Source organism: Chionomys nivalis, chromosome 24 (genome assembly GCF_950005125.1).
Source record: "Chionomys nivalis chromosome 24, mChiNiv1.1, whole genome shotgun sequence".
NCBI lineage: Eukaryota > Metazoa > Chordata > Mammalia > Rodentia > Cricetidae > Chionomys > Chionomys nivalis.
This window is the reverse complement of record NC_080109.1, coordinates 4,234,691-4,299,447: the sequence shown is the minus strand read 5'-3', so window position 1 is coordinate 4,299,447 and position 64,757 is coordinate 4,234,691. Positions and strand designations below refer to the sequence as shown.

The 64,757-nt window shown below is 41.5% G+C and overlaps 1 protein-coding gene across 1 annotated transcript; it reads right to left on the bottom strand.

Annotated features, from left to right (window-relative positions):
• Positions 1-6,576: 6,576 nt before the first annotated feature.
• Gucy1a1 (guanylate cyclase 1 soluble subunit alpha 1) lies at positions 6,577-55,884 on the bottom strand. The gene is made up of 9 exons (XM_057757199.1): positions 55,710-55,884; positions 33,606-33,967; positions 30,756-30,817; positions 27,901-27,959; positions 25,334-26,043; positions 22,770-23,255; positions 17,247-17,390; positions 11,970-12,124; positions 6,577-8,919 (listed from the first exon to the last, which is right to left on the bottom strand). Exons 2-9 carry the CDS (start codon positions 33,858-33,860, stop codon positions 8,715-8,717), a joined length of 2,076 nt encoding a protein of 691 aa, XP_057613182.1. The 5' UTR covers positions 33,861-33,967; positions 55,710-55,884; the 3' UTR covers positions 6,577-8,714.
• Positions 55,885-64,757: the final 8,873 nt, after the last annotated feature.

The following is a 64,757-nucleotide window of genomic DNA, read 5'->3' as shown; positions in this document are numbered from 1 at the left end:
TGGGGTCATGACTGCGAACAGAACGTTAAAGCATCGCTGTCCTTTTGTGAACTGTGCAGGATTCATGGTATTACAACCCAGCAGTTAGGGTTCCAGATGTTTTGAGTCTCTAGAATTCTCACGTGCTCCTGTTCTCAAAACTCATATGAACAGAAATGGGCCAGTAGAAAATACGTGGACATTTGGTTGATCTCCCTCCAGTCTGCCTTCTAACGTGCAGGTGAGTCACGTAGCGGTGGAAGACTCATGAGAAACAAGAGCAGATCTATTTATTCAGGGATTAGACAATAAAAAAAGGGGATGACAAGACATCGGGCAACCGAAACACTTCCATCAAGGATGCTGTGATTAAACTGGTGAATCTTTCAAACAATGGGACATCCAACTTTATACAGCTATGTAAATATGAAACCCTTTTTTAACTTTTAAAATTGCACATTATACAACTACAAAAAGACACGAGGAAGATTAGATCCTCAATGATAAAGACACAGGCTAAGCAAAAGCCAGGCATGAAATCATGCTCAATTAGGACCTGATTCTATAGAGTAGGGAGCAGCAGGGGTCAGATAAGCATGCCTGCCGCGCACACTGTACAAGCATAACCTGCTGGGAGAAGCTTCAGAAAGGACAGAATTTATGGCCCTGACGGGAGGGTCAAACACTCACCTTCTCTGCTGTAGTATTCTGTTGTGTGGCATGCTCCTCCAGATGGAAACATTCTTTGCAGGAGAGAAGGGGAGGTTCATGTCACTCTAGGCAAATGAAATTCACCTGGGAGAGCAGGGAAGCCTGAAGAACGCCCTGCTTGGCTTTACTGAAGCTGCCAATAAATGCAAGAGGAGGCCAATCTGGACAGATTCCCTATCTAAAATATCTCTCGGATTTATTCTGACTCTGTGAAACTTTCCTTAAGGCATAAATATTAAAATGTAAACTTTCTGTTTTGATATTAATGGTTAAATAGAGTACTAATTCTAACCTTAGACTTTGTTGCTTCCTGTACATGATTTTAGGCCTTTTTATTGCGTCGCTGCCGGAATTCCTTGGATGTTAAACATCTGTGTGAGAAAAACTGATGAAGGAGATAGAAGAATGAGATCCACAGGATTCCTGTTCTTTGGCCCAACTATGAACCTCTCTAAGCACCTGTTTCCTCTTCTAAACATAAGACAATCCAGGATATTTAATGTAACAATATTTTTAAAGGACATACAGCATTATCATGTGATAAGCTCTCATCAAATATTAGCTTTATAATCCATTTAAACAACGTGATTCTTAAAAGTGCAGATAGTTACTGTTTGCACATGTTGTGTTTGAGTTAAAACAACTTGCTTAAATCTCAATAGTATTATAGAGTGTCTATAAGCCAGATTCCAAGGCCCTCCCTTTATTATTTTGAACTAAACAGACAGCAGTCAATGACAACAGAATAAAATGGCCCTAGATGTATGCTACTCCGTCAGTCCATGGAAAAGAAAGATAGTCCGTTCTGGGTTCTGTCTTCATTCATTATCTTCCAAACTAAAAGTATTCAGTTCATGGAACTGCTCCTTTTCTTTTCTTTTGTTAGGAATTGATTACATTCAGCTTTTATTCTTGCCAAGAGACTATTTGAAATGTTCATAAATAATTGTTCTTCAAGAGCAGACTTATTCTTTATGCATAAACTCTTTAGTGGTTTCTTCTCTCCGAATTAAGGTAGAACTGTCTTCAGGGAAGCAAGAAGTTTCTCGTGTGGAAAAATGGCGTAATTGACAGAAATGAGTTAGGCAACCTTCTATCCTGACAAAATGTCCACACCCTCATCTCCACAGCCCTTGGCAGGTAATTTGATTAAAAAGAAGGCATGTAAGTAGGGCTTAAAAGATGGGGCAAGAGTTTGTGCAAGAAAAGAATGGCTAAGTGCTCTCTTCCCTGAGTGAGACAGATATATTAACAAGCAGATGTATCACTACTTTTCTCGTACGGTGGTGAAATATTGTGATAAAGATGACGATTTACAGAAGTAAGGCTTTATAAGGGCTCACAATTGCAGAGCGAGAGTCCACAATGTCAGCGGAGGCATGGTAGGAGGCCGCTAGACCAAGAAGCTGGCAGAAATCTTCAATCATACACTTAAAGCAGAAAGAGTGAGTTGAAAGTGGGGCAAAGCTATCAACCCTCCAAACCTGCCCCCAATGGTGTATTTCCTCCTGCGAGAATGCACTACCCTGCAACATTCCCAAACAGTATCACCAATCAGGGAACCAAATGTTCAAAAATGTGAACCAAACGAGGATATTAGTGCTCCTATCTACTGAGCCAGCTCTCCAATTCCTAAGATTCTCTTTTGAAGACAGCTCTTTCTAAGAATCATCTATGGGTCCAGCAAGAACCCCATTCATTTTCCCAAGACTGCATCCCCAAGCCCTAAGGGTCCCCCACTCTACCCTAAGGACCTGCCACTACTCCCTACCTCTTAAGAGCACTGCCACCTCTCACATCACCATGCTGACACCCACATGTTTGAAGCATGAACCATCTTGAGGTAATCCAAACTACACACCATCTATATCTATTGACCACTCCACTTGGTCAGGAGCATCTTTACCAGAGCAGCATGGTTCATTGCCAGCTACAGACTTAGACTTGTCTTAGTCATCAAGAGGAGAATCTAGACTAATGGCTGCTCATCAGGTATCTAACATCTCTCTTAAATCCTGGAGTTACAATTCCTTTCTGTCTACATTCTATAAGCACAGACTAGGGGCAAAGGCCACCTTTACTGTGTGAGTTGATAGGAAGAAATGGGAATGATCAGAATGATCTATACAATCTGCATCTTAAGCATTTATTGAAGGCTTACTCTTTGCCAGACATTATTCTACACTCTGTACTGCCCATTATTTCAGAGGTCCTCATTATGAGATTGATGGGCTTTGTTCAGACTAAGTCCAGCTGTAGACAAAATATAGAAATATCTACTTCTTACATAGCTCTACACATATATGCAATAACATACAACACACATAATACATATACACAACACAATATAAATACATATTTTATTAATATATTTAATATTTTGTGTGTATTACTGAGAGCAGGTGACAGTGAAAACAGTGTGTTTATGAGCAATGCCTCCATACCTACACAGAGAGAGACTGATCTTCTTAGATCAGGCAAACAACTTATATGCTCCCTATTGGTGTCTGTCAGTTGGTGCACTTATTTCACATAGCCTGGAATCCATTATCTCTGAGGAAAGAAGAAACACACTCAAGGGAAGAGCAAAGTGTACTACTATACACTTGAGTTGCTTACAATGAGGGAGGAAGGGTATCTCTGAAAAGATACCCATGGGGGAAAATGCCATCTCTTTGCAAATGCAGGGACACGTCTCCTTCTGACAGGTGTGGACAGGGCTGTCACCTCTCATTGACTTAGACATGAACTAAGAAGGGACTATCGGGTTTCAACCCTCTCTTTCCATCTGCTTAATGGACAATGAACCTGCTTTTAGACAACCAGCTCTTGCTGTTTGACAGCCTCGCCTACCGAACTGAGCCCTGAGAGTAGCTTCTTTTCAGGAGGAATTTGGAATAAAGAGTGGGAGTGTGACGAAGCACATTTTAAGAAACTTTCATCTGCGAGAACTGGAAATACTCTATAGAATTTTCTTGTACCTGATCCAGCGAACTTAGGGAACTAGGAGAATTTCACAGAAAGCTCCCTGGACATTGGATTCACATTTTTTTTTATTGCCATCAGGGGAAAGGAAGGCAGAAGTGTGAAGGACAAGACGTTACATGGAAACTAGACAGCTACCTTTCATTTGGTCCATTTGCTTGGAAGGCACTGCAGGAAGCTGTATAGTTGTTAAAGCAACTAATTCCTAAAACCCATTACCTATCTCGCAATGAAAACCCAAGTGGCTCACACAAGTCTGCCTTTTAAGTGGAATTCTAAAGGAGTTTCTAAAGTCAGTTTGTTCAATCCCAGGAGTCCATTGCAGTGTCTCTTACCAGGGATAAGGCGTCGCCGGCTGGGTGGCAAGCATGGTTGGCTGCTGGTATTTCCATAACTATGACTATTGCCCGGAAACCATGTCAGTATATCTCCACTTCTGAGACCAGGAGTGTATTAAGTGAGACATAGGACTTTAAACTGAGCTAACCTTTTCTCTTCATGGTGTCTACCTTGGTAGTGGTGATGATGGGAACCAAGTCTTGGAGCGGTTGTGTTAAGTCTACATGGACCTATGGTGGTAATTTAGAGACTGGTATTGGCGAATGAAAGAATTCAAAGGAGCAGGTTAGTAAAGGCTTCTAGTATGCTGAGTACAGAGCATTCCAGAAGAGTGTGGTGGGGTAGAATGATGACTAGGGAAGACATGGAGCATCTGAGAGACTCATGAAGTGATTTGACTGAGTAATGATAGAAATACAGACAGGAGTGGACTCATTGTGAGGTCTCCGATGGATTCTGATAGACACGGATACATCCTGTATATTTGCAATGCAAATCAACCAGGAAAAGCGAATGGCATGTCAAGTTTCTTCCCATAGTGGGCACCTCCAACATAAACGAGTATCTCTGACTTGGTCCAAGGATTCAGGACTGATAGTTTTCAAAGTTAGTAACTATGTACTGCATACTGGGGAATTGGGGGTCATTGTTGTGAATAAATACTGCCTGAAGGGCCCGGAGCCTTAGTCCCTGGGAATTGCCACAATATTTATAAAGATGCCAGATCCACAACCACCATCACCAGAACTTTCCAATGAGCTTCATTTTTCTTTCACGGTGTGGATTGCCTAACACATTGTTCTTCCAGTTTCTTGGTCTTTTGCTTTGTTTTGTTTTAGTTTATTCTGAAGTTACCTCATAATTCTTTCTACCATAAAGAAGGGCTTGGCAGAACTTCAGAGTAAACAAACATCTCAGCAGACTTTTTAGGACTTGGGCACCATGCAAGCTTGCTCTGCTAACCAATTTTCTTCAAACTCTGAGATTCACTTACAGTTTCTTTTTCTGGCATCATGTGTTTAAAAAAAATATTTGAAGCTTGAAAACACTTCTCTCTACAGTCTTTTTATGGAATATCTTAGATTAAGCCTTACATCTGCCATTTAAATTTCGTCTTGATTTTAACTGCTATATTTTAGACTAACACAGTAACATATCATGAAAGTAACTTAATTATGATTGCAACGGATCTGCCCTGATACGGAAGAAGTGAGGGTTTGAGATTATCACATTTTCCCTGTTAAGTTTTGAATTTTTTAAAAAATTAATCATTTATGAGTACTTTTCTATTTTCTTATAGAAATGTCAAATTTGAAGAACTGAACACGAACAAGGAAGTAAAGTTTTAGATGAAAATTGTGTGGGCTGTGTGGGTTGCTCCCAACAGATGCGTATGTGGTTAGGAAATAGAGATTAATAACATGCACGGCATTTGAAGTGGCCTCAGATGAAAACACCCCGTGAGTCATATCAGTGTCCTAAAGAAACATTTGGAGGGCACGCCACCATCACAAACCCAGACGCTGACTTTCTAAGGAAGGAAACTGTATGCAACAAAGACTCCAAGGGACAGAGGGCTTCTACAAGTGGGAACCTTTTACATCTCCATAAAACACAAAGACTTCTGGGTCCTGAGAAGTTTTCCAACCAATGGCTCTACATTATGTTGTGACCCTGTAAATCCTGGTTGGAAATGACTTGGTATCTTCTGCGTAATCAAGCAAGCAATCTGCCCTAGCTGTTTGGTAGAACTTTGACAATTGAATCGCCTTTCCCCTCATCTCTGCTGAGTAGTTTCTGTTTAGTGGAAGATGCTAATGGCTGCCTTAGCAAACACCCCCCACCCAGGTACCATATCTGGTACTGTCACCATTTAATTCTACGTGTAAGTGTCCAACTCACATAAAGGACATTATCCTCAAAGTTTACAGGTTCTGGAGGTCAAATATTTTTACAATTCAATGAAAAGTAGGGAGTCGTGGTATTTAGAAGTGTTACGATTCCCCAAAGACCTGTGTGTTGAAGGTTTCTTTCCCAGCGTGGCACTCTTGGGAAGCGGTGAGGCCGTTACCAGAAGGGGGCTAATGAGAGATCAGTTAGCAACTTAAGGCCTGCCTGAGGGGGTAGTGAGACCCTTCCCTTTCCTCTCTGTACTCCACTTCACTTCCCGGCTATGGCACGAACACGTGGTTCTAGTTTGGGGACTGACCAGATGTCACCACACTTGCAAGAGCTTTATTGAGTCGGTTATTCTGTTCATTCTTCTGGCAAAAGACCCCAAGGATGACGTGAACTGTTTTCCACTAAGAGAGAAGCGACTGTTCATGCCGCCACACCTGTGCACTAATGCTCATTGTCATTTATGCATTTCCTGAAACAGTTTTTGAAAAACACACACTGTCTCTCACCCACATCCTTTCAGGTCCAGCATGTCCCCCTTGTCTTTGTCTCGTGGTTCCAATACTGTTGCAGAAGCAGAAGGCAATGGCTTGGCTTTGTCAATTGTTAATGGGCCCTCACAAGCAGGTCTAGGGAACCTACAACAAAGTCTCTCCGGGAAAATAATTTTTGATAATATTTTTATTTAGTAAAATGCCAAAATAATAGAAAAGTTACAAGACTCGGACATGGAGTGTCCATGCTTCTTTTACTTGGCTATCCACAGTCCCTCCCTTTTTTCCAGGTGTACACAGGTGGCACAGGTGACAGAGGTGAACATGATCATATATCATATACACATGAGAGATACATGCAGTTTCTTCCCACCGCTTGGCTTGGAATTCAGGACCGCATGCGTGCTAGGCGATTTTGCTCTGCCGTTGAGCTATATCTCTGTCCCTAAAAGACCGGGTGGAATTCTAATTAATGTGCAAGCATCTGAATCAGATTATTAGTGGCATAGCAACTTGTTATATACACAGGTGATGAGAATGATGTCCTGTCTGGTGCTTCTAATTGCCTGTATAATTCCTATTACTTTCCTTGTAATGAATTTCAGTTCCAGAAAAAGAGCGTGTTTAATGAGAGACTACCAGCCTTTGAAGAAACCCACTGGAGAGTTTTAGTTGTACCCTTGGGAGACTGGGGCTTGGCAAGTGGTGACTATTAGACCCGATGCCTGGAATCTAGCGGAGGTGGGAAAGGACTTTTAAACGGATTTTCTTTGCAAATCCATGCCTAAAAAGTCAGAATGAATATAGCTCTGCTAATACCGATTCAAAAACCCGACTATGCATCTTTCTCTTGCCTTAAAGTTGATCTTGTTTTAAAGTCGTATCCTTTACCAGACTGAACACTGGACTTAATTTGGGAGAGAGTATGAAGTGACATCAGTAAAATCCAAGCTCCATGGTGACGGAGTCACTCAATACTGGAGCCCTTGCCTAGCAGGCATGAGCCTTCTGTTCTATCCCCAGAATAACACACACATGCACAAGGGGGATGGAAGAAAGGGGGCTTGAGAGGAGGGCATGGGAGGGAAAGAAAATTAGTTCAAATTCCAGAAAAAAAAAGTTTAGAAATCTCCACAAAGGAACTGCAGTAAGGTTTTCTCCATTAATATTAGTGGTTTCTTTAGAAAACGCTATCAAGATATTTTAACTAGAATAAAAGCTTCACAGATGTACACCAAATAATACAAAACTTAATTCTTACACAGACACTAAAATGGTCAGCAGAAATACTTAAGAAGCTATTTAAAAGGATAAAAATAAGTCTTATTTTCTACTTCTGAGCTAAAACTTTCCTCCTTGGATTTCATGGCTCAACATGGCAGTAGCGGATCATTTGGTCATGTATGTGTGAGAACACGTTACCACTGCGCTCTCCTGCAGGCTCTGTATGCAAGCTTTAATCCATGTAGCAATGCCGTAATTAGATTAGATTATCACATTTTAACTGTAAGCCTTTTATTATGAAAATTTTGCTATTAATGTTTTACATGGATTAATAGGAAGTAAATTTTCATTGTTAAATAAAATAGGCTTTGCCACATAGAGGAAAAACAAAAAAAAAATGTTTTATATGATATATTGTGCTATAGAGAATATTTCTAATGTTAAACATGAAAATATTCTTTGATAAATGCAGGACTATTTTATATCACATTTGATCTAATGTCTAATTGCTTATTTTCTAAAAAAAAAAAAAAAGAAAAAGAAAAAAGGGGGAATAAAAGAAATACACACGCAAAGATATAGCTGAAAAGAAGGAGCAGGTCTATTGTGCTACAGACGCTGTGCTTAAATGAGGAAATTTAATCAGATGCAGCCTTGAAAAGGCCAGAAGCTCCTACAGGATTAAACACTGTCGTCACTTTTGTATTTTAAAGGCGACACTATCACAAATACAATTTAATAACCACGGCATTGCACTGGGCACAGGCTGTAGGTGAATCCACGGCTTTATATAGTTGAACTTGGCTATAATTGCCTGGGATATGTACAATGTGCTGGATTTTGAGTGCAGGTAGTGATTGTCCTAGAACAAGACTATGTCCTCAAAAGTCACTTTTGAGGTTTGTTTCTTAAATAGAAGAGGATTGAAATGTTGAAGTGTATACATTTTGTTAAGTGGGAGGCAGAGGAGACAAGGACATAGTTCCTGAAATTTTAACACTGCTTTTCATCTTCTGTAATCTTAAAGTCATTTCAGAGATTCTGCAAGTCCTCAGAGGAGTCAAATTCATGCCATGTGGCTCCCTAATCTACTCCCGACGCTTTGCCTAAGAAGTTGGCATTTCCATCTTCCACATCTTTCTGCTGGAACCATGGCTTAGAATTAGGTCCTTGCTGCTGATAAGCATCCAGAAAATGACAGATCCCAGGAATGTCACTAGGGAAGTTTGGTGGAAGCTCCTCCCTTGATCTTGGGGTAAACACAAAACCAGGACAATCTTTGAGTAACCTGAAAATAAAATAGCATTAAGTTTTTTATTTTGTCTAACAGAAACATTTGGCAGTTCAGGACAAGACAACAGAAATAACTGGGTATTACTACAGTAGTCGTATTAGGGATAACTGATAAAACGATTCCCATAAGTCAATAGATAGTCACACATACACAGACAAATGCTACAAAGAATCTAAATCATACATTTGGCTCATATTAAAAGAAAAATTATGCCATATTAGGGACAATGTGATTTACATAACAATGAAATTCATAAATATAAACTAAGTTTTAATAATAACAATCATTAATCATTTTAATGTCACTGAAAGGGTTTCTCCTAAGTTAAAAATGGTAAATGATTGTCTGATGTGGGATTCTCTGTATGCTGTGAATACCATTGGTTAATAAAGAAACTGGCTTGGCCTGATAGGGTAGAAGAGAGCTAGGAAAGAAAAACTAAACTGAATGCTGGGAGAAGGAAGGCAGAGTTTGAGGAGAGGCCATGGAGCTGCTGCTGGACAGACACACTGAAACCTTGCTGGTGGGCCACAACCTCGTGGTGTGATGCACAGATTAATGGAGATGAGTTAAATTAAGATGTAAGAGTGAGCCAATAAGAAGCTAAAGCTAATGGACCAAGCAGTGATTTAATTAGTACAGTTTCTGTGTGATTATTTTGGGGCTGAGCAGCTATGAACCAACAAGTGCCCCACCCCAAAAAACAATTGTCCATTCATTCACTCACTCATAACTATACAAATTCAATTGAGAAGAAAACACGGCCAAGAAATTGTGGGGGGAAAAAAGGTAAAATTATAAAAGTGATATGAAATTGGTTTTTAAAATATTAGTGGATTTTTAAAATGAATTCCGTAAATGTAGGATTCAAATGAGCCCTTTGGTGGGGAGGGGCTTGTTGGAGACAGTGCTTCTTGTAGCCCAGTTTGGCTTACAACACTATTTACCTAAGGATGACCTTGTACATCCGAACCTCTTGACCCCATCTTCTACATACTGGGATTGCAGCATGCACAACCACTGTTGGTTCATGCAGTGGTGGGGATCACCCCAGATACCAATGGAGGCACATCTCCAGTCCCTAAATGAGCTTCAGTTGCATGTGTAGAACTCTACTTATTGTCGTTATCTATTTGTATAAAGGTGCATAAACATAAGGGAACAGTGAGAGAATGACTCCCAATATGGAAGCTTTTATGTTTTCGTAAGGTGAAATAGTATGCTATTCTTGGGATCTGTAGGGATCTGGAATACGTTGTTACTTTGGGGTCTCCATTAAAGGGCTTTTTTTTTAATAAGACAATCTATAAAATTGAAGTCTATGGACATAGAGAAGCTGTTTATTTTCTGGTTAAATGTGGATAAGTGATACCACAAGACAGGAAATCATTGGCTCAGGTTGCTAAGTGACTGTACTGGGATTGAACCTACAGCTTCATTCAAGCTAGGTCAGCCCTTTACTACTGAGCTATGTCTCCAGTCCTCCATTAACTTTTTAAAAACGATTTACTTATTCATATTTTATGTGTGTGGGAGTTTTGTCTGCTTTTTGTATGTGTCTGGTTGTCCTTGAGGCCAGAAGAGGGTTGCTGGATCATCTGGAACTGGAGTTACCAAACATGAGGGTGCTGGGTACTGAACTTGAGTCCTCTGGAAGAGCAGCAACTGCTCTTAACTGCTGAGCATCTGTCCAGACCTCTCCCTAATGTTTTCATTTTGTGCCAGAGTCTCATAAATTTTCCAGGCTGGCTTTGAACTCACTGCAGTTCAAACTCTCCCCGAACTTGATCTCGCCCTGATTCAGCCTTCAGAGTAACCTGAATTCCAGGCCTGTGCCACCACTCACACTAAGCTCCTCTTGATGCTGCGTGACACAATGTCACCGTTTGCTGCTGATCCTCAAGAATGCAGACTGAGATTGGTTAATGACCTGACAGTTTTCCTCTGCTGAACCCCCCCTTTTCTGTCCCTGTGGTTCTGAAGCAGGGGATTTAACCCTTGTCCTTGGTTGTCGGAGTGACCCCCAAACCCTTGGAAATTTCCTGAGTTACAGAGTTGCTGTTGGTTTGTTGTTATTGTTGTTGCTGCTGCTGGTGGTGGTTTTTTGGGTTTTTTTGTTTTTTTAACCCCTTTGGGTCCCACCTGGTTTATATTAATGAGATGACCCAGAGTGGGGCCAGAGTTCCAGAAATATCTTCCAGGTTAGAAGAGGGCTGAGGCAGGGGACTGGAAACTGTTTTATTAACCAAGCATGTGGGGCAGTCCATCCTCCCTCAGAGCAAGGGATGCAGGCATTAACTGTTAAAAGAGCAGAGCCTCCTGGTTATGCCTCCACTGTTGTGCCAAGGGCCACTAAAACGTCCAGATTGCATAGGAACTCTGCATCTGGAGCCCAGCCAGGCTTCACCTTCTTCATTTACCTGATCATGACTTGTATTCTTTACAATTAAGGCATCCTGGGTTGCTCAGGCATCACTTACCTGAATCTGACATTATTCTAACGACTCCTTTGGAGGGCTCAGGGCAGCCCTCATATCTGTAGTTAGTTGGTCAAAAGTGGTATAGCCCAAGCACTCTTGGAGTATGGCCGGTGTCTGATCTTAACCAGTTTTGTTGAGCACTGACCCCTATAAAATGTTGTCATTGTGTTAACTCTGGGCAACTACTGTCAGAACTGTACACCAAGATACCAATTGGTATCAGAATACCCACTGATACTGAGAAAGTTAACACACATTCAGTAAAAATAAATGTGGAAGAAGATGTGATATCTGTTAAGAGTTAATGTTATAATTATCTCTGAAGAATAGCGAAAGCCTTAAAAGCAAGTTAAAGTAAGAATTCTAAAGTTATTTCATTTTCTTGTAACATTTCCAAGGCAAACAAAACAGGAGGGAAGACAGATACAGAAGACAATGACATCAAAGGGAAAAGTGTTCATTTTAGGTTCTTAATGCAGTTGGTGCCTGTATGTTGTGGGGCTGACATTGGTTAATGCAATCGGTACTGGTATGTTGTAGGTAGGCTCCTAACACAATCAGTACCTGTATGTTGTGGGGCTGACATTGATCTTCCGCGGTACACTGCAGGACTCAAATTTGTTAGCCAGAGTGACATTGTTTCCAAACAAGCAGTAGCGGGGCATTTTGACTCCGACAACGCCAGCGAAAACTGACCCAGAATGCAGTCCAATTCGCATCTGAAAGCAAAATAACAGTATTCCCATATTTCCAGTCTCTGGAAAGTCACTTACCACTTGCCAGTATTGTTTGAATGCATTGTCTAGATGCTTCTAACCAGTGTAACTAACTATAGTGGCAGTTCATTTGTATTTTAATAAACAACAGCCACACTGGCCAGTCTTACAGATCAGGCAGCAATAAGACTCACCTTTCATCCCAGTAGCCACACTAGTTTGCCATAGAAACCAGCTGGTAGTGGTGCATGCCCTTAATCTCAGAATTAGAGAGGGTTATAAAGCGGGAGAAGACAGCTCTCAGACTCGGTTTCATTCTGATGTTTCCTGGAGGCAGGATTGCCACTTGGAACTTGGGTCAAGATAAGGGTCAGTGACTGATTGCCTTGTTTCTCTGCTCTTCAGGTTGAACCCCAAGATCTGTCTCGGAAGTTTCATTAATCAATCGTGCTTCAGCTAACTCCACGTTCCTCTCTTTCAGTGAGTCACCCTCAAATGGCCATACAAAGCCACGTTACCAGGAGTCAGTGGTCACAGCAGGTAACTCTGCTCAGTAGGGTGTTTGGTTTTATTTCACCTGTCTTTAGCATCTGCAATAAACTTGTTCTCAGACCTCTCAGGATCACTGCGGCAGAATAATTAAGAACCCCAGGGTTGCTCACACAAAGCTGCTTTAAAGGAGAGAAACATCCTTTCTAGAGTCTAGCAGGAAATTCTTGAAGCAAGGCCAGAAAAGGACCACCTGTAGTTGCAGATACTCAGAAGGCTAACGCAGGATGTTCTCCTGAACTCTGGAGCTTGAGGTCAGCTTGTGGGATCTAAAACAAAACACTTTGCTTTACAGTAATTGGATGCCAAACACAAGTCCTTTATTTAAGTGACTAGCAACTGAGGAAAAAGAATTGTAACATTGAACTGGAAATGATAGAGGGAAGAGAAAATTGTAGCGTGTCGGGGACCCAGAGCCCTGCCACCACCCTGTCTAGAGTGATATCTAAATAGAAGATACAGCCCAAACTGTCCTGGAGCTGACGATATAGCCGAGCCCAGAGTCTTGAGTGTCTGATTCTCCTGTTTCCACCTCCAAGTGTTGGAATTGGGATGAAAGGCTTTTAAGTGAGTTTCTCTTAAAGATCCAGGCCCTTGAAGTGAAAGGATGCACACATTCTTAACCGACGGCTGCAGCAAGCATGTTAACAGACAGTAAGGATATGGTATTAAGCTCTTTGTTTCAGCTTCTATATCCAGCTGTTCATCTGAAAAGTTTTATTAGTTGTATGCCCTTTAAATAAAGGCCGAAGACCCGGGTTATCTGGGGGGTTGCTTGCAATTAAAAGACTCTGCATGTTTTTAATTTCTAAAAATACATTTATTTTCAGGTGTGGTGGCTCATGCCTTGAATCCTAACACCCCAGAGGCAGAGGCAATGGTAGAGACAGGTAGGTCTCTGGTTTGAGACCAGTCTGATCTACATCGTGAGTGCCAGGACAACCAGGGCTGCATAAAGAAACCCTGCCTCAAAAATAAAAAGTGATGAGGGATGGAGCGTAGCACAGCAAGCTGTGGAGGTCCGAGGCCAACTCCGCGGGGTGGGTTCTCTCCTCCTACCTTTGACTGTTGAGGAGAGAACTCACCAAGGCTGCACGGTGTCTTTGGTTATTGCTGAGCCATCTTCCTAGTTCAGGCACTTCTTAGATTTACAGCTAACGTTGGGCCTTTGCTAGCAATGTCCTAGAATCGTTCAAGATGTCCTGCCCCAAATTCCCCATTGTTCACAGACCAGAGCGTCAGGAGAGGAGACTTCTGAAGATCTGCTTCCTGTGCTTTCGTCTCCCTCTGCTTATTCCTTCATCTATAAACAGGGGTGGGGATTCCTAAAGCCAGAAGTCTACACTAGAAAGCAAAACTTAGCTGTCTCCTGTACCTAGGTTTTTTTCATCCTTAGTAGAATATGGATTTACACAGTAACAACTGTACAATATTAAGTTGCATAAATGCAACCTTAGTTACAACTTTGCTAAGAAGGTTGTGTTCTCTTGGGCACACTCTTTTGCTCCAGTTTCTCTGTACATTTTGATTTTCAGATTTTTTAAAATAAGTTTACCATAACGTTTTCTTGTTTTATTTCACAAGTAATATGTGAGTGTATTCCCCTCACCGATTCAGCCTAAGCCCCACACGTTGCCCCCACACAGCTCTCCCTGTCTCCCCTTCTCCAGCTCTTAATCTCACATTTACCCCAAATTCAAGAACAAAAGGTCATCCGTAAGATGATCAGCATGTCTGAATGAACTTCTTTCCCCTGGGAAAAGACAGTAAAATAATGAAAGGCAAAAGGAATTACATCTCTCGTAACTCTCGAAGGGGACCTTATAATAGGGAAGCCCTTGGTGGGAGGATTGTTTGGTGTTGCCTATTTAATCTCCTAGGCGAGGAAGGTACCTGATTCGAATTTTCCTCTTTCCTGCCTCTTATTGACTTTCACTGTGAATCCAATTCTCAGTTCTCCACCCATAGCCTGCTCAGAGTTTTCCAATCTGAGGGGATGAGGATGAATGAGGATAGCAGTAAGAAGAGACTTCGTGATACACGTACATGACTATGATAGGGGACAGCACAAAGTTAGGAAACAAACAAACACATTAAAAAACAAACAGGGAAGATAGTTCTTAGTTTTTCTTTGAGGAAACCAGATGAATCCAAGACTTCAAATTTGGATTCCCAAGGAACTTAAACAGACTTCAAATGTTGTCCCCCAAATTAAATGAGACAATGTCTAAATCACAGTGTGCAGCCCTCCAGACACACTCACATTTCCCTTTCTGCTAGAAGCTCTCCCCCCCTTAACCCTGAGTTGTTCACTGTGAGTCTCTAAATCCATCAGGTATTTCACAGGACTGCAGATGAATAGGCAATGAAAGACCTAATTAATATCTCACTTCACAAGTCACTAAGGCTAACCTGTTATTACCCAGGTAATTATCTTTAAGGTTAACTATAAATAATTCTCCTAGCTGCAAAAATAAGAGACTACATTGAGGCAGCTAACAAAAATTCTGCCATTAATCTTCTGATATGGATCTGACATATAAAATTTAAGTGGCAATCTTGACCTTATTGCTCACAGTCTAGATAGTTTTTAATATTTATTGTGATGTTATGAACTCTTTTACCAAAATATTAGAAAACAACCATGTGTTTCTTCTCTAAAAATGCAAGGATAGAAACTAAATCAGTTAATGTGAGACACCGGGAAGCTACTGAAACACAGCTGCAAGGGATTCCGTACCCATCTTCTGCAGGGTTGGAAGCTGCACTCCCTCCCCTGAGCAGACAGGTGACTGGCGTGAATGACAGAAGAGGCGGAAATGCCTATTCTGTGTAAGGTTAAGTCATGGAAGGCCATGCACCATCTGCCTGTCATTCGCTGAAATGTCAGTCACAAATGGGAAACGTACGAGTACTCTTAGCCCACCATGCTGGAGCATGTAGTGTGTGTGTAGACAGTTGTAGCTGATACCAGACTTCCTACCATCCTACCCAGCAGGTGCGTAAAGCTGCTATTTTGGAATGGATCCTTCTGTTCATGCACTACAAGCCTAACTTTTCAACAGACTACAATCTACTTGGTTATTCTTAGCGAGAGTCCCAGATATTTTACACCAAAAACTTGGCAGCCTTCTTGTAAGTTCTTCAGGCTCATGATGTGCAGAATCAAAAAGACTGTGGATTCACACTAGTAAATGTTGGGACGTAGGCAACAGCAATCTATGAATGAGCTGACCGACAAATTTGAGAAGCTCGTGAATGCTTAGACATACAGCTTCTCTTAAGGTTACAGAAGGCCAAGGCTAAACTTGCCTTCACCATAGCTTTATTTTTATGTTTTGCTTATTCCTATGAAATTGGATACTGAAAATTGGGAGGATAGAATTCTGCATTATTTTTAGAGATCATAGCTAAAAAGTCATCAAGTAAAGAGTGTTAAGATTAAGTGGTCAATTTACTATAAGACAGCGCCTACAATCCACTCAGGTTTTATCTATGAAGCCAACCCTTGATATTTTGCTTTTATTTTCTTTTTTGCAATAGTACAGTATTCTTATTTATTTATGTAGTTTGTTTCAAAGCAGAGTTTCTTTTTATAACCCTTGATATCCTGGAACTGTCTCTGTAGACCAGGCTGGCCTTGAACTCAGAGATCTGCCTGCTTCTGCCTCCCAAGTGCTGAGATTAAAGGCGTGCGCCACCACTGCCCGGTTCACAATAGTACATTATTCTGTTTATATATCATCTCGAAGTCCAACAATATCACACACCTAGAGAATCCCTTTGGTTTCATAGTCAATATTCTTTCAGTTTTATATTTTTATTAAAACTTTATTATAAAAATTTGCAAATAAAAACATAGCAGACAGGGAAATTAACCATATCCAATCTGTACATCTCAATAGTCCTCTATAGACTTAGAATAGTCATTCCACAGTCAATTTCCTAAGGGGTTATCTGCTGTTATTGCTGGAAAACAGATACTTAATTTTCTAAACTGCCTGTCACGTACTAAAGACATAAAGCTGACTGAATGCTGCACAGACGCCTTGGGCTAGGGACGGTCAGCTTCCCATGGGGGGGACTGTGTCCCTTCTGTTTCCAACCATGAGTACAGTCATGAGAGCTTTGGGACTGTCTATAGCATGCTTAGTAGAGAGTGTATTTGCCAGTCTCATATCTTGCAACAGTAGTGATGCAAGAATCTCCATCTTGCCAGTTAAATTCCCAGCAGGTGTCAGACTGTCTTTCTGCCACCAGAATAAGAAGCAGCTTTCTGCTCAGCATGGTTTTATGCCAAAGCTGCAGCGACGGAGGTCTGGCATATGATTCCAAACCAGGAAAGCACTGGTTTGCTGTAGATCTTTAGGAGATGTTTTTAAAAAAACAACTTGCAAGGAATTTTCACTTATCTCAATTTTCTTGTAAGGCCGTGTAACAGCCTATGGTGAACCCCCCCCCACACACACACACATATCTAAACAAACTTGAGAAGACGTTCCTCTTTAAAACTGAACACTGGTCAGTGTACTAGGTTTTTGACAACCAGATAATCTGCCACTTGCCATTGTCTTACCTTGATGGGTTCTCCATGGGGAGACATGACCTCGTTGGAGAGTTCCATCATCTTCAGGGCCATCAGGGCTATCTGGACGGCATGGGTGTCACTCTCTCTGTGCAGTCCCCCGGCCACACAGTATGCATCCCCAATGGTCTCCACCTGGAAAGAATATAGTTTGTCCATTAAATAATGGTTTGGAAGGAGCCAGCCCAGCATAGTCTTACGGCAGACACCGGAGCATTCTGGCTCTGTGTAGAAGCTGCAACAATGGTGAAGGTAACCATTCATTTCATAAAATGCACAAGAGGTCAACTGCTAAGCTCAGGGACGTGAAATGAAAGACTGCACAGCCTGCGAAGACCCAATCAAATGGTCTTTATTGTAAACTACTACTAACCACATGTGTTCTTCCCTAAAATGCAAACAAGCAGCAACAGAAACTATATATAATAGTACAAAATGTATTTGTTGCTTAGATTTTTTTTTTTAGATTTCACTTTTATTCATTATTTTTATTTCTGTATTGGAAACCGTGTGTGTATGAGTACCTACGGATTCCAGAAGAGGGCATTGGGTTCCCTGGAGCTGGAGTTACAGGCAGTTGTGAGACCCCCTGAGTGAGTGCTCAGAGCTAAACTCATGTCTTCTGGAAGACCAGGGAGATATTTTAATGGCTGAAGCCTTTCTTCAGCCCATAGTTTGAATTTCTAGTGAACTTTGACAGTGGGATCAATTTCCCATCACAAAACTACATTTCACATGAACTCACCCTCCCTCAATAATGTTATATGAATGCAATAAAAAGTATGATGTAAATCTGAGATACAAGTAGGCATAAAAATATATAGAGCTTTTCTAAAATATTTCTGGGAATTTTGGCAATTATTAATAGTACTCAAGTATATTAGTCACAAAGAATGGGTAGAAACCAAATTGTCAAGATGAGAAATAAAAATAATGGTGTTCAAAAAGTTATTGGAAAACAAGTTGTTTAAATTTGCACTAGGCTTAGCATCTTTATCATTGTTGTTTCCACAGCTTTCTCTGTCTGTGAATGGCTACCGAGAGCTAAGTATTAATTTATCAATTTAAATACATATATAATTCTTCTACTCCCAGGGGTCAAACTTGTCCTGTCCTTACACTATGCTGTTGTCATCTACAGAGTCCATTATGAATTATGTCAGCAAGAATAGAACAAAGGGAAGGAGGGACAAACATGAGCTACTTCAATTCATTTCCAATATTCATGCGAAAGCTGCAGTATTTGGAATGCCTCCAGAGTTGTTCTGAGCTTGTCTTTGCCAAGGTATAACTCTCTTTCATTGCATCTCTTTCTCAGGTCACTGAAGTTCCATTATCACTCAACCACACCAAGCACAGTCTCACTCTCCATTTACCTAGAACAAACAGTAGATACCTGTTTATCATTCATATCCTTAAAACATCACCTACTATGGCACACACATTTAACTCCAGCACTCAGGAGGCAGAGGCAGGCAGATCTCTATGAATTCAAGGCCAACTAGTTCCAGGACAGGCTCCAAAGCTTACAGAGAAACCCTGTCTCAAAAGTCCAAAAAAAGAACAAAAGTCTACCAATTAGAAATGTCTATTTTAAGTCTTATGTAGAACTATGATCTTTTAGGGTCTTCATATGCTCCTTAATCAGCTCTATGTTTCTTCAAAAAATTCCATTAACTGGAGTTTTATTTATAGCCCCAGCTTCTTCCCCACCACACTAGAATGTAAAAGGCTCTGAGTATGGCCATGGAAGTCACTGCATCACCTGCACCCATAATGCATGAACAGGCAACTTTTCCTCAGTAATAGGTTCATAAGAAACACCCCTCCTAATGCAAAACATCATGCCCAACAGAGCACTTGGGAGAAGTATCACTTCCCACTTGTACTGCTAGGTGCCTATTTCTTCCACAGTCGTCATAGTTTCTGCTTACTAGAATAGTGAGGCATCCAACACATCACATAGAAAGTGAACATTTGTTAAATTTCTTCGTCTTCCCACATGTGAGATGGTATTTATAGTCCACTCATGATTGGATAATCAACAATAATATGCTAAGATAAGAAGGGATCAAAGAAACGAACAGGACAATACTTGAAAGACTGAAATACAACAAGAAAATGAAATCATGTAGTTATTTCCTTCAACTAAAGCAACTGACTATTCTTTAAAGTCATATTCAATTACAGGGCACGCTAAGCTCATTTTATTCACAAAAGCCAGTACTAGGAATGAGTTATCCTTTTTGGAATTGTTGTCTAATATAGGTCCCACGTACCCTTAAAATTACAATCTATTGCCAATGCTGTGGATTACTCCCCAGAAATTGGCAGTAAGATTTTTTTCTTTCTTTATTCCTTCCTTCCTTCCTTCCTTTTTCTTTTTTGGTTTTTGAGACAGGGTTTCTCTATGTAGCTTTGGAGCCTGCCCTGGAACTCACTGTTTAGACCAGGTTGGCCTCAAACTCACAGAGATCTGCCTGCCTCTGCCTCCAAGTGCTGGGATTAAAGGTGTGTGCCACCACCACTCAGCTTCTCAGTAAGCTCTTATTGCTGAATGGTGTGGGAGGTCCTTCTGTCTGTGTGTTGTTTTTATTGGCTAATGAATAAAGAACCGTTTTGAGCCTATAGCAGGGAAAAACAGAACTAGGTGGGGAAAGCTAGGCTATATGCTGGGAGAAACTAGGGCAGAGTTAGAGTGAGACACCACATAGCCCCACCAGAGCTGGATGCTGGAATTTTAGCTGGTAAGCCACAGCCATGTGGCGAAACACAGATTAATAGAAATGGGTTAAATTAAGATGTAAGAGTTAGCCAATAAGAAGCTAAGGCTAATGGGGCACACAGTGATTTAATTAATACAGTTTCTGTGTGATTATTTCAGGTCTAAGCTAGCAGGGTAGCCAGGACCAACAAGCAGTGCTCTACCAATAGCTGAAGACATTACATATTTGGGGCATAGAACATGGAGCAGGTTAAGTGATACTCAACTGGAAACTTCAACCCTAATGGCTCACTTTTATGGTGCTGGTGCTAGAGGGTTGTCAAAGGCAATTTGAGAAGCAGAGTAATAATCTTACCCAACTGTGAACACTGTAAGTTACATTAATGACATGCCTGGCAAGATATACCACTGATGGCATGAATGTTAAGGCTATAACCAACCACATTAAGAAATTGGATCCAGTGCTCATTCTACAAGATGGAACCTGTACTTGATAATTTCAAGGAGACCAAAAACATGTGGTTAGAGAGGTTATGGGCTATAGGTGAAAACCTACTATTACTACTCTGCTAAATGGATGTAGCATCAAAATTATTTGTAATGATATATTTCTATGCCCACAAATCAGTACATCTCTCAATTCTCACCAGAGATCCTTCTTGCAATAGATGGTAAATAACATTGAGACTCACAACTGGTCAATGTGTAGAAAATAAGAATTTTGGAATGCTCAGCATTAAATGGGATGCCTATATTCCCTCCAGGTTTGGAATCTACTTGGAAGAGGGGGCAGAAATATTGTTGGAATAGAGGCAAAAGATGACTTCAGGGAAACTGTGTTACATACACAACAGAGCAGATGCACATAAGAACTTGCAGCGACTGCAACAGCATGCAAATGTCCTATGAAAACGCTACCCAGACAAGCCCAGCGAGGAAGAAGTTGGGTAGAAATGATCTTTCAGCTCCAGCTGAGAAGGAAGTTTTGGCATTTGATTGCTGCAGGGAGAGGAAGAGTCGGTTTTCTATAGTGATGTGACGCCCGGTCTATTATGCACACTCCATGGCAGGGCCTATTCCCAGAAGTAGTTGGCCAACACAAGCTGGACTTGGTACTCACCAAGTGATTAAGAGACCGAGAATTTGACATTGAGTGGGTAGATAGGTAAGAGGGGTTCAGGGAGGGAAATCAATATGATCAAAATATAATGTACGAAACTCTTACAGAATTCATAAAAATGCTTTAAAATAGGCCCTTCTAAAGCTATTTTCAGCTCTGTCTATGCAGAATCAGAAATAAGGAAAAGGTGGAAATGAGGACTGGGGAGGTGGTGATCAGTTGTGTGCTGTCTGCTTCCGTTGAAGCCCGTTAGTCAGTCAAGGAACTCTATGGACACTCTTCTTGGAAGGGATATAGCCAGGAATCCTTGATAGAGTCATTGCCACTAAAAGCCGGGGTGACAAGTCCTTCTGAGGCACTCAGAGCTGCCTGTTTGCTGGAAAAAGATTTGTTTCTCTTGGTTCTGAGGAAGGATCTGCTCTCCGTGGAGAACATAACTAGAAATCAACAGTGAATTCCACAAGAGGCCATCAGGCTTAACTGAATCAGTGCCAATTATTTTATCTGTAATTATACAAGGTCCTCTTCCCTCCCCTCCCCTGAGAAAAATCACAACTCCCTCGGAGATTTCCTGTAAGGAATGTCACAAGATGTTGCTAGCCTGGTCTCAGCAACAAGGCTGGGTCTATGCTTTCCCACAAGCGATATTTCCTTCTTCCCAGTAGTTTATTTCTTTTGTGTTGTGCTGAACTCTGCACCAACCGCTGCGACAAGCCAAACAGATGACTTGAGTCAGACACAGATGAATGTTTTGTTCTTACTGCCACTGTCCAAAATGAGCCAAAAGAATTTGAACAAGAAAACCTTTTCATCGAATAAAACAAGCAGAGCCTGAAATTTCATTTCTCTCCCCTTTCATAATACTTCATTTCAAGAAAATGATGTATTTGGCTCCAGGACATAATAGTGTTGTTGGATCACCATACCTAGAGAGGCACCTACGTGGTCACTAACACCTTTTCAAGAATCCTGGATCCTGAGCATCTACAAAATCTTCATGACGGTCCTGTTCACAATGGTTATGGGATATGGAACGTTATTCATGGGTGTAGGTGCTGGGAAGAGCTATTGTGTTTGCTGTTTTACAATTGGGAAATCACTTGCTCTGTTCACAAAGCACAGGAGAGGATGGGATTCGAAGGCAGAGCTCTTTGATTTGAGTATCTCTGCCTTTGACGAAGGCACATTCAGCGTCTGAAGTGGCTGATTTCGATTTGCTGCTTACGGCCTATGAAAAGTGTCAAGTGGACCGTGCATTGCATTAATCTATTTTAGGACAGTTTGTATGAACCTTTTGTTTCTTTCTTTTTAAAGACACAAAGGATAAAGTTCCTCTGTCTGAGTCATACCTTTAATTAGCTCTTGTTTAACTCAGTTTCCACAGCTAAGTGGCTGGTCCACGGATGGCTAATGCCTCGCTTCTCACCGTGGGAATCATCCATTCAGCCTAACCTCTTTCCACTCTGTTGCTCATCTCCGGGAACAATTGGTTCTTATTGAGCTATTTCTGGCTGGAGAACACCCACCTAATTAACGCACAATACCTGATCCCCAGATATAGCCTGTGTGACCCAAATGCAGAGAGCTACTCATCAGCATTGCCGTTCACTCAGGCGCTCTCCCAAGGTGACGTCTGCCTGCCCGACCATCCCTGTCCCACCTCCCCTACCTTGTAGACATCCAGCTCTCCACACTGCTGGTCAAACCGCGTGTAGAGTGCGTTGAGCATGGTGATGACCTGCAGGGGTGAACACTGAGAGCAGATGGCCGTGAACCCCACGATGTCAGAGAAAAGCATGGTGACGTTACTGAACTTCTTGGCTTGCACAATCTGTCCTTGCCACAGCTGCTGAGCAACCTCACAGGGAAAGATGGAGCACAGAAGATCCACTGTCTTCTTCTTCTCCTCCTCCAGGGCCTGGTGGGCATGCTCTAGGGTGGCTTTCAGCTTCCCCAGCCTCTTCTTGAGGCCATCTTGAGCCCGTGCCTGCTCCCCTATCAAGACAACATCCCTCAGGGCGTTATGAATTGGGATATCAGACAGATAGAGCCCTCGTCCTGTGAAATCTTCCAATCTGTCCACACAGGGCGATCCCAAGAACAAGATGGCACTAGATTCCACAATGTAGATCATCTGACCTTTGAGATCCATAACCTGCAAAGCAAAGGAACACCAATTACAGTGTGTTAGCCAACGTCCCCACACCTTTCTTAAACAAGAGAGAGGGGGCGGATACCGGCGTAATCTCCTTTGTTTCCAATTTGCTATAGAAAAAAAATAAGTTTTCTAACCACTTCCAGTGTTCTGTCAGTTTTAAAATTCATGCAGACATTTGGAGAATATATCAGAATATACTACATAAACATGAGTTCTGTGAGGAATGCGTAGAACACCTTGCTCTCGGGTCCTGTGAAAGAGCACACAGGTGCTGCTGCTACTGGATTCTTATGGTCTTCGTATGCATTTGATCTGGAGCTAGAGATCTCACATAATGTAGTACCTGTGAAAACTGTTTCCAATCTCCCTTCCCTTCCCCCTCATTCTTTTTCTCACTATGGTTTCTTCCTTTTTTTTTTTCTTCTCGATCTCCTATTTTAGAGCAAGCTTCTTTTGCCATGAGTTTTTTGCTCCATCTGGCAAGCATTGGGACTAAAATGTCTCCAAACATGTATTTGAACATTTCTTTCTATTCTGTCTGGAGATGGCAAGAGAAAACATCTTTCGGGTGTGATTATTTCTGCAGCGATTGCAGTCTAAGATAGCTAGGTCTCACAAGAGAAGCCATGTCTGTGTTTCGGTTTTGCCTTCAGATCTTAGCAAAGGCTATTCTCCAAAATATAGGGAAAAGTACCACCCAGCCTATAGTCCCAGTGTACCCAGAGGGTCTCGCAAGCAGGGGGACTTCAAATGAGTGTGCCCTGGACCACACAATTCCCTTGTACTCATACAGACAAGGACACACATGTGTGTTTGCACTGTATCAGAGTCCAAGCAACCCAAGTTTTCATCAAGGAGAGACTGAACAAGTAAAACCAAGTATAACAATGTAATATAATCTACAATTCCAAAACATAGAAATGGACCACTGTCCACCAACAGCGATGGAAGACCAAATTCTGTCCTTCAGGGATGCAAGTAGTGTAGGGATTTGTTGCTGTTGTTATAAGTGAGTAAGCATACATCACTTTGCTTGTATTTTGATGTAGTGAACAACATTAACATCATTATAAGATAACTAAGTGTATTTTTTTGGCAAAAATATAGCTATACAGCTGTTTTCATTTTGAGGAACAGTCAGTGTGTCTGGGGGAGGGGGCTATGTTTCTAAGGTTACTCCTTATCTATATATATGGTTTCTCCAGACAGTTAGCAGGCATCTGTTCCTGAGATTAAATGATTGCCAATGTTCTTTACCATGAGAGCATGGCCTCCCTTCCACACACATTTGATAGAGATCCATCAGGCTATTTATTTATCCATATATTTGTATATTGATTGAAATTCACTTACTTGCTTCTAACAGCTCTGTTCTTACAGAACAGCATTATTATTCAAGCCAGCTAAGCTACTTGATAATAATCAAAAACAAATTTTCATATGAGCACTTCTACCTTTGTTGTAAAGTTCTTCATTATGATTTTATATTTGTTGACTTATCTTTAAATGACTTTCTCTTTATTTCTCTCTGTGTGTGGGGGGGGGGGCATACACAGGCCACAACACATGTGGCGGTCTAGGTTTATCCTTCTACCCCGTAGTCCCAGAACTCAATCCTCAGGCTGGGCGGCAACCACCTTTACCCACTGAGCCATCTTGCCCCAAATCTTGTTTTGAAATAGGATGTCATTTATTTTGAGCTGGCCTTAAATTAGATATATAATCAAGATGACTAGGAGCCCCTGATTCCCCTGCCTCTACCTCCTGAATGATGGGATTAGAAATGTGTTATGAACCAGGCCTTTCTGGAGGTCAGGCAGGCCTTCTGCGCATGATACATACACACCCACACCATCATTGGGATTTAAAGAGGCAAACCACAGCCAAAAAATGTTTGTAATGAATGAAGTAGACAAGAAAATGAACATAGAATAAAATTGACTTCCTAAAATTGTTTTAGAATTTTAGACAGATGTGTTACCAAAATAGCATATGCTCATTTGTTCTGTGAGTTGTTTCCCTTAAATATTACACAACTGGCTTCATTTTTGACTAAAATATTTTCTTTTCCTTACCCTTGATGATTTCTTCACAGAGTTATCCCATCTCCTTACTCGGATAACAAACTGCATGTTCAACATCGTCATGATGCCGCTAAACGTCTGGTTGATTTTGGGAGTTAGAATTTCAAAGAACTCTTCAAAGTTGGGCTTCCCTTGGAAGTCCCTCTTGTTCACCAGCCTTCTGATGCCGTTACCCAGCTGCAGGATGGCCAGGTCTCGGTCCAGCATGAAGTGGAATGGGAAGGTCTTGCAGAAGAGCGAAACAGGGATTACCAGCGAAGACTGAGGCTTGCCTGGGGACAGCGAAGGCTTGGTGCTCTTCACTTGGACAGAGTAGAGCAAATAGGGCTGGTTCACAAATTCGGCGCAGTCACTTCGGAAGCAGGGAGGCATCAGCGACACCTCTACCAGGCTTTCGTACAATATGCGAGCAGCCGCTTTAATGATACCGGGGAGAAGCAGGGCTGTGGTTCTCTTGGGGAAGAAGTAGTAAACATTTAGGAAGTCATGGTCCTTGTCCAGGCATAAGATGGATGCATCTTCCAGTCGCCCCCTCTTCTCTGCTTCTTGGCAGTGGCTGCTCTGCTTCAGGAGCGTGCTGAAGCTATTCAGGAAGTCCTTCAGTGTGCCGCCAACCACGCCCAGCGTGTGCTCATCTTCCTCGTAACAGATCTTGAACAGCTCCTCACCCAGGGAGTCTTTGAGTGCCTCTACGGGGACCCCTGAAAGCACACAAAAGGGTAGGCAAGCAAGTGTGTCAACCCAAACTCAGAAGTGATGAGTGGTGCGACCAAACGCAACCTCCCTTGATTCGTGGTTAACTTCCTTTACTATTTTAGGAGTGGCAACTCAACTCAAAAGCTCACGCCCAACTATCAACACAGATAAGCTTCTAGAATCCTGGAAACTCTGATTAACAATCTTCAAACTGTTTATTTTGAGCCAAGAATGACTAGGTGAGCAGAATGCACTATTTTTATCTTTAACTCTAGAACTACCAGAATTCCAGGGTAAGGACCATTTCAGATGAAGCCTGTCTGTCTTTCTCTTAACGATACAACATGGCTCTTCTGGAAGTTCCAGGAAGCTGGAACAGTGTAAGAGCCACACCTGGAATTAATTTAAAACACAAGACCATTTTATCTGGAGATGATTTCAGGAGGGTCTGTTACTTGAGTTCCCTAAGTGAATATTTGCATGAATTGTACTATTCCCCTTGAGCATCGCCTTCCCAGGCTTCTGTCTTGCCTACATATGCTGGGCACTACGGCTTTCGTTATTTCTATTGAGATTAGAAAATAATGACATCATTTCTCCCTTCCTTTCCATTCCTCCACATCATCCCATATACCCTGCCTTTCTCGCTTTCAAATTAATGGCCTCTCGTTTACATAAATTGTTGCTGCATGCACATGTGCATCTGTATATATAGCTATAAGTCTAAATAGAAACTGCCCAGTCTGTATAATACTATTTGAATGCGTGTTTTTAGGGCTGAGCATTTGGTACTGGTTGATGAGTTAATCGGCCTGCTCTTCTCCCAGGAAGACTGTTTCTCCTACACTGGGATTCCTCAGTTGCCTGCAGTTCTTCGCAGAGGGTTCAGGCTTTGTGGGCTTGTCTCCATTCATTTTGGCAGGCCCACTGTTCTTATGCAGCTCATGTTTGGGCAGACATGTTGCTGAGACTTTCTGAGTCTAGATTCTTCTATTGCTAGGAGACATAATCTTACAGCAAACTCTCTGGTCCATTGACTCTTCCCATCTTTCTGCCCCCTCTTTTGTAATGTTCCCTTACATGTCTTAGCGACTCCCAGCCTGTGTTACATACGTGAATGCTTTGTAGATGTGTCCATTGGAACTGGACTCCATGACTCTATAATTTGATTGGTTGTGGTTTGGTTTTTTTGGCAATTGGTCTCCATCTATTGCAGAGAAGGTTTCATACAATCTTCTCTTGTAAAGTAGGAGACAATGCTACTCTCTTGGAGGAATATTGTGTGCCGTGGAAATTATTTTAGAAAAGTGTCTACCAAGAATGGCTCAGTACAAAGTAGCTGTTGCTAACGTTATATTTCATAAACGCAGTACTTTTGCAAGCCTGTAGCCTCTTGGTTTTCACACCCATATTCTGAAAGGGCTCGCCAGCAGCCACTCCTCGTCTGTCTTTGGCCTGGAGCTAATTATTAATGTGGGAACTCTGCCAGACTGTTTTCCCATGAGTACTTCCAACCTTTGAAAATATTCTTTAATCTGCTTTTTGGAACAGAATTTTTTGTATGCAAACGAGGAAGACATAGTTTGGATTAAACCACAGCCTGTAAATGTGAAGGCCTGTGAATCAGCTTCCCACACAGCCTTATCTACTTCTCAGTAAATAAACAGTTTAAAAAGAGGAAATGTGAGGACTTGCAAAAACATACAGTATAGAAAGGGTTACTCTGCATTAGTACACAGAGTTCAAACACTTCATGCTGGAGTCGCTAAGCAATAAATTCAAAAATGTTGAGAGAAATATTAATTATCGAGGAATGTGGTATGTGTCCTAATTTCATATACTTAAACAATTTTATTTATTACCTGCTGCAATTGCTTGCTCTGCAATTATTTTTTCAAGGTCTTCCTTTTCCGAAGATTTCCTGGAAATAATTAAATATCTTAAATTATAGACTGATTAAATGAATGCTGGAAATTCAGATTATATACAACATATAGATAACATAAGATAATTATTTTCCAGAAACAAATCTTGACTTGCAGTATATGAAACAAGCAGTTAGTGAACAACTCAAGACACTTTTGGGAAGACCCCAAAGTTATACATAGTGTGGAGAGTCTTCTAATTCCTCACCAGGCTTCTTTGTCTCTGTGGTTCACTTTACAGAGGCCGTTGAGAAAGAGAATTTACACTGGCACATCACCAGGAGGATGACAAGCCACTGTTAAATGGAAGACGAACTGCCTTGTCTATGGAGGGCCTGGGTCCCACCCCTACCACCAAAATAAATAAAAAGATGCTAATATGTTCTCAAGGGGCTGATTGTCTGAGATAAAAATCTACCTACAGTGGATTTCACTGTAGTTCCATATTGGCTTTTCCTGAAGCTAAAACATAAAATAAAATACAGGAGTCCTTGCTGCTGAGATTAGGGATCTTTATATCAGATGTTATTCCTCCATGTTTATGCCCGGTCTTGTATATAAACTACTTCCAAATCTATTTTTTTCATCATTCAGTGCATTCCAGATAAAGGAAGCTCAAAACAAAGATAGCAAAGAGGGGAATCAATGGAAGCTGAAATAATTTCAACTGGGCCATCTTTATTTTTTTTAACTGAAGAAAAAAATAGGATTTATCTTATTTACCAGATAATTTGCTATAAAGGTATGATTTTCCTTTGGACTTTTAGGTTCTTTTTCTGTATGTCTGGTTTTTGTGGTCATAGGCTAAAAGCAGCATCGTCTTCATTTTTTTCTGTAGTTTCTAATTGATCATTTACACTTTTTGACATTTCTGTGTGTAAGAACAACATGTTCTTCATGACCACTGATGCTCAGCCATCGAGAACGTTGTTGTCTTCGTACACCGACTGAACAACTTTGTGAGATATCATTGCCTGGTTGCTTTCTGAAAACTCCTCATTATGGTGACTGATTATGGCCACTTTTGCCAAACTATTCAAGAGTTTTACGAGTATCAAAGAATCTATTTTATTGCGAGGTTCAGCTTACCATTGGCTGAGCCAAGTTTAAATGCAGGTATATTTCTCTATTTTAAACAGCCTTTTAGTAAAACATGATACAATTTAAGAAGTTTTAGAAGTAAATATTTGCAGGAGGAAAATGGCCCAGAGCACAGCGCTGTTCCATAGAAATGTGATGTCTGTAATTACGGACAGTGCTGGCTGGGATACTTTATCTAAATGGACTCAGGATCATAATACAACCCTGTGCTGAATCTGGATGTGGAGACTCTCAATCCCTTTGTTAGCCAATCCACTATCACACCAAATACTTATTTTTCCTTTTTTTTTTATTTAAGCAGATTTTTCCCCCTAAAAAGTAAGAGTGAGTCTCCTAGGTCTAATTCTGCCATTTCCTCACACTGTGGGATAAGAGCAGAGAGGAGCATTGTTATTCCAGACAGCAACAATGACCTCTAAGTATCCCTTGTTTAGCAAACACAGCTAACAGGAAGACTTGTGAGCAGCCAATACACACATCCATCACACCACACATACACACACACACACAAGTTGTGAATTCATCCACCTCTAGTGAAGGGGGGGAGGGACCGCATCAAGAGGCGGGTCACAGTGACTGGGCTCCGTCCCTTCATTCAAGGCAAGTGCACTGCTTCATGCGTTATTTGTGTTCTGTTGGTTTGTAAGTCTCAGAAATAAGCTGCATGAAACAGGTTTTAGGTGTTTTCATCTGCTGGCAGATCAAGGATAGCACAAACACGTGAGACTCCAGGCAAGCGAGGGACAGAAGCACACAGAATTAAAGGAAGGCGAAGGAGCCAGAGCCATTCCACACCAGCAGACAGAAGGGAAAACCCTACTGCACCAACTGGGTCACCATCATGAATAGCATTCTCTTTTCCTTAAGAAAGGATTTCCAAATGAAAGAATTTTGAGGGCTCTCCTACAGGGTGCACCGCAAAAAACAAATCTCCATCCAGCAGCAGGGATGTTTCAGAGCACAAAGACCTGAGAATAAATCTCAAACAAGCTGACAGCCAGGGACGTGGGCAGACAACCCCAGTAGCACAGAAAGATTGACTGTTGGCTATCTTATCAGCCTGTCTGGGAATTGTGGGTAGAGGCAAAGGCGCCTCTGGGATGCTTGTCAGGTCTGTCCTATAAACAAAGCTTCTGTCAGACAAGGATTCACACTCTTCTGGGCAGTTTCCGACTCTTGCTTGGCTCAGCCCAGCCGCCTGTCTGAAGTCTGGCTGCAGCTACTCAGCAGGAAAATCCAATTCAGACAATCCATAGAACAGACAACGTGCTTATGGGGAGGAAGGGTGCATGAAGGGGTTTGTAGATTGTGCCCACTGTGATGTTGCATGCAAAACTTCTATGCTCTCTGCAAATTTGCACTCAAAATAATAAAAATATATTATTCACAAATTAAATATGGAGAACAGGGGTACAGATTTATCCACCAGAAGCCCATGTGACCAGCTTTATTTAAAAAAAAAAAAAAAAACAAGTAAAAACCTAACAATACAAACCAGATTTTTTTAACAGCACATAGACCAACTTTCCAACTCTCGTGAATCTTTAAAAGTGAGTGGTGTATTTACTTCAGTTCAACTCAGAGATATAACAGAAATCCAGCACGAGCCAATATATGCAGTAAGGATGGATGCATCATTTTGAACAGTGTCTTCATGATGGGGATTCATTCAGCTAGAGGGGCTCACTCACCTGTCTTCTTCAATTTTATGCTTTGCCAGAGTTCTCTGAAGTGCAAGGTTCAGTCGCTCAAACTGGAAATACAAAGAAATATTTGCAACAGTTTCCTTAAGGTTTCTCATAAGGGAATGGGGACTTTCACTGGACAATGAGGGTGGTGCATTTGCTGTGTTGGGAACTGAGAACTCTTTCCCACATGTTTTTCAATCCTGGGAAGAATCGGTGAGCTCAGACTATTTTGCGTTTGGTTGTGTGAGGGTCCCAAGGCCGTAAGTCTCACAGAGAGTTCAGTTTAGTCTGACCCCAAATAGAAAGTGTCAGGTCCTCTGCAATGCAAGAATCCATACTATCTCTTCCTCCTGGCCAAGAAGTCTCCCTGGACACACTGCCAACATTTCAGCTGCAGCTCAAGCCAAACACGCTGTTCCTTTGCTAAACAATATCCCCTCCACAGCTCACCACGGACTATAGCGCCTTTCCCACACTCTCTGCTCACATTTCAGACTCTCCTCAAAACATCTGCAGTTATCTCTGCTTCCCTTTTAAGTCCTCAACTTCATCTGTCAACAGAATTGTTTATTTCAAGAGTCATGGGTCTACCTGAATTATACCGATTTCCAGGTTCTGAACTAACAATCCTTACCAATCATTGGTACTTACTCTCTTTCATTGCTTTCTGAGAGTTTGAGTTTTCCTTTTTTTGTGAAATGTACATAGGCAATGCTCCCCCCATAAACACTTTTGGAATTTCTTTTAATGTATCTTTGCTTCTACTTAATAAACAAGGGGGACATTGACAAGAAATGTTCAGTTTTGCATCTTGAATGAAAATCGCAAATGTCTAGGCATGGAGATATGATCATTGAGTTTTATTTTCAGTTTACGCAGAGGAAAGTCAAGAACTTTCTGGACAGGGTCCAAGTTGGGAAATTCCTTTGCCTTAATCTATTTATATCTCTCATCAAGTTTCCACTAGCCACAGAAGGCAATGTTAAAAAAAATAAAAGTAGCAATTGTTTTTTCATGAAGGACTTTGAGTTTTAAACATGCAGATCAAGCTTAGAAAATACATATAAAATTTATTCAAAGAAAACATAACCCCTCAAAATAAATTCCAAGAGCTTTTAAATTTATAGTATAGGGCAAAGTTTTTGATGGTTCGGGAATGGAGAAAAGGGGCCCATCTGTGACAGGATGAAGAAAACAGGTAAATGTACCAAAAGGTAGACTCTGAGTATGTCTTGATGACCCTGTGACAGCAAAGAGCCTGAGAGATAACAGGTGAGCACTAGGCTCAGAAGGGAACAGGTTGGCATACTTCCCAGTAGTCTTTCATAAGTTTATTAAAGTTACTGAAGTGAAAACACAAGATTGAATGTGCCAACTCAAAACTTAACTCATGAAAAGCAGATGTTTTTAAAAAGACCGAGCAGATATTTGGATGGTTGATAAAGCAGAACAGACTGATCAATACTCATTTCAAACATATTTAACAATACGGCATATTCTGCTCTAAAGCAAATGATCGTAACTGTTGGAAGAATGCCAATAAATAATGCCCAAGGGTTTTCCTCCCTTCCAGAATCCCTATGGTTTGCAGTAGTCTGCCTGTTTCTTCTGGACTGTGGCAAGGCATACACGTGGCTACTCCTCCAGAAGATGAGGAGAGAAAATAGAAGTACATGGCATAGAAAAGATCTGAGACTTCCAGAACTTCTGGCTGGCCAATTGTTTGATATATTTCCACCATTAAAGTTGGTTATCAGTGGCAGGCAATGCTTCTTGAGTACATAGACAACAAAGCAAAGCAATACAAAGAATCAGGAGAAGGTGACAGTGGACAGAAATTAATCCCCAGCCATCAGCCCTAGAGACATGGCAGGTAACTCAGAACAATAATCTTGAGGAAGTTTAATAACGTGTGAGAGAATGTTGACAATCAAAGACAAGAAAATTATTCATGAGCAAAATGAAATAGCAACAAATCATTAAAGGAAATATTGAGCACTGCCCCTTTTGCCACCCTCTACTTCACTCCGTCTTTGAGGAAAACCTCCAAGATTACAATATAAGTCACTTCCATGGGAAGGGCTATATCTCCCTGTCTCAACATAGCTGGGTATCTAATGTCTGGCATTGGGAAAAATGATTAAATATTTGCAGTTCAAAAGTCACAAAGGTGTAACATGCAATAAATAGCATCTTTGAAGTAAATGTCTTCAACTTTCTGCTAACTCTTATCTTTTCTTGGAGCTTTACTTCTGGTCTCCCATTCCACAGGCACCACCACCACCACCCCGCCCCACCCCTCCCTGGCCTGTGTTGTTAAAACAGCATTGCTCTCCTATTAAAAGAGGTTTAATTGAGATCACACCATCCCACCTGTCTAGCATTTCCAGGAGCAAGAGTGGAGGGTGATTTTATTCAGTGAGCAGTAACACTAAGAGATAGGCATGACCCAGCTCCATGTTACAGATAACGGAAGCTGAGATTGGGGAGATGAAGCAAAGACACAAGTTTGTCAGAGTTCCATGATTTTTTGAAGGAAATTCTTGTTGACTGAATAGGAATGGATGGAGTGGATAGATGGAAGGTGGGGAGGGAATGGGAAGAGAGGAGGGAAGAAAAACTGGTTGGTATGCAAAATACATGAAAAATTAAAGGAATTCAAGATATGAGACTTAAGAAGATGACCCACAATTTAGAATGATTATTTAAAAAGATAGTTTTCATATGTTTCAAGGAAATTCTGTTTGTCATGCCATTAAAAGCAGGAAACACATTTCTAAATATCTTCTCTTGGAAACCTTTTCTTTTTGAATTCTGAAACACCATTGTCCTTGTTAAAGGGAGAACACTCACCTCTGGGAAGATGAGTTTTCGGATACTTTCTGCCAGAGTGTGGAGGTAGACTCTGTTGCGGCTTGTCTTTCTTTGGGGAAGATTCCCTTGTGGATTCTTCTCAGGAATGTCCTGGCAGATAGGCAGAGTAGCCCGGCAGCCCTCAGAGCCTCCTGCTACTTCTTCCATAGGCTCTGTAGGAACCTGACCAGGGGCCAGTAAGGAGAAAGGACATTCCCCTGTGATCTTGAGATCCTTAAACTTCCTGCAGAACATGGTGCTCTCCAGGCTCTTCTGAGGTTTTCTGCTGACCAGCTGGTGTTGATGTGAACTGATGAGGATCTGGTCCTCCTACCGACTCAAGGACACTGGTGACCAGGCATCTATGGGCAGCAGGAAATCAGAACAGAACAAAGAGAGAGATGACTTCACGTGCAACAGAAAGCTCGGCACATAAAGGAAGAGTGTGCAAGCATACAAGGGGAAATGGCCAATGCAGTAGTCACTGAAGAGAAACACATTAGGAAACAACTTTAACATGTGCACATTTCAGTATACTTCAGAAAAATACTTGCCTAGAGTAAATTAAAAATCTTTAAAATAAAATCTTGTTTTCCCTAAATGTCCCTGGCACAAACTACCGATTTCCACCTTTGCAATCCATTTGTTTGATTTCACAAGGATAAAACATTACAGTCTTCACTTCATTAATGCTAGAAGTATTTCATTTCATTGCATCCTGTCTAAGCACCAGAATAGTACAAAGCCAAAGTTTCCCTTACATATTTCAATGGATGTTTATTTCACACATGTGGAGAAACTATCTGGATGAGGGGAGAATGGAATGTAGGATCAACTCAACTTTAGTTAGCTGGTATTGGGTCAAAACTTTCGGAATCTGACCCCAAGCAATGTGTTTCTTACACATTTAAATACAGAAAAACTCTGGGAAAAAAAGTTTGCACGTGACAATTATCACAACAAAGCTTTAGGCATGGCTGCATCCGAGACTCCATTGCAAAGTGTAGCCTTCAGCAGAGCTCCTTTTACACAAATGATCACGAATGTATTCCAATAAAGCTTTTGCAAATCAGACTGGGAATCAAGGAATCTGGACCACAGGTTGTGACTTGCTGACTCCTGGCTCTAAACACCTCTAAATCAATGGCACCATTTGAATCCAAATGTAAGGATAGTAGTGTTGCTCTTCCTTGCCCTCTCAGTGTGGGAAGTCCTTCTGTATATGTGTTGCTTTTAATGGTTAATGAATAAAGAATCTGCCTTGTTCTGTGATAGAGTACAGGTAGGCAGGGAAACTAAACTGAATGCTGGGAGAAAGAAGGCGGAGTCAGGAGAGATGCCATGTAGCCACCAGAGGGGAAAGATGCGAGCTGCCAGCTGGAACCTTGCCAGTAAGCCACGAGCCTCGTGATAAATATATAAAATAATGGAAATGGGTTAATTCTAGATGTAAGAGTTAGCTAGCAATATGCTCAAGGTATTGGCCAAGCAGGGATTTAAATAATATAGTTTCTGTGTGGTTATTTTGGGAGTCTGGGCAGATGGGACACATACAACCGGTGTCTTACAACAGCCCTCTCCTTTCTTTAAAGGCGGTGGATCCAATGTGGTTATGAATGTTTCAAAAGGTAATCTAAGGTGTCACACTTGCTGGGCAAGCACGCTGCGCTTGTGCTACATTCCAGCACAAGCAAGCATGCTGCGATTGTGCTACATCCCAGCACCTAGATGTCTGCAGTTCTAGGGGAGAACCTAGCAGATCACATGTTCTGGAGAAGCGCTCTCCTCCTGAGCAGCATCCTGGAGCATGGATCCACATCTGTAGAACTTGAAAGTAAGTTGATTAGAAGATAATTTAAAATACACATTTATTTCTAGAATAATAATGATGATGCTTCCATATTATTATTCAAATGAAATATCTGTAATAGCAATGCCTCATCTTCAGTTCTCTCAAAGCGTGAACATAATAACCAGAATAAGGGACTCAAAAGTGAGAAAAAGATAATAATAAATAGATCATGGGTTGAATCTGCCAAAAATATAGTGCTGCTTCTTACAGTAAGTTATTCTAAAACATACCAGAATTTGAGTGTTGGCCTTGGGCATTTGGCAGAATACTTCATGACAAATCTTTCCATCATACTTCATCTTTCTTCCACAATGCATTTGAACCTTGGTCCCAAAGTCTAATGCTTCCCTGGCTGCTCAGACTGCCTACAAAGTATATATAACCTGTCAGCTAACCTTGTAATTCTCCCTTCTTTTAAATTGCACAATGCTCCAATTTCCAGAAAATGTTCTTGGCATGGCTTTTTATTAATTTGGAAAAAGCAATGGGAAGTAGGTTGCACTTATTGAAGGTTGGCTGAGTGTTTAGCCTCATTAAATCACACATGTATAAACAAAGTAATTAGGAGTCTTCATCTGTGACTGATGAAATCGCACTAAGAAACACATACAAGGATCAGCACACTTGAAATCTCTGTGTGTCTTGGGTTTGCCAGGAACACAGGAGACATTCTTCTACTAAACTAGAGATTATTTTTATGTGTGATGTCAACACTCACTTCAGAAAGAGTGTGGTCACTTGATGGGGTCAGTATAGAGCTTGCTGGGAAGAGGGCAGATATGCTAAGGGAAAAACAAATTAAAATAATGTTTAATAACAAGGGCTTGGTAACCAGTGAGATCGTATGTTCTCAGAAACTTGAAAGAGTTTCTTGCTATCCTAAAAGCTGATTATTAAACAACCCCCTCCCAAATAGTAAATGTCTCTTATTTTCCCTGAGAGATTAACTTTTTCTTGGTGATATAGTAAGCCCTCCATGGGCTTATGTTAAAACCCAGGGTTTTTTGTTGTTCAGATAAAGACAATCTTCATCATAAACTCTAACATTTAGTTAACCATGAAAATTTTGCTGCTGTCAACGGTTTTATGAAGACCTGAGAAGAGAGCTTCTTGGTCAGCTAACGACAGGTGTTTCTCTCACAGCAGCAATTGAAGAGCAGTTTTCAGACTTAGCAGAAGCTCTGAGGAAGGTGCGGTTTAGGAACAAGGCCCTCTACCTGAAGAGAAAGCGTCAGCCGTGTCCAATGTTGATCATATAAGGCCTAGACATGCCTGTGACTTTAGCGGTATGCCCGTTTTAACACGGACTACCAAAGTTGAGGGTTTTAAGACAAGCCAAAGGGAAAGGGGCTAGAAAAAAATCAAATTTCAACATCAGGGTACAATTTGCACCCCCTCGTTACAGACTGCAATCCTTTATAAGTAAAAAGAAGGACAACAGTGAATACTGAGGTAGACGGGAAGAGTCAAAGTTCTTCAACCTTCATAACTAGGGAAATGCCACAGCGTTATCTCAAACAGCGCAAACTAATCCGCAGTGGGAAACACTTAGGGAATTTCTCCTGGGGTCAAAACAAGACAACTAGAAAAATTGGAGCATGTCCAAGTTTCCCCAGTATTGCTATTTCTTTAAGGTGCTACCCCATAGACTTTTCAGCGGGATCATTCCTCTCAGAGCAACCGCTGTCTCTATCTCCACATTTCCTGGAAGGACAGGGCTGTGACTGAGTTTACTTTCACTTATCATGTCTATTTCCTGGGCTTCAGCTTTCTGCCTTTGTTGTTGTTGATGACAATTTATCTATTCATTTATTTATTTTTGTTTTTGAATTCCAATCAAAGTCTCCCTCCCTCCTCTTTTTCCAGTTTCTCCCCTCCTCTTACCCGCTCCTCCACCCCTACCCCATCCACTCTTCACTCCACTGTTTCTCTCAAGACACAGGCTGGCTTTCCTGTGGAGATCAGCCAGCTGTGGTATATCAAACTGCAGTGAGCCTAGGCTCCTTCTCTTCTATTAAGGCTGGATGAGGCAGTTCAGTAGGAGGAGAGGGTCCCAACAGAGTCAGAGACCCTGCTCTCACAGTTACACAGCAAGTGATGGAAACAGAATTAGAGAACCAGAGCCAAACATTAGGTTGTGCTCTGGAATCCTGCAGAAGTGGGGAAGGAAGAATTTTAAGAGTGGTGTCAAGGGCACCACAAGAAAACCCAGAGAACCCACTATACTGGACTCATAGGGACTCAAAAAAAATTAAACCAACAACCAGGGAGCATGCATGGGACTGACCTAGACTCTCTGCATATATGTTATAGTTGTGTAACTTGGTCTTCATATGAGACTCTTCTCCAGCTTCTGTTTCCAGAAATGACTACAACTTCCTTCTTAAGTCAATGATGCTTGCAAGACAAACCAAGATTCTCTTGCCTTTAAAAAAAAATGAGTTCTTAATTTGTTTTTTCCTTTACATAATTTTGACCCACACTGTCTTTAAAATCTCTAGATGCCCTTCTACCTCATTTATTCTGCTCCACAAATCTGCCCATCTTGCTGAGCAAGTCTTTAAGACTCAGTGGCACAGTTGACAGCCAAAGGCACTCTTTGCTCTCCCAGCACCCATGCTCTGTGGATCTGGACATCTGGGACATCGGTTCCCAGAGACAATGCTCGGTGCTGTGGGAATGCAAATCAGGGCCCAGCTTCACTCATGTGAAAATACCTTCATTAAAAATAGCATGCTTGAATAGTAAGATGCCATGTTTAAGGGCCTGCAGTCATTCCAGGCTGACTCAATTAGGGCATCTATAAAGGAAAGCAAGGGGAGAAGATAAAAGTTTAAATGAACATAGGTCACCGTTCAGCAGGCTTCTGTGATTAAGGAAAACAAGCAAAAGTTCCACAGTATGGGCATCAACTGGACAGAGAATCCAAAATGTGAATGACTGACTTCATTTCTGGAAGATTGGTGGAGATGCATAACAGAAGCCGGGTGAGAGTTGCACAGATAAGAAGGCCAAGGTGGGCTGAATGCAGACTCTGAGGATGAAGGTGTGGACCAACTCTACAAAGGTTTGCTGGAGAAAAACCACAGGCCTTGGTCAGGTCTTGGGACTGAACCCTAAACAAATCCACTGAAGTTTCTCTCTCTACAGGCCATGACGTGCAATCAATATAGAAAATAATGTCCTTGTTTACCTTGGTTATTTGATTATAATTCAAAATTGGGTTTCTGGTGACATAGGACTCCTTGTATTACGTTTTATGAGAGTTGGGGCACATCAGTTCCTCTGACAATTCTTTGTAATTTTTAAACTTAAGATAATAATCCTGATTCTTGTGAGCCTGAGACAGGAGAAGCATGAAACAATGGAACGAAACACTGTAACCTTATCAGCAAAGGAAACAAAACAATACGCATTTTACCATTATAAATTTCCAGATTTCTTGTCTAATGTTCAAATAGACATTGAGCAGCTCTACAATGTGAATTGGCTCAGAAGACTGTGGGTAGAGGCAAGTTTCTGTGTGGAGTGGAGCACACAGAAGATCACCCTGATTTTTTTTTTATTTTAGACTGACCAGATCCCCCATCTCAGAAGTACCCTGCACACATCTTCCTCTCCTCCCCGTAGTCTTCACACTCACAAACCCATTTCTTTTCGTGTTTTTCTCATCAAGTTGTTTTCTCCTCTTTTCCTTGAAATCAAAGCCTATAGTCCCTGTTGGGTGATTTGCACCAGAATTCAGCATTGTCTTTTAACTAAGCTTAAGAATTGCCTTTTAGGATTGTTGCTGCCTTATTAGGGCTCATAGATAATGTGAAGCTTCCCTCTAAGTATTTTCTTCCCGAAAGGTTTGTGTATTTGCAGTGTGGAGGTTTGCAGTACTCAGGCTGGTTCTGCCGGATAGGATGCATCAGCAAAGCTTCTTCCCGGTTTATCAAGTTCCTCTCCTAATGGAGAACACTGGCAGTTGATGACAGCTGTGGGAGGGAGAGGCAGTTCTGTTCACGGATGTTTCCCCTGAGCGGCTACTCGTGCACCAATAGCTGGTCATACACCCATGCACACAAAGTGGACTCATTAAGACAACTTAAAGACGGGAGTAAGAGTGGTGGTGGGGATAGGGGAGGAATTTGAGAACGAGGTTAAAAAGAGTGGATTTAATCAAAATCTTACGCATGTATGAAATTCTCAAACAATAAAAAGTCTCTGTTCTCCGCAATGTGTGATTGAACTTTGCAAGTTAGGTACAAATCAGATTTATTCATGAACACATATTCTGAGACCACCTTTGTTTATGATTTACACAATAAAATTTGATGGAACTGTCAACATGAAAGGCAATCCTTGATCATTAAACTGACTGGTGTATTAAATCAAGGTTATTTATTGAAGTATTGTATTTTGATATTTATATCTCATGTGATATTGATATATTTAATTGATGATTATATGTCTGTCATGTAGGAGAACAGAATTGATACAGAAGTTGAGGAAGACAAAATTAACTGGGTATTGATTTATTTAGAAAGAAGATTCTAAATGAAGAGACAGCAGGTAAACTCATGGTTCTTTTAACGCAGCTGAAGGGGAATGCTCAAGATGAAGTAATCCCACACTAGCTCCAAATAGGGTGTGATAAGGGGTGATTTAAAGGGGAACTCACAGAGCACAACAAGGAACAGAAACGGGCACTAATATCCAGGTTTGAGAGTGGGAAGAGTGGGGGAGAAAGAGGAAGAGAAAGAAGAGGAAGAGAAAGAGGTATGCATGTACCTTTTGGTACCCAAAGCCACACCCAAGCTGGTCCAGCCTCTCAAAGGTCATTGGCTGAAGGAGGTTCCTCCATCATGCAGTCCTGGGAACTTTTTGTGAGTTCCTTGGCAAAATGAATCCAAGTGACATAGCCATGGCTAATTCACACTTTAATGCACTATTGGAAGTAAAAACTTTTCAAACATGATCAAGACCTGATTAATCAAGAGATGGGCTTGGCCACAGAGAGTACACCAAAAAGTGTCTGGAAAAAGCAAGGACAAATATGTCAATCACAGAGTGGGAGAGGTGCCAGTGAGGTCTCAAAGGCCTCAAGAGGATGCACTTCCAGAGACTGCCTGGTGGCTCAACCACTGTCCAGCAGGTCCTGTGAACAACTGGAGCTTCTTGAACAGTCAGGTCAGCAGCACAGTTCTTTCTGATCCTTAAGGCAGAAAATGAACTTTGGTTGCCAATACTGGGACAGTGTAATACATTTCCCTCAGGTTCATGCCAGGACCAAGCTAGTAGCAGACAGAAAATGCTAGCACAAATCCAGTTCATTTTGAATATTTATGCAATGCTTAGTTCTGAAGGAATCATGACCAAAAGTGTGTTTGCCTTCTTAACATGTACTTAAGGTATATATTTCGATACTAGTAAGGAATGTGTGGGGAAGGGCTGAACTTTTTCCCACTACGCTCAAAACCACAGCCTTATTGTTTAAATATTTTCTGCTTCCTCATTGATTCAAAACAGGGAACTAAAAAAAAGAAAAAATCTGTGTGTGTGTTCACAGTAACCCTCAATTTTCACTTTTTTTTTTTCCAGTATCTTTTACCTAAAGTCACTGAATACGCACGTGCTGGAGAAGAGAAGTTTGAACCCCAGTAGGTGTTAGAGAGCATTTGCTGTGGTCTCTTGACCTTGACAGATGACAGATGTCCCAGTGCTCTTCAGAGACAAAGGTGATGCAGGAATCCAGTTAGTCTGTGAGCACAAACTCACACAGTTCACCCTGACCACTTTCCTCAGATTAAACGCAGAAACACTTCTCCTATAGACTCTCTAATTCTAGCTTAGAGCCTCACAAAGGCTGGGTAAGTGCTCCCCCACTGGCCTACACAAATTGGTCCCCACTTAATTCTCTTGAGTTCTATACGCAGTCAATGACAACCATGAAACACCCGTTTTCTCCCCCATTTCATGGAACTTCATCCAGGGAACACAGCGCATGCTCCCTATGGCTCAAACCCTTTGAAAAACTCCTTGAACAATTTACTCTGTTATGGACATGCAATGACTATAACTATCATTGGTACACATATTAACCTTCACCCATCAACTCCAAACAATATATGGAAGAAAACACCAGCAATAAAAATTATAAAGACAAATAAAATTAAGCTAGATCAGAGCCTACACGTTACACTACCTCTGAGGAACAGGGTTGGATACAGGTTGTTATAAATTCATTTTTAATTCAGTCAAAATTCAGCGACTGTGGAAAATGATTTTCTTTTATATTCCTGAAAGGCTAACGCGAATAGTGCACCCTCACACTAACTTCCCTAAAGGGCCATCACAAAGGCAGAGTGGGTGAGAAATAGCTTATGGACAATGTATAGAAGAAACATCACTTTCAGGCAGTGACCAATGGGTTAAGGAAAAAGCCATCCAGGAAGAGGCAGAATTTGAGCATCAGTACGAAGGTAACCAGGTTTAGACACAGACACTGGCAAAGGACCACAGAACTGCCCAGTGAAGGCAGAGATGAAGGAAGCGGTGGGAAAAAAGCAGGAAAGGACGGCTGCAGGAGATAACGGGAAATTAGCTGTGCATGAGATGGCAGCTAAGGAGCTCCGAGGACCACAGTGGCTCTGGGGCTCTGTCCAAGGAGATAACAAGGGCATTAATAAAAAGGGGTAACAGAAGGAACTCAGGAGATGCTAACGGCTGGGGAACTGTCTGTTTATGTGGCTTTTGATTGTTAAGAGAGTAGGGAGACCTGTATTTGAATAAACATGTAAAATTGGGAAGACTTTCCTTCAAGAGGAACACACTGGAGACTTTACCCTGTGGCCCTCCCCTAAAGGAAGCTAGCGAACATAGAACTTTAACTCAAGGTCCAAATGTGACATACAGAGAAACAAAAACAGCTGAATTTAGGCTCTGGGACTTTGGGTGTTTAAGGATTAAAGAGAGATGTTATGATGAAGTCATAGAAGTCGCAATAAGCAAAACATGATGGGAACAAACAGAAAAAGGGAGACATGTTCGAAAAGAGACGGGTGGGTCAAGAGAGCAAGGAGTTTGAGGGCATTGTTAGAGTTTCAGATTGGGAAGGAATGCACAAACTGAAGCAATAAAGTTGAGTATTCATAGTGGGGACTGGAAGGAAGGAAGGAATCAAGATGAGCACACTGATACCATAACTAAGGGCAGCCTGCTGTAAGTACTTCATTGACAAACACAAGTTCAAAAGAAAATATTTTCAGGATAGTAAGTCTCTTTTATTTGTCCACAGTCATCATAAATAAAAACAATTACTATACCGTAACCTCCAACAATATATGTACAGCCATTAATTCTGACCAAGTTGAAGAAAGTCACAAGATACGCTCAGCTGCAGCTCTAACAATGAGAACTAACCATTCCTCACCATTATCAACAGAAGCGTGACTTCTTGTACAAAGGAATTACGACTCCTTTCACCGCATCTACCCATCAACACAGTGACACCAGTGCCATTGTGCTCCACTAAGAAGAAACTTCAGAAAGAAAGGATGTCTGGATTTTATGTGCACAGAGAATTGTTTGTGGATAAATTCAGAAGTGATCCATGAAGCAAACATGAACCAAGAAGAAAATGTGGAGGGAGTTCAGGTCACAAGAGTAATATAGAAAAGTCCATTGTAACTTTAATTATAAGAGTAAACAATGGGGAAGCGGCTTGAAATATCAAAGCTTTTTTACAATGCAGAATAATAAAAGCATCAGTATGCTGCTGCTGGCCAAATAGTACCAGTACACTAGCTTGACATTTTTGTAAAATTTTAAGTGCTCCCTACAACATGATGTATCTTTCCCAATTTTACATGTTTATTAAAGAGAAATATAAACACACGTTCAAATATAGATTAGTGTGTAAATGTTCATACCAGCTTTACTCGTATTTGTGGATAAGCCCTCTCTCCATCCCTTCAGTTTTATTTGTAAGAACCAAAAATTGAAAGCACTTCTAATGTCATCACTGCATAAATAAAATATTGCACAGCCAGCCACCCATGAATGGGGATATTACTCAGAGGATGCACACTTGACCAGACAGACAGATTTCAGAATCACCATTGTGAGTGGGACCACACACAAGAGGACAAACTGTGAAGTTATTTTTATATAAAACATGGGAACTAAAACAAATCCTACAAAAACACACGGCAGAATTCCAGCTGCCTGGAGACGAAGGAGATGGGAGGGATGGAAGAAGACAGGACCCAGGAACGTTTTCAAGGAGCTCAAAGGGTCTGTTATCTTGATTTCAGCCATTGCTTTCCAGGTATACCTGGCTATACGTGCAGTTCATTATATATTATTTTTGCATAACTGAGCTGCTTATAACAATAACAACTCCCAGGACTTAAGAAACCTGTGTTCCCTGATAACAGGGAAGAAGGCTACTTCCTACGCCCTAGCCCCTCACAGCAACCTCCTGCCCTCTGCCCCCCGCCCCCATCCCCATCAAGGTACCAGGAAAGAGCCAGCATGTGAATAAGCTCTGTAGACTACAGTTTCTCATGCCAGATACTTGCAGCTGCCTGGCCAACACTTATTTTGCTGATGATACTTTGGTCCTAGCCTTATGTAGCTACAGGGAAGCTTTGCAGAGGCTATGATTTGTGAGGATGATATTATTCTAAGGGAATTTATGGCTGTGCTAAATTTTCTAAACTAGATCTAGTATCTGCATTATAGGCTGGTACAATTCATCCTCATAGGATGTACACAAGACCAAATAGACAGATTTCAGAATCACTATTGTGAGTGAATGAGATCATGCACATGAGAGGACAAACTGTAAAAACATTATTTCTAATCTTCTCAACTATGTTTTTATATTCTTTAATCTCTTAATGCTCTAATGAATGCTTACTAATATCCATGAATTAACATGAACATTTTGGAACCCTACATTTCTCTTATACTTACAGGAGGCAGCTGTACATTATGGTTTGGAATAATCAGATCATTTTAATATGTCTAAACTTAAGGTTTTTACTTAAAATATTACCTTCATATTTACTTATATCTAAAGGAAATCTATTTGTGTATTCCTTATAATGAAGGTTGCACATTTGACTCAGAAGGAGGAGATAAAATTGCCCTCAGTCCACAGCCGTAGGACCTCCATCTGCCGTGACTGATGGGTTTATAACACTTAAGATTCCTCATGATACAGCACTGACATAATTAATGCAGCTCTTGGTACTGAGTAACGAGCTCGGCTTGCCATGTGTAATATCTGCAGCTCCGAGTATATCTGTGGTTTCTAGCAGACCAGCATGCTACATGACAGTGATATGTGACATTATGCAAATGGGATGGCTTAGAAAACATGACAGAGGTTAGGTTAATGAGACCTCTATGGCCCACGCTGCACAATATCTTTTAGAAAATTGTCACATCTTAATTGCAGTGTCAGACCAGAAATAGCCACAATGTATGATACTACACACTAAAATACTCTTCAGATACACCTGTGTAATGCTCATTTGTCATGTATTGCCAAAAACCTTCATTTGTTCAATGATAAAATATATACATTTTATTTCAAATCATCATATAGCATGATTGTGGATTCTTTTACCAAGTCAATAGTTACTGCTTAGGAATTGTATGCTCTAAGTTTATATGTCACTAATCTTGTGGGTGACACTACCAAGTCCATTAAGTGCCCCATTAACTCATTGTCCGTGATTGAATCATCTTCACACGTGGTGATTCTTTCCCTTTTAAAGCCAACATTCCCTTAATGCTCTAGACTCCGTCATGTTCTCCTTTCTTCAGCACCTTTCCTTGATAACCTCTCTGCCTATTCTTCCCTTAGAATCTCCCATCTTTCCTTGATAACCTCTCTGCCTATTCTTCCCTTAGAATCTCCCATCGATTCATCCACTCATACATTCTTCCACTATTATCCACCTGTTCACTCATTCACAGATCCCCAACAATACGTCTCTGCTACAGTTACATTCTCGAGGCTGTAATTTTAGAAATTTAAAGCAGAACCCAAGTCCATACCCTTAAAGCAAAGATTGTATGTGGAGATCAGGGTCACATGAGTTCATTTCAAGATTAACTAATGTGCTGTGACAGGTTGGGATGGTGGCTTCAGAAGCTTGCATCAAAGCCTGTGTGACATGGGCATTCTCTTTCTGAAAACATACCCAAGCAGAACTCTGTAAGACAAAGGAAACAGTGGAGCAGAGAACTCAAGAAAGGATTTTCCAGGATAAAACATAAGTGTGCCAAATACAAAGACGCAGGAAAAAAGAAGAATGTGATAATAACCCGCAGTGGAGGCAGTTAGTCGATTGCCCTGAAGGAAGGGGAAGAAAAGGCAAAGTTGCAGTTGCAGGAGTGTGACTGACCTGTTGCCAGCCTGAACTCTTAAACAGGTGGACTTGAACGCCCTTTAAAAATGGTTTTAAGTGCACAGCACACCATAAATTCTACTGAGATTTGTGTTCTCTGAACCAAACGTCATTTATCAAAGAGGATTAATGCAACCACCGTAGCCACATAAAAATGTACTGTGTAACACTGGATTGGCAACCAACAGCTAGTAATTTCTACTATGAAATGAATCACCACTGGTCATACAACAGAAACAGTTAAGCTGGCTTAATCTGGCTTGATTTAGATAATCAAAGCTCCAAACTCCTGGTGAAGAAAAATGTCCCAACCATCGATACTAATGAAGACAACTGATTAGCAACCCCAAGGTGAATCTACTTTCTTCTGACCCCCTTCCTACCGTTTGTGCACCATGTTGCTGCCCAGCACACCCATGTGGGCCTGCCTTTCTTACCCATGCCACACATGCGGTGGCTTCTTTCTTTCCTTAACTTTCTATTATAACTTTAACAGTCTTTGCCCAGATGCCATGCTCTTGGTTGAAGGCAGTCGACATTCTAATAAAAGGCACTTTTGATCTTAGGCAAGCACCGTTATACTGGATAAAAGTTTTTCTGTGGAAGCCTAGAGGTCAAATGAAAAAGATCACATCAATCCTAAGAAACTTAAGGCTTAGGGCAGGAGCAGGGGGACAGAATCATGGGTAAAGGTTAAACCGGGAATACCCCCTTATATGTATGACCTTGCTCTTGGCTATGCCAACAAATGAGCCGAAAGTGGTAAGAGGTGTAAGTCAAAATGGGCTCATAGCTATGGCAGAGTAGGAAAGGGGGAAAGAAGATGCTGGAATTTCAGTTAGAACAATTTGCTTTTTAAGTAAGTGACAAACTTTATCAAGTAATACCACCAGTCCCTTCCAAACACTGCAGAATGTCTAGCATAAGGCAACATAGTAAGGACATAAGAATTACTCTGAAGCCATACAACAGAAAAAGACACAGAAATTGATGTTGGGGCACATTCAATTATTACTTAGAGTACAACTGGAAGAGGAGGGGTGTCAACCATGATTAGTGACTGGCTTTGAAACATTTGAAGATGTGGAATTTTACCTCAATTTTCACCCAAAATCTCATCCTATACTAATCACAATTACAAACATATACAGTCACTCCAGTGTAAATATACCTGGTTTTAAGTCAGCTAAGGGGGAATATCCTGGCTCTTAGGAAGCCAAGACATGAGAATGGTGAGTTCAAGCCAGAACATAGTGAATTGGAGGCTAGCCTGGACAACTTAGTGATGTACTGTCTCAAACAAAACAGTACAAAAAGAACATCATGTAGGAAGATTAAATCTCAGCATCTCCGGTGTTAATCTTTTTATTGAGCCTATCCAAACCTCCTTCCATGTCACATATGCAACCTTCTAAATAATTCGTCCATGCCTACACTGTCATGAAGTCCACAATAACAGCTGCACAGTTTAACACATCACCTCTGCGAATGCAATGATGAAAACACTTCTCCAGTGCTTTGCTAACTCAGTGCTACAATCCCCTTTTGATTGCTTTGATGTCTCAGATCCTAGAAAGCACAAATAGTATCAAACTAATTTTATCCATGCTATGTGTACATATATATCTAAGATAACCTTCAATTTCTAAATTAAACACAAGAGATAGGAAACAATATATCTGTAATAATGCAATGTCATAAAAGTTATAGAAAACTTAGGAATTATCTATTTCTGAAATGGTCTATCTAATATTTTCAGACCACTGTTAGCTGCAGGTAAATGAGAGCATAAGACTCAAAACCATAGATAGATTGTTGTAACATGTATGAATAACGTTTGTTCAATTACTTATAAGAAAGAACAGGAGAACTAAATCTACAGTTTAAAGAATAAGTCAGTGTGGGTCTCCCAACATAGGAACAAGAAGTAGAGTAAATTAAACACCAGGGCAGTCTGTGCTACGGAAGAGACCACACGGGGAAGTGGCACACAACTGTAGCTAATCTAAAGACTGAGGCATGACCTGAGGCTAGGCCAGTCAGAGTAAGACCTTGTTTCAAAACCAAAACCAGAACTGTGACTTGCAAAATGCCCATGCTCTGCCCCCTCCCCAGTACCTGCCTGCTCCTTCATAACCTGCAAGACAACCTTGTAAGAGGATCAAGTAATGAGGACCTGAAAGAGAAAGAAGGGTTCTGGGACTGTGTTAAGACTCCTTCCAGCTCATCATTCTGCAGTTACTTGGATAAAATGTGCCTTTTTGCGTTGTTCCCTGCTGGCACACTGTCCCCACTACTCTGATACATAAACCATGTGTGTCCTGTGGAACCCAATACACTAGCCTCATTTTGGGCTGTTTCTGGAAATAGTTCCTCAGGTTTGCCACTGCAGGACCGCCTGCCTTCTCAGTTCTTTAGAACCTATTAAAACTGCCACACGCATATCAAGCTGCTCGTTAAGGGTTGACATGTATAATTTGGAGACTATTTCTTGCTTTTGCTAGCTGCCATGTGCAGACTTTAAATTCCATTTAATCAAAGGCTGTGTCATCAACTTGGTTGTGTCTCCTCAGTGACAAGCATAATCTGTAATAAACTTTATTGAGAGAAGAACAAAAGAGCGGCTGGTCCTCCAAGAAGGGCACCATAAATTACAAAGCATGAAATGAAACCGGAGTCTTTAAAACCTACCATCACAAAAATGTCTTTTGATTTCTGTTACTGATGGGTAGATAAAGCAGTAATGATGGCATTTTTATTGGATGTGGGAAAAGCGTTCTGCCTTTAAGAAGACAGAGAAGGGTAAATGGTACCACATCCTCAGACAGTCTGTGTGACTCTAGACTCAGTGCCACTGCTGTCCCCGCACCCCCATCAGTAATATTGAGACAAAAAGTAGAATAAGAAATACATGGTCCAGGATATACAATGCCATAAAACCTTCTAGATGAGCTCAAGTTTGATCAAAAGGAGAAATCACACTGCAGAGTACCAAAAGGATTTGTGGATATGATGATGGAATTGCCCACACAGATTTTTATCAAAGTACAATGATGCTGAGCTTCTGTAGTGCAGCTGTGAGCACAGTGCTCAGGAGGCTGAGGCAGGAGAATCATGAGCTCTAGGTTACCCTGGGCTATGTGGGAAGATCATGTATCAATATAGAAAGTGAAAGGAAGGTAGGGGAAGAAGAGAAGGGGAAAGAAACAGAAGGAAACAAATGAGAAGCACTATGTTAGCAGAGAACAAGAAATAACTGCCAGTGGCTCAGTTTGCAAAATAAAGTGCATCCCACTGACCAGCACCAAAAAAAAAAAACTTGACAGTAATACCAGGCACAGATTCAAGAAGATTCTTTAAAACGTGCTACTTAAGTATTGAACATGTGGTGTGTTGTTAGCAGGTCATTTTCAATGAGCCCAGCATGACTGCTTTTGGGTTTTGATAGTTACTTAATGTCAGTTCTGCAGAAAGTGGAAGAAGATTCAGTCAGGGGTCTGACCAGGTCTGTCTGTCCCAGTACACTCTTGGATCAAATTAAGAATGTAAACTCCAAGAAAAGAAAGGCATGAGCCTTCATAACCTGCAGGACAACCTTGTAAAAGGATCAACTCAATGATGACCATACTGATAAGATCTGTTAACGCCTCTACGGTGAGAAATGTTTGATCTATGTTATCAAATTGGAATCCAAAGAGATTCTGACCTTCTGTAACAATAACACAAAAACAAAGGCTAAATATAACTGTAGTAAGTATATTTTGTAACTCCTAAATTAATCAGGTGTGCTAACACCCAGCTCTAATACAAGCCATGAGTATTCAGAAACAGGAAGATTGCAAGCTCAAGGACAACTGGGAATACATAGTGAATTCAAATCAGCCAAAAGTAAAATTAGGGGAAAGTAATGTGTTTGTAGAAGAATGTGCAAAAGATATGTGGCATTCAACACTGTAGGAAGAATATAAAATAAAAGAGAGAAAGAACAAAGGAAAGAGGAGGGAAGAAAGGAAAGAGAAAGGAAAAAGAGAGACTTTTACAATGCAGCATCCTGTAAAAATAAACCAGTACATCTAAGAGCATGGTGACAGTCTTTGCATATGTATACGCTCAGCTATGAGATCTACAATTTATGGAAAACCAGCTTATTCAAAAGAGTCTCTCATCTCCTACCACTATGAATGAATAAAAACCACTGATCATCTTAGAAATTACAAGAGATGTTACCTATAAAAAGATTACTCAAAGGGCAAAAGTAAATAAACATTCAAAGCAAAACAGTGTGTCATTTGATGCAAGATAGGGGCTCTTATGTTCAAAACTGGTCTCCTAAAGAAAGACCAACTCAAAGTAGCCTTACAAAAAATTGTCTCAGTCCTTCTAACTGAAATTAGCCAATATAATCACTTGAAAGACTCGGGGTAGGCTTGAATAGACCAAGAAAACTGATAAAATTCTAGAACATTTGCTACAGATAATTGGTACAGAATGGATCAAAAAGAAAAGATAGCTTCACAACCCTGTCAACATTAAAAAAAAATGATGCCTATTAAGTATCCATTGTTCTGAAGGTAGAGCAGGTGAGTAGGTGGTCACGCCAGAGAGGCAATGGAGTTAGTCTTCCAGTTGAATCCATCCCAAGGAAGGCTTTAAGACAGATGTTCCAAGGAGGCTGACAGAGTCTGTTGGGTCTTTGGGAAAAGATTTGGGAGTTGAGCAGAGTTGAAATTTGAGTCTAAAATGGGTTGGTTAAAAATAGAAAACTGTTGGAAAAAAATGGAGAGAAAGATATTAAGTAGTTATAAGTTAGTATTTAGGAGGACAGGAGAATTTTCTCAAAAAAGACCATGGGTCTCCAAGTTTTTTAGTTGAGGCTAAAAGTGCCGAGAACCATAGGGACTATGGACTTGATGGTTCTTTAGAGAGTCGAGCAGGCTAAGGGCAAAGCCAAAAATAGACCAAACACATTAGTAGATATTGAAGGGAGGCCTGACCACACAGGAAGCCTGGAAGGCGGCTCACCAAGCCGCTGTTGGTCTGGATTGGAGGGGGCTGGAGGATGCTCAGAAGGTCAGTGGGTGCTGACAATGGAGATGAGTACCAAGTGTAACGGATGAAAGTGCAATTGGTGACAAAAATGCCACATCAGGTGGTTCTAACAGGATGAAAAGCCTATATAAACACACAGAAGGACATCAGCGTGGCCATGCTCGTAACAATCCACAGGCGTGCTCCCAAAACACGCACTGTGCTTTGCATGGTGTTCATGAATATTATCATCCAAGGCATCAGACACAAAATGTCTAAACTCAGTACCAGCAAGGAGTAACTCACTAGATACCTACTGTGTGGCCTGCACGGCTTTGTGAATCCTGTGGCAGAGAACTGAGACTGGCCAGAGATGCAGACATGGCAACAGATACCTTCCATGTCGTGTGGCAAGATGGAAAGGTGGTCGTAGGGTCAATGTGGGGGTTTATCTAGCTTCCTTTCAGCCACCATCTCCCAGTTGACTTCTTGCTGATCCTTACTATGTGGGAATAGCCGGTATGCGAGTTAGATGGGCTTTCATTGTACAGAAAGAAAGGCTTGCTTTAATAAAAGATTAATACTACCTGGGAAGCATGCTGGGCGAGGAACTTTAGTAACCACAGGCACCAAGAGCCACACTTCTGTGGCAAAAATTAAAATCATGCCGCAGAGCCTCTGCAGTTGTCATAAGCATTATTCTCTCGTGGTAAACTGAAGGTGCCCGTGGCCCCAATCTCTTCTCACCTGTCCTCCAAAACAATTGTTTTTCTGTAAGCTCTCTGTTCTAGAGGAAGTGGACGCCTACTGGCCTAGATATATGAAATAGGTAAAGTATTTCAGAATGATTCTGAAGAAAGTAGAAGAACAAGAGAGTTCATGAGGCGGTTCAGTAGGTGAGGGTTCTTAACTGAACAACTGAGGGGCGAAGTTTAATCCCCAAGACATGCATATTCGGAGGTAAGCATGCGCAGAAAGCTGTGCTCTGTCCTCACATGTATGCTGTGATCTGTGTATACCTATGCATGCACACACACATGTGCACAGACACACACCCACAGAATGAGTGAGTGAAACTAGGATAGTGTAAAGAAAATGAGTCATCAGAAACAAGATGGACAAGAAAGCACCCAGCTTCCAAGAAGTCGACTCCTTCAGAGACACTGAACCACTAACACATTCAAGATTGTTGGAAGCTCTTGTGCCAGGGTAAGATGGTGACAGCTAAGGAAACTGCTGCCCAGAGGAGAGATCTAGATGGTCCGGAAAGGACAACCACTGTCATTATGGATGCTTGGGAAAGAGACAGTTCCTTCTGCAGATATGCGGAAACGTGATCAATGGGATGCCTAAGGAAAGTCTCTTGGGTAAATAGTTCTAATCAAGTAGCATAAAAATAGTTCCTTAAAAGTTGAATATCCTCTCAAAGCAAACAAGGAGAGTCAACGACTTCCTTGTGAATCTGACATCAATAGTAATTCCAACAAGCTACATCCTACCATTCCCCCACCAGCATCAATAACAGATTTTAGCGTGTTTGTCTAAATATTCTCTGCTTTTCAGTTCCTCTCACTTAAAAAGACTCATTCTTAAAGCTAATTTGGTGTTTATTTTTTTAAAGATTCACTAGAGATTTGAGAAACATATCAAGCTTCTTAAAATAACTTCTAAACAAAATCACTATTTTCCCTTCTCCCATATATACACTTGTGCCAGTAAGTAAGAGGACTGGTGTTTCTTCCACTGTTTCTGACACAATCCAACGTTACATGATTTTAATTGTTCATTAGAATAATTGTTTTTTAGAGTCTGAATATCTGACAAATCATTGATAACTTAATGCTCTAGGTAATCTACTGATACATTACTCATAACAGCACAATTTTAGTGTCGCTATTTAAGCTTGCAATGATGTCAACAAGTTAAGACAACTTTCCAGAATGTTTTGAGACAAGGTTATCTAATAAGCCATACTTATGAGACACCAGCACTAAATATTATGAATTCTTTCCTGTTGCTGGATATAAATCATAACTTCACATTTCCTCCCTCGTTCTAGAGTGGCAGAAGATAATCATATATTATGCCTGAACATGTATAATGGGGTCTCTCTGGGGCTGTTTACACACCATGGGACACGATATGAAGCAGAATTACTCTGTATTTCAGGTTGGTTTCGACAAGAAAATTGTGTTTTATTTTCTGTAATAACTGAAGAGATCTAACAGTGCAAGAAGAAACACAGTGCACCTATCTATGCATCACAGACTTCTGTTAAGTAACTTCCATAGGAATCCTGCTTGCAAGGAAGGCAGTTAATACTGGACTTGTGTCTACTTCACAGGAAATTTTCTTCTTTTATTGTATTTAGTATACAAAGTAGGGGATATCGTTGTGAAATTTTCAAGTATATGCATGATTATACTCTACACTGTTTGCTCCCCTGCCTTCCCCACCTTGTTTGCTTCTCTTTCCCCAAGATAGTTTCTCCTTGCTTGCATATTTTATATACCCAGTTGCCCTTCTTTGTCCCCATCTCTCCTGTCTTTGGCTCACTTCCCCCTTCTCAGAGTTCTTTCATATATAGAGTTTTACATATATATACATATATATACATATATATGTATGTATATATGTATATATATATATATGACTCTAGATTTTATATATGAGAAAAATGCCTTTTGTCTGTTTTGTTTCTCTGTGAATGGTATCCAGTTCCATCCGTTTTCCTGCAAATGTCAAAAGCTGATTCCTCTGTAAAGAGGGATAAATGTATATATATCCATCATGGGTATTTCCACATTGTCTTTATGCATTCATTGGCTGCTGGGCACTAGGCTGGGTCCATATCTTGGCTATTGTACCAAATATCTCTGTTGTGTGCTGACACAAAATCTTTCCTGTATATACCCAAGTTTACACAGCTCAATCAAGTGGCTATTTCTATTTTTAGATATTTTGAGGAACTTCCATCCTAATTTCCATCGCAGTCTCCCACATTTGCTCGCCCCCCAGGTAGCGTATACAGATTCTTCTCCCTCTGACACCTCACGAGCACTTGGACTATTTAACTATTGCAGTGCTATTCCTGACATCTTCTGCTAGCTGTATCTGCACACGATTCCTAAAGACGCTAGGATTTGAACCAGGTTCAGCTTAACTCTGGTCCTCATTTTCCTAACGGGTCGCAAATTTCTCTGTACATCAGAGTTCATTCTATTTCCCTAAAAATGCAACAGCTCAAACACTTGCTTATAATTTCTGAGAGTACAAGACCCCTAAATAGCTGAACAAAAGCAACATCCTCTATAGCTCCAGAACTCTAGACAGTTTCATGTCATCATCCTTTGCCTCGCTTGACCACCAGTGCCCTACACAATAGAGTACCTGATGCAAACCTTCCTGAAGAAAAACAACATCGCCAGTTTAGGAAAAACAACAGATTGCGCATACATTGTGAGGAACCGAGAGACATAATTGCTTATCTTTAAGTACCTCAACGTGTATGCAACAGGAAGATGATGCCAAGCCCAGAGTTTGTCTGAATACAGACAAGAAACATTGTTGGGGGCTGATCCTAAGAAACCACTACGAAAACTGTAATGAAGGTAATTTATATTCTTTTAAACCCAGCAAGGTTTCAACATGTTGGAAGCCAAGATGCAACCAACTACTCCAGGGAGTGGGCTGAACAACCAACCCTCTGGCTTACATCAGAAGACATAAACCCCAGAAAGCAAAAGAAAGGTTCAGGAAACTTGTACCCTAGAACCACGTGACCGCAGTGCAAAGCAGTCCGTCACACCAAAGTCGCTTAGGGGCAGCTCTGAGAAGCCAGGACAGGCCGTCCACTCAACTAGGCCCCGGAGACTATTGTGAGGCCCGGCTGGGACATTGCCTTCCCTTCCAGCGTGTCACAGTCATAACAAGAGAAAGGCGGGCTAGTGAGCAGTCAGGCTCGCTCACTCTGCATGCAAGGCACACTTTGCTGCCGGGCCCCAGAGGCTGGAAGTTTGCAGTTTGCATTCTCTGAGGTTTTGAGCTGCTTGTCCACCCTGGGGGAGAAAAGCCCAGATGAGGCCACAAGCTAGAGTCTATAGGTCGGGTTGCTACTGGGTGAGGGAGGCCACACAGTTTCTCAGAGCTGGAGGCCGGGCGTGGAAGACAGCCGCCCACGCCTGACACATCCCCACTGAGAGCCCACAGCGCCAGCCAGAGCTGCTCCCGTGGACACTCCCAATCACGCCCGGGAGTCCCTTCCCTGCTTCTCCCCAGCGTGGGAACCGTGATCTTGCTTTCCAGGGCTGGGCAGGATCCCGGGAGAGCGTGGGAAAGGACTGGGCCAGGGCTCGGCAGAGGGCCGCGTGCCCGGTGAGCCCCCGCCGGGCAGGCGAGGGCGCCTCGAGCACTTACTCAGTGGCTTCCAGGTTCGCGACCACCCGCAGCTGCCGAGCACACCCAGCACAGCACAACCGCACAGAATCCAAGACAGAGGGCGGCAGCGCCGGCGGTGGACAGAGAGGTGACGCTGGAGTCGCACCTGTCTGTCCCTGCACGGGATCCCCGGGGACTCTCACCGCCACGCCGAACACACCCGGCGCATTCTGTCAATCGGCTCCATGGGCGCGGCGGGACCCATGGAACACCCCCAGCGCCTGGTGCCTACGTTACTCGAAACAGTTACTCCTCGCCTTTGTTTCTCCCCGTCATGACCCAAAGGGCTCTCTTATGTCTTTCACGTCTCAGTGACATGCCTCTTCCCTTTCTCCAGCCCCCAAACATTAGAAAAGCAAGTCCGCGGCGCAAACCCACCATGGTGCGGTCACGCGAGGTCAGGACCACCGGGATACCGCGCCGCAGGTGTCCTAGCTCGGCTGACTCCGCAGGCAGTGCACTGCTGTGCTCTTAGTCTTGGGATCCGACTGGCAGACACTGGAGGAAGACTGCCTGGAAGGCTGCGGTGTGAGAAACCCTCTGCTCCCGAGTCCCTCCCACTCCTCCCAGGCTCAGCTGGAGAACTGAGTCCTGCTCCCCGCCCAATCGCCATCCTCCAAACCACTAAAGCCACACACACACACACACACACACACACACACACACACACCAGGGAAGGCTGCAAGGAAAAGCAAACAAAGGAAAGACTCTAGGAAAAGTTGGCACATTAAAAACAAAACGAAAACATCGTCTCTAGTACAGGCTGGTACAGAGCAACTGTAGTGTCCGTAATCTAAACTTAACTCTTTTGTGGGGAAGTTTCTCTCTCTTTGGTTGGCTTTGGTGGCCTGGTTCTTAGGTCTGAGGCCAATCTTCTCCTTGCAAAGATAATTTTGTGGTCACAGAAATGTAATTTCTTTTGTGTAAGGTCTTGCCTCTATTCGGTTTCACTACACAATTCTATTTGCACACGAATGTGTGCATAGCTGTTCTTGTATTTTTTAAAATCATCACACACATATACACAAACACAATCAAATTATATCTGGTGTCTTCTCAGTCCTTCAACTCCAAGAAATCTGAGACATCTAGTATCTGAGTGTCTCTTGACATATCTGCTTCCTGACTTCACCATCTACTTTGATTCCACTGAGGCTCCCAGCTTTGCCTACCACATAGCAAACATCAGAAGAATCAGCATAAAGAAAGGATAGAAGTGGAAAGAAACAGAATTAGCCGGAAATACCAACACAACTATGGAACCAGGGAAATTTTGGCGGTAAGATCCAACTAAACCTCACAGCTCCAATGCTGGTTATGGTTCAGGCTTTGTCATTGTTTTCTTGCTATATCATACACTTCCCTTACTCCTAAATTAACCAATGATGTTCTCTTAGATAGCTAGAAAAATCTATCCTCAAACTACTTTGAAGTTAAGACCCAAAAGGGATACAAAAATAAATCACATAATGAAAAGGAGCCAACCCTCTTAGTTTTAAAGTAATTAAATTATATGAACATATGAAGGAGGAGCAAAACTGACAGATTAAAATGTTCCTGAAGGAAGGTGTCAGTGTTGGATCTAAGAGTCCCTCGTATTTGGGAGAGGATGGTGGAAGGGCAGCTTGGTACTAACAGAAGAAACAGAACAAAGACCCATGAGCCGGGGAAGATGGGGCTACCGTGGCAAATAGGACTGACCACACAGGGCAGCAGCTAAAGGTGGGTAAAGGAAGGTGGAGGAAGGTCTCCACTGGGCTGTGAGGGTCGTGGTAGGACTCTTGATGCTACCCTGGCATGGGTCTTTCTTGTACCGCCTCCTTTCAGAGACATTGTCTGCTGAGCAACTAGTGACACCTGAAGGGTACTGCATCTGACCCCTGAGTGTCCTATCCTAAAGTCTTCACTCTGTTGAGAACAGGGAAGTCATGCCAGTTCAACAGAAATGCTACCAAAGGCAGTTTCTCAGCGCCAAGCAAGTCTTCTGTAACCTCTTTGGCCCTGTCAGGAAATGTAAATAATGCAAAGAAACCCAATACAAGCAATATGTGAATAAAAACATATTCATTCCACAATGAAAAGTTAAGATCCAGTCAGGGTGAAGCTTCAGCTCCACCTGCGATTCTTACCATAGAGCCGTTCATTCTGAAGCCTCTGGTTTGGTTAATTTTGCTGCATTCTCTTTTGTCTTCAAACTATTTGTGGCAAAGTTATAAAGAAAAACATTAAGATTTAAAAGACAGGGTCGTAGAAGCCAGGTGAATCCATCTGGCGCTGGGTTCCCGTGAAGGACAACTCTCTCTCTCATTGATTGTATTGGTCTATTTATAACTATTTTCATCTTCTGACTTTATTTTGATAGATCATATGCACTTAGAAACTCAGCAATTTCTTTTAGGTTTTTGAGCTTTGGAGAGTTTAAGCTTTCAAAAAAATCCCCTCCTGAGGGTCTGCTTTCAATGGAGTCTGTTCAAAGGACACCATTTTCATCTCCAAGGGCGATGCCTCTTGCTTTCTCCCTCTTTCTTGACAGGGTGGCCATGGCCTGCCAATCTCAATAACTTCTGCAAAGCACCGACTCTTGTTTGATTGATTTTGTGTGTTATTCTTTTGCTCCCCACTTCATTAATTTCTTCCCTAATCTGTTATTTTTGCCATTCATTGGGTCTGGATTGATTTCTTGTTGCTTTTAAGGAGCCTCAAGCTGTATCATTAGGTTGTTTATTTGAAATTCCTATTTTTTTTTTTATATGAGCACTTAAAGCCATTAAGGCTACACTCAGTACCAACTTGGCTGTATCCCAGAGATTCAGTTAGGTTGTATTTTTATTTTCATTTGACTATAGGAGTTTAAAATTCCTCTCTGACTTCTTGCAATCCACTATTTATTTGAAAATGCACTGTTGAATCTCCCAGGATTGCTATGGTTTCCCTAATTTCTCTTGTTCAACCACAAAAGACCATGAGAGAGATTTTATTTTAAAAATAAAAATGAAATGAAAGGGAAACAGAGGTTGCAGATGAAATCATACCACAGTATCTGTATGGACCCAGTGTAATTATACAGATCTTTCCAAAAAAAAAAAACGGGAGACAGGAAGGCCAGCGTGAGAAACAGGCGGTAGGAATGAAATAGTGGAAGAAAGACTTCCCATGCCATTTCCAGCCCCGAGGATGGAAGGGAGCCAGAATACTTGCTGCCTCTACACAGGGGTGAGGGGAGATCATTTTACCTTAGATTGCCCACAAAAGAAAGCAGCTCCATTGTCCCCTGGTCTCATTCTAGTCAAACTCAGTTCAGACTTCTGTAAGTAAAGTACTATGAAGAGTTCTGCACCATGGGAACAAACAGGAAATTCACAGAGAATTTTGATAGTGTGGGAAGTGGGCAGTAATCGAACAATGACCTAAAAATGTGTCTTTGGACCTGTGTAATAGTAGAGGCTGGATGGATTTGGTAAAGTCAGCTTTTGAAAAGCCTAGAGTTTGTTATGAACGCTTTCAAAAGAAATACAAGTGGAAATATTGGTAGGGATCTCAGGTAAGACTCATGGTGGAATAAAGACTTGTCAGGCTAGAGAATATACAGAGTCATGAGGAGCGGACCGTGGACACAAACATGAGCCGGAACTGAGGATGGAGATGGAAGCGTGTGAAATGTTGTGGAAATTTCAGGGACCAACACTCCTCTACACAGCAGTAGAAAGCTCAGCCAAGGTGCACATTGTCGATGTTTCGGAATAATGATGTTGCCCGTTGAGCAGCGATTTCTCAGCAGTCTTTCTTGAAGGTGTGGCCTGAGTATTTTGTTGGAGCGTATGAGAAAGTGGCTGTCTGTAACAAGCACTGCCAAGTGACCTGGAAATAATTTAAGAAATTCTTAGTCTGTTCATGTTTCTAGCATGTGTGTGTGTCTGTGCGCAGAGAGAAAGAGAAAAAGAGACAGATGCTCTGTCTCTTATATTATTTTTAATAAAATGCTGATTGGCCAGTAGCCAGGCAGGAAGTAAAAACGGGGCAATGAGAACAGGAGAATTCTGGGAAGAGGAAAGCTCTTCCCAGTGACCCAGCCGCAAAGAAAGCAAGATGTGAGTGTCTCATCAAAAAAGCTACCAAGCCACGTGACCAACATGGACAAAAATTATGGGCTAATATAAGTTATAAGAACTAGTTAATAAGAGCCTGAGATACTGGACCAATAAGTTTATAATTGATGTAGACCTCTGTGTTCTTCTTTGGGACTGAATGACTGCAGGACCAGACAAGACAGAAATCTCAGTCAACAGAGAGATGTGTAATATTTGTGTGTGATGTATGTGCGTGTTTACAGAGGCCAGAGGAACCTCTCAGTACCCTGTTCTGTTGCTGCCTAATTTATTTCATTGAAGTAAGGTCTATCTCAGAAACTGGAGCTAAGTCAGGGGCCAAGAAACTGCAATGAGAGCCCTGTTTATGCTCTCATGCGTGGGTTCTCAGGATTTGAACCCATGTCCTCATGGTTGCAATATTCTCAACGTGCTCCAGCCATCTCTCCAGCCCAGGAAGTACTTCTGTCTGCTGAGGCATCTTTCAAGCCCCACTATTCACATCTTTAAAAACGCACCGTATCTTTTGTCTCAGTAAACCTAAAGTCTTTTTGACTTTCACAACACTGAAGTATCACACCAATTCTGAAACTGGGAAGTGAACTCAACATATTAACATGAAAACCCTGTGTATGTTTGTCTTAAAGTCGTAGCTACATTGGATGTCTTACCAATATTTGAGCCCTGACAGATGAGATAGACACAGTCTTCCACAGTGTGCATGGGTTTGAGAGGAAGTATGTTATAGACTCTGATAGACTTAATGCTGTTTGAGGCCCATTCCATGAGGGCAACTTAAAGTGCATTGGCTTTGGTGTTTGAAACTCAGATGTAGGCTATACACACTGATTGACAGAGGAGTAAGGGGCGTGTATTTATGACTAATATAAAATCCAAATTTGAAATTTGTTTCAAGGCTCTTGCAATATTTTCACATAAGATATTTCCCACAAATAAAATTTGGCAAGGACTCAGCAAAATAAGTTATGAATCAAAAAGAATCTATAAGTAGATAGCTATAAGTAGATTTTTATTTTGAGTGGGCTCCCTGCAACCTTCTTATTTTTCAATAATGCTGTTTTCCCCTCTAGCTTGTTCCCTCTTACACAGCCTTATATTTTCATGGGGACTCGAGGCTCCCTAAAACAATTGAACATTTGAAGATAGATTTTTATTTTGTTGTGCATGAATCTTTGCCTCTCTTTTCTCACACATACACAGACATACTTGAATTTTATCTATACTCTAGCTTTAGTTTATTTGTGTATTGATTTATTCTTAATTTCTTAATTATATTTATTAATATTAGTGAGTATTTTAGCTGCATGTACATATATGCACCACCTGCACGCTTAGTGCCTCTGAGGTCAGAAGAGGGCATTGGATCTCCTACAATTGGAGTTACATATGGCTGTGAGCCATCATGAGCTCATTGGGAATAGAAACTGGTCCTCTGCAACAATCTTAACTACTGATCCATCTCTCTAGTCCTTATTTATTTTTATGGTACTGAGGATGAACCTCAAAGTCTCATACACAAGGCAAGCACTCATCCACTGAACTCTATATTCTACTATTGAGTGTTCTATTTTCTTTCTTTTTTTCTTGTTGGTTTTTTTGAAGCAGGGTTTCTCTGTGGCTTTGGAGCCTGTTCTGGAACTAGCTCATGTAGGCCAGGCTGGCCTTGAACTCAGAGATCTGTCTGCCTCTGCCTCCCGAATGCTAAGATTAAAGGTGTGGGCCACCACCACCTGGCTGACTTTTCTATTTTCTAAATAGAAATTAATGCCAGTTTCCAACAAAGAGATTAGCAAATAATGAACAAATGGTTCTTTGCCACGGTTGTAACATTTTAATTGTCAAAAGAATCACATCAGCTGATATTATAGGATGTTAATTACATGCAGGCCCTAATGAAGCCGGGCACTATTCATATACATAACTGGATTCATATGAAAGATCTGTACATATTTAGTTTTAGTAAGCTATAGTCATATTATGATGTCACCTTTGGGAAAAAATGGAGATACAGGGATATTAAGTATCATTTCCCCCAATCACATAGCTAGCAAGTGGGAAAATCAGAGCTCAAACTCAAGAAGTCTAAGAAGAGGATTATCCAGGTCCGTCATTTTGAGGAGTTCTCATAAAGTATCAGAATAAAAGTCCTCAGTCAGACTCAAATCTTTTTAAAGTTGTAGGCACTGGGAACTTGAATCTTGACAAACATCTATAGATACATTTGATGACTGACTTGCAAGATAGAAACACCACTGTACCAAGAAGGTTCTCAGGCAGGGGTACACTGAAGATCACTTTGTGTCAGAGGCCAGAGTCGCAGCGACAATGGTCCCTACTGTCTAATTTCACCATTTCCTTGCTTGCTGAAGTTAGAGCTACCAAGGGAACAGTGCATCGCATGAGTCAGAACTTGATAGAAAAATGGAATTGTTCATGTTGAATAATACTTTATACTTTGGATCCTCTAAAAAGGTCCATGTGTTCAAGGCCTGGTCTCCAGGGTGGTCCTGTTGAGAAGTAGTAGAATCATCAAGAGGAGGGGCTTAATGGGACATATCCATTTAGGCCACTGTATGGGTGTCCTTCAAGGAGATGGTGGGGAACCCAGCCCTTTCCCTTCCCTCTCCCTTCCCGGTCATGAGATGAAGAGGTTTGTTCTACCATGTATCCATACGATTATCCACACCCTCATCCGAAACATGACCAACGAATCGTGAAATGGAGCCTCCAGTTCGACCAAGGAGAGTATTCGCTTTAATGGAATGAAGGAGGAGGAAAGGAGATTACCGAAGCAAGCAGGCAAATCACTGTAAGCGAACGCAGCAGACTACGGGTAGAAAAGACACTCAGGTGCAGAGAAGCTTGGCATGCTTTGGCCCAGCTTTTCAAATTTCATAGAAGTCATTTCTCCTTCCTTTCTTGGAAAAACTTATTTTAAAATTTGTTGATTAAATAAATGTCTGTTTAGATAGCTGAACATTCTCTGCATCCTCTATTTCTAGACATCAGATATGTAGTCATCCCAAATATCCTGAGACAATATCTCCCACGGGTCTCCTTAGTGGTGGAGCTGGCTGCTACTTGAAGAGTTTCTTGCATAGCTGGATTGAAGTAGGGTTTAAAGCCATAGCTCCAAACTCAGGATATAGCTTAGGAATAGATCATTTATCTAGCATGTGTAAGAAAGGTCTTGGGACTGATCCTAAGCACTCTAGAAAGGAAAACAAAAGAATAATAAAAATTACAGTTTTAACTATCATTTTTATGATACATGTCCTGAAATTTGAAAATCTGAAGTGTGGATATTTCTAAGCACTGATTATTTTCTTCCGGGGATTAAATCCAGGGCATTGCATCTTCTAGGCAAATGCTTTACTACTGAGTTATATACCCACACTTGAAAAAATTTATTTTTATTTATGTTTGTGCTGTGTGGTGGTATCTCCATAAATGTCACATATGCGGGTGACTGTGGAGGACAGAAGTGGGTGTTAGAGCCTTTGGAGCTGTAGTTACAGGAGGTTGAGAGCTACCTGATGTGAACCCTCTGCTGGACTCTCAACTTCCAGCCATACTATTGAATCAATTTAGTCTGTGTCCACCTACATCTTGTGGTTCATATGTGCTTGTATGTTTATAACCTCTTAGTTTCTCTTTTCTCTCAGTCACCCAGTATTGAATCTTATGGCCCTATCCTCACACTTAAAGAAAATATCCCAAAGTCACAAGGGACTTCCTTCCAGCACAGAAAAACTAATTTGTGATTGTTGAAAGGGAGGAGACAACAAACAAAGCATATGTTAGTTAAAGGACCTCTCATTTCAATATGGTAACAGGGAAAACTTGGCCTCTCTCTCTCTTGCATTATACTTTCATAGTGATAATATACGGTCTGAGAAAACTGTTACGAGCATTCTGGAAGAGTGAGGGATGGTTATTTTCATTATTCCTATGGAGTGTACACTAACCTACAGTATTTTTATTAATGAGATAGTTGGAATCATTCAGAAACACTGGTATGTATTCTTTGCTCCCCATACCTGTGTTTCAGGTGTGCTGCTTCCTCTGGATCTCAGACTGAATAAGGATTCAAGATGAGTTGGAGAATCCCAGTAGCCATCTCACTGATAGGACCAAAATTCCCATCCTGCGCCATGGCTGAAAAAAGAAAGAAAGAAAAGAGAGAGAGAGAGAGAGAGAGAGAGAGAGAGAGAGAGAGAGAGAGATTCAGGCCTCCCAGAAAAGAGCACTCTATTTTGACATTAACAAAGGCAAACTGTGCAGAGGCAGACTTGTTGGAATCTCATTTTATGAAAATGACAGTTATGACTGCTGTGCTCCTGTTTATGAAATGCTTCGTTTAAACAGCTGACAATATTTCCGAAGGGAAAGAGTATCTCACCAAATCTCTTCCTTACTATTTCTTAGAGAGGTCTATTTTGCCATGATTTTAAACAGAAGATCCTCTGCTCTGCAACGTGGCAGAGTATTTATAGCAAAAGCCTTTCCCAAAGCAAATACGAAGGAAGTTAGATAAAAGCTACCTTTGATTTTGAGGTTTAGTCAGACTGTGTGTCTAGAAGAAGAGACTAGATTCTGTGAGAAAGGAGGGGACCACTGGAGAGCCAGTGTCCACCACACACAAGGTCCCTTAAGTCACTGCCTGGGCCTGGTTGGCTAAGGCCTGGAGATTGGCCAGAAGAGACCGGGGAGACAACTAGCCACTCCCAGGTAACCACAGCTCTCTGGTAGGAGCCACATGGGGTGAGGAGATGGGGGAGTATTTTCACACAAAACGCTGTGTCTTTGTGGCTTGGAAAAGAACAGGAGAAAAACAGCTCCTTCTTGCACCTGTATGTGCTTCCCCTGTGCTGGATTCCCACCTAGAGCCTGTCTGTACTTCACCTGTGCTGGATTCCCACCTAGAGCCTGTATGTGCTTCCCCTGTGCTGGATTCCGACCTAGAGCCTGTCTGTACTTCCCCTGTGCTGGATTCCCACCTAGAGCCTGTCTGTACTTCCCCTGTGCTGGATTTCTACCTAGAGCCTGTATGTGCTTCCCCGGTGCTGGATTCCCACCTAGAGCCTGTCTGTACTTTCCCTGTGCTGGATTCCCACCTAGAGCCTGTATGTGCTTCCCCTGTGCTGGATTCCCACCTAGAGCCTGTATGTGCTTCCCCTGTGCTGGATTTCTACCTAGAGCCTGTCTGTACTTCCCCTGTGCTGGATTCCCACCTAGAGCCTGTATGTGCTTCCCCTGTGCTGGATTCCCACCTAGAGCCTGTCTGTACTTTCCCTGTGCTGGATTCCCACCTAGAGCC

Bases quoted from the DNA above. Each gene is read 5' to 3' on its own strand.
- Gucy1a1 (XM_057757199.1), bottom strand. From the start codon at position 33,860: ATGTTCTGCAGGAAGTTTAAGGATCTCAAGATCACAGGGGAATGTCCT. The intron at 26,044-27,900 runs GTAATAAATAAA...GTGTGCTTTCAG, and splicing joins AGAGCAAGCAATTGCAGCAG to GGGTCCCCGTAGAGGCACTC. The intron at 17,391-22,769 runs GTAGGGGAGGTG...TATTCTTTCCAG, and splicing joins GAGAGCTGGATGTCTACAAG to GTGGAGACCATTGGGGATGC.